We start from the raw sequence: 70,829 nt of genomic DNA on the forward strand, positions 1-70,829 counted from the left end.
TACTGCCGCAAAGCATTGCTTCGCAGTGGCGTGGACACCTACTCCGTCTGCTCCTTCCGCCTTCTCTCACGCTAGAGGCGAACTCCGCGGCCGCTTCCCACACCTTCGGGTCTGCCAGCATCAGCGGCACCAGAGTCTCGGTGCTGACCCTAGACCCTGCTGCTGTCTCCAATGTCTGACGCTCGAGGTCAAACCTGTGGCAGTCGAAGAGGACGTGGCGAGCGTCCTCCTCTATGCCTGTGCCACACTCGGGGCACCAGTCCTCTGTCTCGTGGCCGAAGCGCTTGAGGTAGCCGCGGAAGCAGCCATGTCCGCTCAGTCCATCCACCTGGCCGTGCTTCCTTTCAACCCAGCATGCTATGCTTGGGATGAGGGTGTGGGTCCATCGGCCTTTGGGTGAGTGGTCCCATCGAGTCTGCCATCTTTCTATGCTGGTCCTTCTGGCGGCGTCCTTAATTTCTGCGTTGGAGCGTACCTCGGCTGCACTGTCCGTCATGGCATCATGGATCTCCTTCCTCTCCCTTATCAGCTCCCTGAGCGGAACTTGCCCGGCAATGACTAACGCGGCTTCGTCTGAGATGGTCCGGAACGAGCACGCGATCCTAATGGCGCACAGTGTGTACGTTGCCTCCACTCCTCGCATGTAGCTCCTCACCTTCGCGGCTTCTGCCCACACCGGTGCGGCGTAGAGCACCTGCGACGTCACGACGCTCGTCAGCAGTTTCCTCGTTGCCTGCTTTGGCCCTCTGGTGTTTAGCAGCATCCTGGATAGCGCTCTCGCGGTCCCACCGGCCTTCGTGTGGACGTATTCTAGATGCTCTTGGAAGGACAGGCGCGTGTCGATGAGGACTCCAAGGTACTTGATGGACCTCTGCGATTCGATCGCGGTCCCACCAACCTGCACTCTGGCGGTCTCGACCACTTTACGGCTGGATATCAGGACTGCCTCCGTTTTTTGGGCCGCCAGCTCCAGCCCCGCGGCGGCTAGCCACGCCTCGACGGCTTGTATGGCGACGTTGGCAAGCTCCTCCACTGCGGCAAGTTCCTTCGCTACCGCCACTATTGCGACGTCGTCAGCGAAACCCACCAGGTTAGTGTTGGCTGGCATCGGGAGCCGTAGGACCCCGTCGTACATGGCGTTCAAGAGCAGAGGTCCCAAAACGGAGCCCTGCGGGACTCCGGCTGAGACTTCGTATGCCCCAGAGCCCTGACACCCTTACCTTTATTTACAGTTGCAGCTATATGGGTGTTGAAACACATCTTATGATCAAAAAAGACTCCGAGGTCATTTGAACTCGAAATTCGCTCAAGGACATGATTTCCTAGAACATATGAGACAAAATGAGGAGCGCGACGGTAAAATGTCATAAGTTTGCATTTGGAAAGGTTCAGAAAAAGAAGATTAGTTGAACACCACAATAGTAGTTCACTTAGATCAAGTTGAAGGCGTGTGTGCAAATACCAATCAGAGTAAGAAAGACAGATTTTGACATCATCAGCATACATTAGTGTAGTAGAGTATGTTATAACTTGAGGAAGGTCGTTCATAAATAAAATAAACAAAAGCGGGCCCAGATGACTTCCCTGTGGCACCCCTGAAGTAACATTAACAGTATTTGACAACACGTTAGAAAACAAAACACGTTGAGTACGGTTAGAGAGATAGGACAAAATCCAACCTAGAAGATTCGTTGGGAACCCTAATAAAGAGAGCTTTTGAATAAGCAGAGCATGGTTCACAGAATCGAATGCCTTGCTGAAGTCCGTAAAAACTGCATCCGTCTGCAAACCAATTTGAAAACCACGGTGGATTAGGTAAGAAAACTCAAGAAGGTTAGTCGATGTCGAACGATGTCTGAAAAAACCGTGTTGCGACGGTGATATCAAGCTGCAACAAAGATGTTGCAGTTGCCGGGTGACCAGGAACTCAAGAAGCTTCGGGATGGCGGAAAGCTTTGCGATACCACGATAGTTTTCAAGGTTTGATCTTGAACCTTTTTTGTGAAGCGGAATGATGTAGGACTCATTCCAAATTACTGGGAGACAAGACTGTTCCGAGGAGAGGTTGAAGAGAAAGGTCAAGGGTTTGCAAACGGACTGGGCACAGTGTTTTAAGATGCAACTTGGTACCTTATCTGGACCCGCAGAAAACGATATGTCCATAGATGACAAACCTTCCAGAACAACGCTTTCCTCGAAAAAGGGCAGAAAAATGCTGTTAGCTTGAGGTAGCTGGTACGGATACGGAGTAGATGCGTTGTAAATATGAGACGAGTACGTTGTTTGAAAAAAGTTAGCGAATAGCAGAAGCTTCTGTTTTGTTCTGGTAATGAAGGGACGGAGGAAAAACGTTTGACTTGCGCTTAGAGTTAACGAACGAATAGAATTTTTTAGGATCACTAGGAAAGTTACTACTACATTGTGAAAGGTAATGATTATAACACTGACTATTGACGGCAAGGAACAGAGAGCGAGCGGAGGAGTATAGAGCTAAGGCCAACGTGGAGCCTGACTTCTGGTACTTTTTATAGAGCCGGGATTTATTATTTTTTAAGTATGACAAATACTTGGAGAACCAGGGAGGCTTGGACGATACAGGTACAGTGATATCTGGAACAAACGTATTAAAGGCGGAGTAAATAGAACTATAAAACGAGTTAACAGTTGTATCTATCTTCGGTAATGAATAAAGAAACGACCAACCAACACGCGAGAGATGTAGATCTAAATCGATAAAGTTTGTTTTGCGAAAACACTTTATGTGACAAGGAGCCACGGAACTGTCAGCACCTCCAGATTGTGTACACTCCAGTGATATCAACAGAGTTGGATGGTAAGGATCTTCAGGGAGAGATATTGGGCTTGCTCTAGATACCGTAGCAAGAGAACCATCGTTAACAAAAACGAGGTCAAGAAGTCTGTCCCTAATGTTTTTAACGGCATTAATTTGGACAAGGGAAATATCCGTTAGACCATTGATAAAGTCATTATGGCAATTGGGAAACAACAGGTTAGCGTCATTACAAGGCAGCCAAGAAAGAAATGGGAGGTTAAAGTCCCCCATGACAATAATTCGATCATTGCACCCTAATGCAGAAACAACATTATTAATTGCTGAGAGGTGGTGTAAGTAAAGCTCAGCATCAGACCTGGGAGGAATGTAAGAGCAGGTTAAATAGAAAAATGCGGAGCCAACACGAACTTTGACTGCAACAAATTCAATTCCATGAATGTTATTGAATGGGAATAACTCAGATGAGAAAACAGATTTAACAGATTAGAAAACATTAGACGACATGTGTCCATTGTCAGCACCCTATTGCTGAAATAGCTGCGCGCTATGTTCAGTAGGTAGCCTGGGATGTTGAAGGACCTCAGTGCCTCCAGCGTCCGGGTACAGTCGGCCGAGTTGAAGGCGTTCCTTATATCCAGTGTTACCACCAGACAATAGGACTTGGTTCCGCCTCTCCACCTAGTCCCAGCAATGGCTTCCTCCGCCGTTTGTACGACCCTCAAGATGGCGTCCAGCGTCGACCTCCCTTTCCTGAACCCGTATTGGTTCTGGGAGAGACCGCCTGCTGCTTCGGTGGCTGCGCTCAGCCTCGCACCGATCACCCTTTCGAAGACTTTTCCCATGGAGTCTAGAAGGCAGATGGGCCTGTAGGAAGAGGCCACCCCTGGCGGCTTGCCCGGCTTGGTTAATAGTAGCAGCCGTTGCCTTTTCCACCTCTCGGGGAACGTCCCCTCCTGGAGGCATTTGTTGAAAAGGCCCGCAACTTCCCTCGGGAGTAGAAGAAGTGCCAGCTTCAACGCGCTGTTGGGGATCGCATCCGGACCCGGAGCCTTCCTAGGTATCAGGTTTCTGCCTGCCTGCAACACCTCGGCTTCCGTAACCTCGCAGATGTCGCTCGGGCTATGCTCGAACCGCTGGGAGCTAGGGATCTGCCGTCCTCGAGGAAACAGAGCCCTGACTATACCCTCCAGTGACTCTGGATCTGTTGGAGCTTTGCTGCCCGCGTTCAGCCTCTTCACCACCATCCTGTACGCGCCTCCCCAGGGGTCCTCTTCGGCGGCATCACACAGCTTAAGGAAGAATTCCCTCTTGCTGTTCCTTATGGCGGTCTTCAGATCCTTCCTCGCCGCTTTGTAGGTCTCGCTGCATCGGGCCAAGCGCGGTGTGCCTCTGGCTCGCTGGAGCAGCCTTCTGGCCCGGTGGCAGGTTCTACGGAGAACCAGGGTGCCCAGGGTGCATAGTATGGCCTCGTGGTCGCTGGCAGTGTATACGTCGCTGACGGACGTTGTTCCGTCCTCGCAGATCGCAGCTCAGCTCGTCCATAATGCGGCTGAAAGTCTCCAGTGAGAGGCTGGGTGCCAGGTAGCAGCTGTAGAACCATATGCCGCCTACATACCCTCGGACGAACCCGTCTGCCGACTTGGTGTCGCGCAATTGCGGCGCGTCGACGCCACAGAGCCACAGGGCCGCTTTGCCAGTAAGGTCCGTGGCCCAATCGCTGCTGCTGCCCACCTTATGTGGTTCGCTGAGGAGTGCCACCTCAGAGCCAAGCTCGCGCACCGTCAGCGTCAGGTTGAGTTGAATCAACTGCATGTCGTCCTGGTTTTGCCGACCCCGCTTCGCGTGGCTGGGCAGTTTTTAGTGCCTGCCTGGTGCGTGACCTCCTTCTTTCCAGCTGCTTTCCAGATGAAGCACGAAGGCTCTTTTTTGCATTCGGCAACTTTGTGCCCTTTCTCCCCGCATTTGATGCAGCAGCCACTCCTGTCCACTGTACTCTTGCAGTTCCGTGCAATATGCCCGGGTTCCAGGCATCGGTAGCACCTTGGGAGTCCATCTCTTTCCCGGATCCTACATATGGTCCAGCCGATCCTCACCTTGCCGCCTTTCAGGACCGCTTGGCCCAGGGAGAAGGGCAAGCTGACCACCGCCAGCTGGGACTCCGCGTATCCGCGGCGCAGACTGCGGACTCTTACTCGACCCTCGTCAATGTTGAATTGGCGAGTTAGAGCGGCACAGATCTCCTGCTCCGTCGCGAGGGAGTCGATGTCCCGTATCTCCAATATGACCACCTTCGAGGCTTCCGTCATTGCGCGCACAGACGCTCCATCGCCGAGGACACGTGCGATGCTGGCTTTCATGCCCTCAGCACTCTGCACGCTGTCTTTTGCCACCTCCAGCAGAAGGTTGCCGTTTATGGTGCGGCGTACCTTGGAGACGCAGCTTCCCATGTCGGAAAGCTGGTTGTCGTGTCGTCTGGTGACCATTGCCAGAACGTCGCTGTACGACTTCCCGGGGGCCTGAACTATGACCGCGTCTGGGCGAGCGCGGCGTGCTGCTTTCGGCCTCTTGGCCACCACGCTCCATTCGCTGTCCGGGATTCCGGGGCTCTTGGGCTGCCTCATGGCGCTGGTCGTCGCCACGTCTCCGTGTGGCCGTAACGGGGCCTTTTTAAGGGTCCTCTTGGTTGCGATAGCTCCTTTTCGCTGCCTTGGGCGCGTAGGTGGGGTTCCCGGCTCCCCCATTGGACCTTCGGCCACGGATGGCTGGCTAAGTCTACGCCACGGTTCGGTTTGCGCTGCGGCATCTTTCCTCCAGACGGTCGTTGTCTGCTGCTCCTTGTCTGCGCTCCGCGTGCTCTGTGAGCATTTCGGGCACAGGCCTTGGGCGTCGGAGCCTTCTTGCAGCGCGCTCTACCCGCTGCAGCCTCTTAGCTCGATTCGATGATGTTCGAGTGCAGCTCCTTCCTGGGTCCCGAACCCTCTTGGGGGTCTCCCTAGAGTCAAGGTCCCGACTCTGCGCCGCTGCTGCTGGAGATGGAGATGGCTCGGGTGCCGGCGATCGGGCGAGCATGCTACCCTTCCTGAAGGCGAGCTTTTCATCCTCCTCCATTCCTATTGTTTACTTTAGAGTTTGAATTTCGAAATTAAAATCTCCCTCCGTTGGCGCGCAACTCCAGCTCTCTCCAACACTCTGGCAGCCCTGGGTCGATCGGGGCTGTCTGGCAACACCGTCCGTGTGGCAACTCTACGCGATCACCTGTCTGGCGGCGCGATCAGCTGCTGTGTGTGGAGCTCCATGTACACTTGTACGTGTGTGTGTGTTTTTTTTTTTTCCATGGATACGCCACGGTGGGTGAGAAGCTCTAAGAGACGCGACCGGCCCGTACCAGTCAACGAACTGGACTACCCCTTCGGGGCTTCCCAGCTAAACTCACCACCACGCACAGCTGCACACCTCATTCCCCGCGGGATCTCCGCAAAGTATTACTTCGCGGGGATGGGTTGCCTACGTTAGGCACTCTCCTCTACGCGTCGCTCCCTTTCGCATCTTCTCAGATCGCTCTGGATGGCTATTAGGGTGTTGCTAACGCGCTGCCAGTTCTCGTCGGACTCCGTCATGAACGCCATTAGCTCCTCTGGTCGTGGGAAATACTCTGCACTTGAGCGGTACCTCGTGCAGTGGTAGATCACATGCTCCGGATCCTCGCTCTCATTCGAACACTCAGGACACTCGGGAGTATCCTCGTGTTTGAACCTATGCAGATACTTCCTGTATCCTCCGTGACCCGTCAGGAATTGGGTGAGGTGGTAGTTCATCTCTCCGCTTCTCCGCCCTATCCATGACTCAATGTTCGGGATTAGTCTATGGGTCCATTTGTGGCCGTGTCCCATCTTGCCTGCCATTTTTCTATCGACGCCTTTCCGACGCACGGATGGTCTCTAGCGATGCATTAGTTCGCATCCCTGCGCGCGCTTCATATCCATGCGTCATCTCGAGCGCTAGTATATCCACCGGTATCATGGCCGCGAGGACCAGGGCTGCGTTATCCGACACCGTCCTATATCCAGACACTACTCGAAGAGCGCAGAGCCGATATGGCACAGACATCTTTCTTCTTAGACTCATGTTGCCGGATAGGGTTGAAGACCACACCGGCGCAGCGTACAGTAGGATCGAGGCCACTTCTCTCGCCAGGAGTAAGCGTCGACCTGCCTTGGGTCCACCAATATTGGGGAGCATCCTTGCGAGTGCTGCCTGCGTCCGGGAGGCTTTTTGACTCACGTACTCGATGTGGGCCCGGTAGTTCAATCGGTTATCCAGCATCACGCCTAGGTACCGGATTGACTCCTGCGACTTAATAGTCGCATTACCCACGCGAAACGTCGCGTACTCCACCTTCTTCCGACTCGTGATGAGTACAGCCTCCGTTTTGTGGCCAGCCAGGTCCAATCCCGCGTTTTCCATCCAGTTGGATACGATCCGGATTGCCTCGTTGGCCGTCGCCTCGACATCTCGGAGCTCTTTGGCTACCACGACCAGGGCGAGATCGTCAGCGAAACCGACAAGCGTGCATCCCTGCGGGAGCTGGAGTCTCAGGACGTCGTCGTACATTATGTTCCACAGTAGAGGGCCTAAGACTGATCCCTGTGGAACTCCGGCTGTCACCCTGTAGAGCTTTGGTCCCTCCTCCGTCTCGTACCTCAGTACCCTACCCGACAGGTAGCTGGCTATTATCCGAAGCAGGTAGGTGGGAACTCCAATTCTTCCGAGCGCCTCGTTTATCCGAGACCAGTTCGCTGAGTTAAACGCGTTACGGATATCCAGGGTCACCACCGCGCAGTACTCCTTTGTGCCAAATCTCCATCTTATTCCCTCGATCGCTCTGGATGCAATGTCGGTGACTGCCTTGATGGCGTCGACCATTGATTTGGCCTTCCGAAATCCGTACTGGGACTCCGATAAGGCCTCCTCTCCTGGATCACAACTTGCAGTCGGTTGTAGACGATTCTCTCCAGGGTTTTGCCGACCGTATCCAGCAAACATATTGGGCGGTATCCTGATGGTTCCTCCGGGGACTTATTTCCTTTGGGTAGAAGTATTAGCCGCTGCACTTTCCACTGCTCTGGAAACACTCCTTCCCGTAGGCATTTGTTGAACGTGTCAACAAATACTTCTGGTCTGGTGGTTGCTCCAAGCTTCAATGCCTTGTTTGGGATACCGTCCGGTCCTGGTGCCTTTTTATCCCCAATTCTCCTGGTAGCCGCTATCACCTCCTCAACAGAAATCTGTTGCCACAGCTCGGAGTCTTGGCTCGAGACGCTCTCCTCTCTATACGGGTGCTGTGGGAATAGGGCCTCCACGATGCTACGAAGCAGGATCGTGCAGGTCACTTCCGGTGTTGACTGGCTCCTTATCCTCTTGGTGACGACCTTATATGCCGTCCCCCAAGGGTTGACGTCCGCCTCCTCGCATATCTGCCTGAAGCAGGCTGACTTGCTCTCCTTTATGGCACGTTTAAGGGCTCTTTTCGCTGATCGGAGTTCCTCTCCCCTGGTTTCGAACTCAGGCCGACCTCGTGCTCTCTGGTAGCACCATCTTGCTCGTAGGCAGGCTTTCCTTAGCTGGTTAACCTCCGCATTCCACCAGTAACAGGGCGCTCCTCTTTTGCAAGGCTTCCTTCATGGCATTGCCACATCACATACCTCCTCCATGAGCTTCGCCAGTTTCTGAGCCAGGCCATCTGCCGTTTCTCGCGCAGGGCTCCAGCTGGCGTTGCGCAGATATTCCGTGAAGGTTTCCACATCCAGGTGGTCGCCCTTCCATTTAGGTCCGGTAATTTTGGCTAGCTGTCTTTTCGTTGCTGCTCCGCATTCGAAGTGGATCGCCTGGTGGTCGCTGAACGTAAACTCCTCGCTTACTCTCCACGTAGATCCCCTATGGAGTGAGACGCTCATGAAGGTTAGGTCGATAATGGACCCTCGACCCGCCTTGAAGTAGGTTAGCTTCCTGCCATCGTTTACGAGTATTACGTCCAAGGACGCAAATTCCTCGAGCAGATACGTGCCTCTGGCGTTGGTTTCCTTACTGCCCCACTCTACGGACCACGCATTAAAGTCTCCCGCTATTACCACGGGGGCTCTTCCGCGCGCGTCTTCCGCTATATGCGCTAGCATACTTTGGAAGCGCGCTAGGTCCCAGCTCGGCGGGGCATAGCAGCTATAGAAGGTTACCTCTTTAAGCCTCGCTCTAACAAATCCTTCGTTGGCTGCGCATATCTCCTGGGGGTGGATTTGTAAGGCCCAGATGGCCGCCTTGCCGCAACTGCTGCTGGTCCAACCGCTTCCTGGTATCGCCCTGAATGGCTCGCAGATGAGCACGACTTCGGTCTTCCTCTCCCTGACTGCTTGTCTCAGGAGAGACTGAGCAGCTTCGCAATGGTTTAAGTTCAGCTGAGTACACCTCATGCTGATCTTTTAGTCAGGGCGTTCCTAAACTGGGGGCATCTACCGCTGCCGGCCACGTGCTTCCAGTCTGCGCTCGTTCCCTTGCAGAGCATGCACTGTGGTTCCAGGCTACAGTCCTTTGCCAGGTGGTTCTCCTTTCCACATCTTCTACACAGCTTGGACCTATCTACTTTCCTACTGCACTGTCGTGCCATATGCCCAAACTCGAGACATCTGAAGCATTTGGTGACGCTGATTCGCTCACGCAGTCTGCATCTTACCCAGCCTACTTTTAGGACTCCTATTTTCAGAGCCTTTTGAGCGCTCTCCGCTGGCAGCCTGATTGTGGCCGTCTGGGTTCCGCCGTATGCCTTTCTCAGCTGGATGTCATCCGCAGACAGCTCCGCCAATTCCACCTGGCTTCTCAGAGCTTCGCATATATCCTCCGTGGTGGTTATTTCTTCCAGGTCCTTGCACTCTACGGTCACCCGGTGCGACAGGCTACGGACTTCTGCGTGCTCCTTCAGAGTATTGGCTACCAGGCTTTTAAACGTCTCCGTCTCCTCTCCCGACTTGTTGAGCTGTAGAAGTAGCTCTCCTTTTTGGGTCCTCCTGATCCTGGCGACCGCATCACCGAGTCCACGCAGGGTTTCGTCCGTCCTAACCCTGCGCAGTATCTCTGCATAGGTCTTTTCACCTTTGGTGGCAATGACGATGGCGTCTGGTCGCGTCTTGTCCGCGAGCACTCCAGTCGGCTTTTGCGGCCTCTTCCTTCTGCGCCGGTTGGTCACCGTCAGAAATGGGGTCTCCTCCGGCTCCTTTCTCTCCCTTTCAGCGTGGGCGTCCTTTTCAACTGCTACTCCTGGTGTGGTCTGGACCTCGACCGCTGCCTTGGTCCTCTTTGTCCGGGGTGTTGGTGCACCTGCCGCCTGATTCCTCTTAGGCTCCGGGAGAGGTCTGAAAATCGGTGACGTCTGAGAGGACTGGTGGGTCCTGATCACCGCCTTAGCTCCTTCGTCGTGCTGCTGGATAGCAACCAGCTCATACAGCACCCTTATGCTCTCGTTCGAGTCCCGCATGGGTTGGTGTATGGATCGCCTCTTGCCATCCTCGAGCATCTCCACTAGCTGCGTGATCTCTCGTCCTAGATCGCGCAGCGCTGTGCTGCCCTGAGCTTTTTGGTGCTGCTCCGGGCCAGGGAGGGCCGGCAGCGGGGCGTCGGTCCGCTCACCAGTTGGCGTTCTCGCCATTTTTTTGCTTTTATTGAAGCCTTCTGAGTCGTTCGTCGTTGTGGGTGTGATATTTTTACTCATTTTGTTGGGTCCTAACTCGTAAGCCGTTGTCCTTGTCTGTTGTACAGTCGCGTTATGATCCCATGGTTGTCTATGCAAGCAGGGAGGCCATGCGAGGGTTGACTCCCGACCCCATAAGGGCGGGATCATAACTAGAGCCGGATTCGCGCTAGTCAGGAGTGACTCAACTAAGCCTGTACGTCCAATTTAATGGCTACGGAACAAGGAGCGTGCTTAGAGATTTGCCAATTTTTCACGGGACGGGGCAGAAGCAGCATTAACCTAGCAGCCATTTCGGCGGGGTTTCATTCCGCGTACTAAAGTGCTAGAATGCTGGCTTCCGTCAGCCCTGGGGTCATCAATCCAAAAAAGGGGGGTCCAGTTCCTATCCTAAGATTTACTGGTCTCCGTCTTAGTCGCCTTCTCGTATTAGCTAGGTGTTTCACAAGTGTTTTAGACCTATCCGGGGGATACCTGGCATGTGCCGGCGGTTACGAGTTGCTTTAGTGCTCTTTAGAGGGAGCAGAACATACCCGTGTCTTCTTAGTCGCCTCATACGACAAGCTGTGACATGCTGTGGTGGTATTCTACTGCCCGCTCACCACACGGGGTTGTACGTGTGTGTGTGTACACGGATATGTGTGAATGTAATTTCATAGCTGACAGACGACGCGGCATTATCTACTCTATATGCGAGTGTGTGGGAACAAATATCGCCTGCTGAATGACCAGACACATTTATTTGTTGCCGCTGCCTCATCTTGACAATCAATTAATTTTCCCCCTCCCAAACCGGAGGCAAGGCTCCCCCGCTCCCCCCGCTCCATCTACCGCTGTCGACAAAGGAAAGTGGCGTCGCGGGCGCTAATTGTTTTTAATGCAAATGGAAAAGGATTTAATAGCGAAGGCGAAACATGTTAAGAATGGATTTTTAAAACCATTTAAATTATGCCACAAGTTCCCCATCAATCTAGCTGCGTGCCTCTTCTACTTCTGCCGCCTGATGACGCCTCTGTTCCAACTGCTATGACGACAACGATTGCAACACTCTTCAGCTGTGCAGCCAGTACATCCCGTCTCGGCCGGATTTGTCTGCGCCAAAGTTCACTGACACTTTCATGAGTTTTCTTGGGTCGACGAAAATAGTTTTTCCACATTTCGCATTCGACCCCTTGGAGCATAGATAGAATATTTCAGAGCAGTGCTCGCTGCCAAAAGCTTACTGTTACACATTCGTTCTGCGAAACGAAATCCAGTTAATTAAAATGTGGCAAGCAAATAATCAACAAGCAATTCAAACTAGAAAAAGACCACAATTCTGCTTCCTCTCTGCCTTTGCCTGCCGTAAATGGCCGTCCAATTGGTAATGGCTCGACAAAAATCCCACATTCATATTTACGAACCATAAATATGGACTCGTACTACCAAAAAAAGGAAAGAAAAAAAATAAAAGGAGGCTAACCAATTTGTTCGCTTGCGGCTGCTGTAAGTGACAACAAAAGAGGTGGTGGAGCCGGTCAAGGCATTGTAGCTTTTTACAAATGAGTTTCCGTATTTCATTCGGATTCCATGCATATTGCATTTTCTATAAAAACAGTATTTGCCAACTGTTCTTTTTTATATTCACTCTCAAACTGAGTCAATGCAGTGCGTGGGCGGAGGTGCAGATGCAGCTGCAACAGCAACAGCAACAGCATCGGGGTGGCAGCATCAGCACCGAAAATAAATTTCAAATATGTCACAAGCAAAATGAGATAGAATTTTTAGGCGAATATTCGCTGTGCCATGCTGCGTGGGCAGCGATGGCCAAATGCAGGGGAAGTCAATGCGCTCTAGCCGAAAAAGTGAAGGCCAGCATCAATCAGGGGATATAGTTGTCAATCGATTCGCAAGAAGTTCAGGGTTGCCTACTGAACTGAACCGTTCGACAATAGTTCTCTACGATCCAGACTACAAAGTGGCAAAACAATAACACTCCCCCACCACGCGGACGGGCGTCCTTCAGGGCCTGCCAAATTCTAAATTTTGGCTAATTTGTCAACAGCCCCCCAGCATTATCCGCACATATCCGACAATTTGGGTAGAACCAAACATCTAACAAAAGCTGTACACATTCGCTACTTACACTATATGGATAGTACGGATTGAATTACTGGAACCATGTGTCCGCTATAGAGAGCTTAGCTTGTACATACATAAATGGGCACCTAGCACTATTATATTTTGCATGCAAATTCCAGGACACAAGTGTGTACCCTCACGTAAAGATGATGCCAGAAATTCCAACTGACGAAGCAGATATGCGATACACTGCATCAGCAGTAACCCACCAAGATGAGGCTCCTCCGTGCTTAGCCGCCTCCTTTGGCACTGACACTTGGCATTTCGCAACCTTCTCGAGCCAAGGCGAGCACTTCAGAAAATTGAAACTATCAGTTTTATGCCACCATCGAGCACACAGCACAGTACTTTTACATGGCCAAGTGAAACTCTTTTGGCTGACTTTTCAATTTTCTAATATGCTTTAAAGCTTCTGCTTCATGCTGTTGGGAGCGGCGCCTATTGCTTAATTCGATTTTGCTTGACTTTGATGCTGGCAAACTTCATTTGTCCGACTCTAAACGCGTGAAATAGGATTAGGCCGACGGAAAAGCATTCAAGCTGACTTAAATCTATTTCTAGTTGGGCAACGATACAAAGTACCAATAAATAATCTATAAGAAATCAGATTTGAGAGGAGTTAGGAAAGAGAGAGTTGCAGTGCACGCAGTTTATGGAAGAGATCCAAATTAAATTAAGACTGCCAGAAGTATTCCACAAATAGCCATGACCAGAATGAAGCTACTTTGGGCCAAAACGATGACGGGTCAATACTTTTTTCCAGGCTTGTGGATATATCAGCGTCAGTGCGGCACCTTAATGCAAGTCTGTGAACGAATTGTATTTGGTAAATTTTCTTTACAGGAATCCGAAAGGATCGAACAAGGTGAAAATGAGCAGTGTACGAATTAAACATTTTACCATTTAACCATTTGGTAATTTGGTAAACCATTTTTTTGTGAAGCTCAAGACTCAAGCCACGGAGTACCATTAATAATACGAAAATGTACAGTAATTAGTATCTGATCTACATCCATACAACATTGAAATGCAGCCCTGAATATCGCTCCGATTATAATCGGGAGACAGCTCTGCCTTTCACTTTGAATTCCGGTTTGAGCAGGCGACGACTTTCAGTGTGAAAATCCGAACAGTCATCCTTTCGAAAATTGTGCCAGCGAGCGGAGCTCATGTAAAGTGGAAAATTAAATATAAAAATTAAAATTCCTCTCAAAGTCGTAGTGAGAAGTGTCGAACAAAATATTCTAAAACTGTATTTAGCACGCGCGTGTTCTCAAGTAAGTTCACACATATTTAAAGTGAAAGATTTCGCATTTGCCGCACACACGCACGCACACACAAACGCCGGTTTTGTGAACTCACTTGACGAAAAGAAAGAGCGAGAAGAAAAAAGTTGCCAAATCAAAATGGTCACCGAGCCGAAGTCCGTTGAGCCCAAGGTCAGCACCAAGGAGGCGCAGTGCCAGTCATCGGACTGCGAGACTTCCCAGCAGGAGCCGGTCTCGCAAGTAAGCAGCCCGAAGGGCGCCCGTGTGGGGATCTTCAATGCCGAGGACTTCTTCTCGCGTGCTCAGATGAACGACAAAATCAACAACATCTTGCGCTCGCCCACCAGGCCGCCCAACGGGGTGCGCCAGCGCTCCGTCTACACCAACAACCCATCGCCGGTAAGTGAAATTCCAAGCAATAACGTGAAAGTTTCTTCAATTTTCAGATTTTTTGTTTTACAAAACTGCCGCATCATCGCGCTAGCAGGGTATCAACAGCGAGTTAACAGCCGCCGCAGTCTTAACAGCTCGGCAACAGCAGCATTGCCACATCACCTCATTGCCCTCTCCTGTTATTTCAGACCTTCTTATTTTCCGTCTCGCTCTTTTCCACCATTGCTCTCTTACTTTCCGACTTTAATATTCGAATTTTCCTTCTCTATTCCCCCCCTCTTCTCTTCTCTTCTCTTCTCTTCTAATACTATTCAAAATAGTTTGGTTAATTTCTATAAAAATCAAATGCAAATTGGGAAAAACGCACACACGTATGTAAATACATATATGTATGTATGTATGTATATGCATGCGTTAACAGAATGTCGACAGAATGTTAGCAACAGTTGCAAAGTCATTCGATTTCTGCGCTGCTGACACTTTCTCTCGTATCTGTCGTTTTCTCTCCTGCCGGTATTCAATTATTTTCTGGCACTTTCACTTCCTCACCTCTTCATTTCCTTCCGGATCTAACTTCCGCTACTACCTCTCGCCTTCTCATCCCCCCTCCCTTAGCAAGCAAGCTTGCGTGTCGGCATGACTGGGGGGCAGCTGACCCAACGCATGAGCAACATCTCGCTGTCCTCCGGCACGGACTCCGTGGGCCACATGGATCGCGGCAGCAGCTCCAGTCTCGCTAGCAGCGCCACCGTTGGCACCAACACCATCACCAGCGGCATTTCCAAGGAGTGCGCCAATTACCCCGTCGGCAGTCAGTCGGCCCGTCCATACGTCCAACTGCCGGGCATACACATTTCCAACCCTCCCCAGTACGGGCCAGGGAATATGCAGGAAATAGGTTAGGTTAGGTTAGGTTAAGGCGGTAGCCGGGAGGGGGGGATAAGAGCCTCCCGCCCCCAAGCTCACTTGGACCTATAAAAGGTCCGTTGTGTTGCCGCATGGGCATGTGCCCCTTCGCGTTGCCCGAACCGTGAGAGCATACTACTGCAGGTTAAGGGCAGTCCCATCCGGTGGCTTGGATGTATTTGGACAAGGTCCCTGGTTTGATTACGGACAGGTCCGAAATGTCCGTGAGGAAAGCGGCCCCGAGAATTCGAAGACGACGATTTCCAAGGGCTGGGCAGTGGCAGAAGAAGTGGGGGACCGATTCCTCCTCCTCCTCGTCGCGACAACTCCTGCAGAAGTCGTTATGAGGGATTGACAGTCTAGAGGCGTGAGTGCCGATCTGCCAGTGTCCCGTAATGGCTCTAGTAACTGCAGAGCACTGTGCTCTGCTGAGTTTATACAGCTCTGCTGAGCGCTTCTTCGATCGATATGGCCATATCAATCTTGAGACTTTACAGGAAACGGTTTGCTGCCATCTCCTATTGGCATTTTGCTCGAACAATTCGTGCGTTAGGAGCCTGCACGTAGCCAAGGGCATCGCTACTTGCTCCCTCTCCGGTAGGAGAGGAATCGTAGTACCCTGCCTGGCTAGCTCGTCGGCGGCGTCATTCCCCTCGATGTCCCTGTGGCCGGGGACCCATATAAGGAAGAGATCTAACTGCTCTGCGATCTCGTGCAGAGACCTGCGGCAGTCATTTACAGTCGCTGAGTTCGACGATATTGAGCCTAGAGCTTTGATAGCTGCTTGGCTGTCCGAGAAGACGCACACTAAGTGCGTATCTAGAAGTAATTTGGAGACGATCGAAATGGCCTCCTTGATGGCTTCAACCTCCGCTTGGAACACACTACAGTGATCCGGGAGCCTGAAGCAATGACTGATGTTCAGCTCGCTGCAGTAGACTCCGCCTCCCACGCGGCCGTCTAGCTTTGAGCCATCAGTGTAGAAGTGGACCGCATTTGCAGGTCCTGGTTCGCCCATCTCCCAGTCCTCCCTAGATGGGATTGATACCTGGAAGGGCGTCGAGAGGTGATCACTGGGGATACAGTAATCTGTCCTCTCTGGTAATTGCGGGAGTCTCATCAGGATTCCCGAGTGCCCAACCGCGGATGCTTTCCACAGTCTGGCTTCTCTCATTCTGAGGGCAGAAAGTGTTGCCACCTTCTTTCCCATGAGATCCACAGGGAGGAGGTCCAGCACAGTATCCAGGGCTTCCCCTGGAGTAGTGCGTAGCCCGCCGGTTATGCATAGCTCTGCCATGCGTTGAACTCTGCTGAGTTTATTGAGGCATGTCCTTCTGTCCAAGGCTGGCCACCATACCACCACTCCATAGAGCATGATTGGTCGTATGATGGCGGTGTAGAGCCACCGAACTATATAGGGGGTCATTCCCCATTTTAGTCCGATGGCTTTCCTGCAAGTATAGAGGGCCACTGTGGCCTTCTTTACTCTATCCTCTATGCTCAATTTCCAATCGAGCTTTCTATCGAGGATTAGGCCAAGATACTTGGCGTTGTTGCTGAAGACTAGCGTTTCCCCACATAGTCTTGGGGGAATCAGTACCGGAACTTTGTACTTCCTAGTGAAAAGCACCAGTTCCGTTTTAGACGGGTTGACGCCTAACCCGCATTTGTCTGCCCATTTCGACATTTTCGTGAGAGTGCTTGTCATGCACTCACACAATGTCTGCGGAAATTTTCCGGAGAATGCTATGGCAACATCGTCCGCGTACGCCACCACACGGCAGCCACCCCCCTCTATCTCCCGCAGCAGTGTGTTCACTGCCACGTTCCATAGGAGGGGCGAGAGGACTCCGCCCTGCGGTGTGCCTCTGCTGACAAATCTGGTACACGTTGACGTCCCCAGTGATACCTCAACCGTCCTGCATTGTAGCATCTGATCGATCAGGCTCACCGTCCTGGAGTCAACGCCCAGATCCGTCAGTGCGCCCGTGATGGCGGTCGGAAGGATGTTGTTAAAGGCGCCTTCTATGTCGAGGAAGGCTACTAGGGTGTACTCCTTAAAATTAAGGGATGCTTCGATGATCGATGTGATCGAGTGTAGGGCCGTTTCGGTGGATCTTCCCTTCCGATAGGCATGCTGGGAGTCTGAGATCAGACTGGACGGAATGCACGCCGTTAGATGCAGCCCCAGGAGCCGCTCCATCGCCTTTGGAAGAAAAGACGATAGACTTATGGGTCTGAAATCCTTTGGGGCAGTGTGCGATGGCTTGCCTGCCTTGGGTATGAATACGACTTTGGTCTGAAGCCAGGTGTCAGGAATGCACCCGTGGGAGAAGATTCCCTCGTAAATTATTTTGAGCCAGTTAATGGCTTTATGTCCCGCGTGAATCAGTTGGGCAGGGAAAATGCCGTCTGGCCCCGTGGACTTGTAGGGTTTAAAGCTTCTGATCGCCCAGGAAATGTTCTCCTGGCTTAGCAGTCCCAAGATGGCATTTGAGGCGACAGAAGGAGGCGCGAGGTAGTTGGGTCTGTTTTCATCGCAGCCAGGGAAATGGGTATTTAGGAGAAGATTTAGCGACTCCTCGCTGGACGTAGTCCACGACTGGTCGGTGTTCTTCAAGTAGCCCAGGGTGGGTGTTGTCTTCGAGAGAACTCTGCGCAAGCGTGAGGCTTCTGAGTTACTCTCGATTTCGCTGCAGAACTTACGCCAGGAGGCGCGTTTGGCTTTTCTAAGTTCTTTGTTGTAGGTTGACAGACTGGCCTTGTATTCGGCCCAGTTTTGCTCAACGTTTTCAGCCTTAGCTTTATTGAAGAGTCTCCGGGAGGCTTTCCGGAGTTCACCCAGTTTCGGATTCCACCATTCAGGTTTCTTCCGGCCTCTGTTCTTGCCAGAGGGGCATGCTTTGTCGAGCGCCTTATTGCAGGCGTCGGTAAAGATCTTAAGAAGACGAGTCGTGGCCTCCGTGGAGAACTCCTCCTCAGATGGGGGCTCAGGGAGAACACGACAGAGGTAATCAGAGTACCGAGTCCAGTTTGTCCGCCTGATGTTTCGGAATCGGACTGGCTTCGGTACTGAGAAGGAGAAGACAGTTTCCACGTACCTGTGGTCCGAGAAGGAGTGCTCTTCCAGGACCCTCCAGGATACAATGTTACGCTGTATCTCATGAGAGGCAAGCGTGAGGTCCAGGACCTCCTTGCGGTTTTTAATGATAAAGGTGGGATCACTACCCCGGTTTAGTAAGTAACTGAAAAGGTACTCACCCCTTTCGTTTGTGTCAGTGCTTCCCCACTGACAGTGATGTGCATTGGCATCGCACCCCACAATTAGGCCGATGTCCTTGGCCGAGCAGTCTGCGATTAGAGCCCGGAGAGGCGCGTGTGGAGGGGGGTCTGGTTGTTCATGCCCCATGTATGCGGAGCAGATCCTCAGTGAGCGCTCCTGGCCTTCGAGGCTCACTGCGGTGTGGTCTTCATTGCTGAAATTTGGGAGCAAAAATAGGTGCAACTCTCTTTTTGCAAGAATGCAGGTACGAATTTTACCTGCGGTTTCAGCTACATATAGCTTGTAGTCAGAAGTCCTCAGACCGGAGACCCTGTTTCCGAGGATCCAGGGCTCCTGAATGAGGACTATGTCGGCTCCACCCTTGGCCAGGTGGAGCAGTAGAGCAGCGCATGCTGCCTTACAATGGTGGAGGTTTATCTGCAGGAGCGTCAACGACATTCCTGAGGCTCGCCTCCACCATTGTTACTTCTAGATCGCTGTCAGGGGACTCCGGCTCCTCCCCGACAACGATGTGGCTGAGACCTCTGGCTAGGTCGCTCTCGTCGAACGCGTAGTCGTCCAAGATATCGTCCGACATCATGGACGCCGCATCCGACGCCGGGTTGTCTTCCTCGCACGAGGCCTCCTCTTTTGGGATCTCCGGCAGCTCCGGGTCTGGCTCGACCTCCGCTTGCCTGCCCTTGCGATCGGACTTGTAAGTGGATATGGTGACCTTCTTGTAGCCATAATCCACTACACCGTCCGACTTTGCGAGGAGATCAATGGATTCCTCATTTAGGACGAGGATAATCTGGCGCCTCTGCCCTTGGATATCCTCCACCTTTGCCACCTTCCAATCGGCTGTAGGAAGGTGGGGGTTGCAGACCTGCAGTAACCTGAGGATCTTCTCAGGCTCTGCAGGCTTAGCCGAGACCCACGCTCTGGCTCTCGGGCGACTAGGGACATCTTCCCACTTCACGGCCTCCAGTTTCGCCCCTGGATAGACCTCTTTTAGGGCCGCCACCGCCTTCATGTAGAGAGCCGCAGAGCGAGCGTCTTGGCAGGCGATGGCTTTCACCTTGCCTTGATGCCACCCTGCGTCCTCACACTTTGGCGGTGGTCCGCCGTTCTCCTCCAGTTCCAGTAGGAACCGGTCCTGGAGCTCGTTCTCCACCAGGTGCCACTTATCGCGAGGGACATGGCCGTCCTCGGCGCCCCTGTCCAGGACACCGATCAGGGTCCTGCCCCTCGCCACCTCAGCGAACGACCGGTTCGTGAGGTGGGTCTTCACCCGCTTGGCTTGCTGGGCTTGGCCTGGCTGATTTGCGGGGTCCTCCGCTGAGCGTTGCCGCTTGTTGGCGGCCTTGGCTGCGCCCTTTCCGGCTTTGGCTGGCTGGAACAGTGGAAGGATTGAGCAGGCCCACAGCCTCTGCTCCTTTCCTTCGGCTGACGCCTTGAAGTTCGGGTCTTCGTTGGACAGGATGAAAGCCGCTCGTCTCCTGTCCTGGTACGACGGCTTTCCACCCCGTGGTGCAGAGACGCTGCCCGCCGGGGCTCCCATGGGTTCTTCGGTCCCGGTGCGCTTACCAGCCGCGATTACGCTCTGCTTGGCAGCCACCCCGGTATCCGCTTCGCCCTTGGAGCCACCCGACTTGGAAGGACCCGATTGGCTTTTCGGGCCCCCCTCGCTGCGGCTGCTGCCTGAAGACGGTGGACCGACTCAGTCTCCTTCCCCGTCTTCTTTGGACCCGGGTTCCCAGGCGCTGGGGCAGAGGGATTGGCTTGTCCCTCCGGTTCTTTAAGAGGAGTACCGAGCTCCTTTGCGGTGTTTTTATTTGGTATTTTTGATATGTTTGGCATTTTTGTTCCCACGAGTAGGCGGGAAGGGGTTGGTCACCCGAGGCATAGCCCGCTTGCCCCGGGAAGCCTGATTTAAACTGGAGGTCGGCAGGTATCCAGAGTCCGCATATTAGCGACCGGGCACCCCCCCGGCCATGCATCCCTCGGCATATAACAGTGTCACCTTGGATTGGGGTAATTTCACTGAGAGTTTTCTTCTCTCCGCCCGACTACCATTCGCCAGCATACTAGCAGAGACATGACCGTGCTAGGACCTGTTTTCAGCCGCCCTCACGGGGAGAGTATAGTCGCACTTCCACCGGTGTGCACAGTTACGGCGGGTGACGGTTCGCTCGCAACCCTCTGTGTCCTAGGGGGGGTGTAAGACGCAGACCGCACCGGGTATTACTAACCGGAGCGGCTGCGCCTGCGCCGAGTTCACAGTTGGGCGAGCCGACCCGTCATCCGTTTGTCCCCCTGTAGCACCCAATGGCTGACGGCCCAGGAAATAGACGCTGGCAAAATGGCGCACAACGGCAAGGCACTCACAGGGCGCTACAATGCCACGCCCACCTATGGCTTCGACAACGAGCAGAACTACTGCCTGGTAAGGGGCTCCTGCATATCTGTAAATCTAGCCGATTCTATGCTCAATCTCAGAATTCCCAACAGTTGCCGTCTCCTATGCCCCCTCCACCATACGCCTTGGCACGCGTGAGCAGCACACGCAACTTCGAGCTCGAGAACCACACACCGCCGGCATGTCCCGGCTCTGGACCCATTGCCATGACGAACGGCACCATCCAGTTGCGCCTCCGCGATGGCGTGCGGTGAGTGTGGACGGCCCCAGCCCCTTGGCTCTTCTTTAAGACCGACCCCTAATGTTAATACCTTTCTTTGCATGGGGCAGCATTGACATGACTCTGGACAAGGCGGTGCGCGTGCTCAATCAGCGCAGCATGGTGGCAGTTGCTCTATCACGCAACTGCAGCAACTCGGCTTTGATCCACCCCAATGGACGCATCTTGCAGAGCGGCGCTAAAGTCGAAATAGTCACCTACGACGGCATGAAGGGCAATAAGTGTGAGTGGGAATGGCCCTTACCCCAACGTGGCATCTTTTGAATCCTTTGAATTATCTTCCCATTACAGTCGCTATGCCAAGATGTGGTACAAGGGTGTGAGCTTCACCAGCGAGGCGTGCGCTCTCATCTACCTGGTGGACACAGCCGGGACGCGCACCACAACCGACACTTTCACCGATCTGACCAAGGACTACACCCTGGCAGTGTTCTATGAGTGAGTCCCCCCGGCCAATTGCATCGCTTCTTATTTGGCTAATTTCGATTTAATTCCCGAACTTCTCGCAGCGACTCGCGCCATGGTCCCTCTTATATGGCTGAAGCCCATGACGTGATGGCCAATTCAGCTTACACCTGTACCGAGGATGGCACTGAGATCTATGACATAAACGGATTTCGCATCACCCAGGCAGCCGATGGCCTTGTGAAGGTCACTCGTGTGGACAACAAGTGCTTGATTCGCACCAGTCCCGGCAATGGATCGGCCACTTTGACCACACCTGGCATCCATTGCACTGCCTCTCTGGGCAAGACCTCGCATCTGTTTGTTCGGTAAGTGTCAAACCGATGCTCTCAACCTCCCCTCCCCCTCCCCCTCGCCCGACATCCTGCTCTGCTAACTTCCGTTCTGTTCTGTCCTTTGTAGTCGCAATGAGAAGCGCATGCACTTCGATGGATCCTGTTTCATTGTACGCAACGCCGGACACTCCGCCGGCTTCAATGAGAACAACCTGCTCATTGTCTACTGAGCGGCGTTCGTAGTCCGGAGATAGAAACGGCGCAGTGGTAGCCCATCCCACACGCACACACTCACACATGTCAACACATTTCACCTGAAACACATAAATAGACACCTACAGCAGCACACTTGAGGGACCTTGACGTGGAGAGAGGGATTCAGTTAGGATCCCGGAATTTAGGAATATCAAAATCAATTTGGGAAATAAGTTAGAAAGCAAATATGCTCGTACAAAAACCAGCACCACACCACACACACACACCTCAGCGAAGGAACTCAGCCCAGTCCTATCTGGGTTCCGATTGCTCGACATGGGCGCAACACAACCACACCACCAACCCCCAGGGAATACTAGTTGTCTTTCGTTTACCATTGCCTACATATATATCATGCCGTATATATGCGTGTAATACTAGTTATTGCAAATCGGGAGCGCTTTCCTGCTTCCCCAAACCAGTTGGCCAAATCAGACCGATCTCAAGCTGAAGCGGAACCAATCAGAGCCGAATCGCATCGAACAGGGCCGTGCCAGCGTTTGGTGTTCAAAAAAAGAAACATCGTTTTTCTACTCGTTTCCATTTCGGCTTTTTCAGTTCTTCTAAATTGTTTCTTTTACGCAGTTCAGTTCTAAATTTTGTTTGATAGACTTTAAAAATGGCAAAACTCAAGAAAAAAAAGTTTAAAGAAATATCTCCCAAAAAAAAATTTACAAAATTATGCACAGTTGGTGCGTCTGATTAAGCAACGTGTATTCAACAATTATAGTAGATCAGAGGACTAGTTCTCTTGGGCGTTACGTTTAGGCAACGTAACGCCAGTGCCGATACATTATTTCTAAGCTACCAGTTCTTTCAATGCAATCCAATAATGTTCATCCACACCCGTAGCATACAGACACTCAAACACGTAACCCATAATCACACACACCGCACACTCTTTACAAGAGGCAAAAGAAAGTGAATTATGAAAGATAGAACAGATCCTGTGAAAGGTAGAAAGTGAGAGTTTATTAAATTAACCCCTTTTGTAATTTGATTAAAAGACACTTGTCCTGTGAGGAGGACAATGAAAGAAACCCCCATACAAACACAAAACATAGGCTTAATATATACATAAATACGATGGGATGTCCAATTATAATACAAAGTTAAGCCCAGTGTGAAAAACCGGGATTAGCCTTACGTCAATCTCCAACACCTAAATTTTCTATCATGTAAAGAGAAATTCATGTGCCCCAAAATCAATACTAGGGAAGTATAATAAATTTAAAATGCAATCTGTTCATTCAATAAATTAATTTATTCCTCCAAAAGAATGGTGGAGCAATGGAGCTCGTTTCGTTTCCTACCCTCCATCCTTTGCTAATTTCTTGGTGGAAAGAAAATGTCGACTGCCTCCTGCCCCGTGCCTTTATGTGTTCGAGTATTTATGTACCTTCTGTCATACATGGCCGGGGGTATCGTAAATTTACAACAAAATTGTTTTATGGCCCCAATCCATGGGCCCTCCTGGCCCCCTCAGGCGGAGCTTGGCGTTTACGCCGTCACCTGAAGTGCCATCAGGAGTTGGACAATTTCAGGCCCTAGACGACAGTTTGGTTCGGTTTCCCATCTTTAAGAGCACTTGGATTTTAATCATTTAAATTTCTGTGAGGAATCCAAGAAAATAAATTTGAATATCTGCCGCTATAGAGTTTATATTTAAATCCGATTTAATTTAAAAGCGGATTACGCTCTTCCATTTTGAAGGGACTTCGGATAAGCCCTATCTTCGGAGACATCGGGATATGGAAGACCTTTTTGATCTCCAAAAACCAAGCTTCGCGGGGATACAAATATTTCATTGAATTTTTAATCGCACATTTACGACAAAGCTGTTTTTATTTTATCGTACCGTGACAACCCTGGGCGGCCAGTGTGTACACTCTTTTGGACTACAATATTGTTTGTCTTGCTGTTGACAGCGGTAAATTAGGCAAATGGAAGGAAAAGTACATTGATATTTAATTAGTAAAATGTCTTTAGCCTTGTCGTTACCTGCAAACAAATCCAAATGCACAGGGATATCGGATCGACTGTCATGCAGACTAAAGTTTCCAACAAACTTAACCTGGAGCTGGAGGTGGAGGTAGGCACGCGGCGCGGATGCTACAGCGCTGGCTGTGGCTGTTGATAAAGATTATTGGATAATGTCTTGGCGGAACTATCTGCCACGTCTGTCTCTGTCATAAGAAGAAAGTTGTTCCATGGTTAGAGATACACAAAGAGAGAGAAAGAGAGATGCATACGGAAAGTGTGTAAAAGCGTGGAGCAGTGAGAGCGGGTGCGGAAGCCACAGCGTGGATACAGAAGCAGCGGTAAGTACAAATAGCCCAACCAGGGAAGGATCAAAATATTGATGTCTGGAATGGCTTTATTCAAGTGTGAGAGCCTAACTGGGACTCGTGCGAGCAAAGGACCGACCCCACTTATGTATCTGTGGCATATTCAATGCTCACGCTTGTGTGACTGCGCCCCTGCGAGTCCTTATCTGCATCCATTTGCCGCTCGCACCCGTGTGCCCAACATCAAAAGCTTTTCACACTTAATTGGGCGTAAAATTGTATCAGAATTGATTAGAACACTTGAATGACAACAGCCGTGGCCGTGTTGCTGCTGTCAATGGCATCAGAGAGAGCCGCATCCTGCCAGCATCCAAGCCCCCAAGCCCCCAAGCCTCCCAGCTCCCAGCTCCCACTCCACCTCCTGCCAGCAATTCCGCTGGCATTCTGAGCATAAACAAACTTTGGTTTCGATTTTCCCCAGCTGACGCACGGCACGGCAAGGAACGGCACGTCGGTGACTTCGGCCACGTTCCTGCCGCTTCTCGGGGCTCCTGCCACTTCCGAAGCCGGGCACTCCCGAGACAGAGCGCACTAATTGCTGCTGGGAACTTAGCTGGGGAGGCTCCCCCGCAACCCTGTTTTTCATCGAAAAGTTTATGAAATTCAATTTCCCCCAAAAATGGGGAATAGAATGGAAAAAGGCCGGGCATTCATTTTCCTGCATTATCGTTTAATGAACCGACAATTATGCGAGGCCCCTCTGCTTCGGCACCATGCACGTCTATAGATATTCAATTAACTTGAATTCACAGCCATAACTCTCCGAACGAGTTCATTCCACATGCATTTGGCCAGGGCATAGGGCAAGTCAACTCGATTTCCGGCTATTAAGACATGGCTGAATTTCAGACGTGGAATGCAACGCCATGGAGTGCCGAGTCCAGGCAGGATAATTACATTTTAACCGGGTGATTCGAGCGGAGAGGAGAGTCGACAGCAACGTCAACGGTAATGGATAAATGCACATCTTCCGCCGCCCTGGGGGTCTTGGGAGCCGTCCTGGGGCACGGCACATTTAATGGGAAATGAATGGCAAAGTTGGAGGTAGAAAATTATGAAAACGTTCCCAGGGGTAAGTTGTACGAAAACCAGCACGAAGTGCCCTCCATAATCTTCCACTTAAAGTTGATAAAAAATGTAAACGACTTTCATTTCGCCCGGGAGCGATACCTCTGACGAGGACTTCAAAGGACAGCTGGAAGACCCAGGACAAACTCGAGGCGAAAGTGAGTAGCTCATTGAATTGGATGGATTGTCATCCCAGTCGGTGACAGCAATCAAATCAATCACACCAGCCTCCACCTGAGTAGAGCAGGCAGGTCAAAGTGCGGCAGCCTTGGAGGATAAAGAATGGACCCCTTTTATGACATTTGGTGATGTTTTGCGATGCAGCAAGAGGGAATTCCTACACCGATTGGGGCAAAACTTGGGCTAGGTACAGCTGGCAAGGCCGATAGCTTGATCCGATTCATAAATAATATACAGCTAAGAGTACTATATGTTTGGATTCATTGGGAATCCGTGCGTGGTGATGTCTAATGCAATTTGCGTAATTGAAACCCACTCGAAAGCAATTAAATTTCCTGTGGTAGGACCACTCTCCGGCAATGAGATTCGTTGGAGTAATTGCAATCGAGATGCCCAACTAATCTTCAGGTAAAACAATCCATAATGGAGCAGAAGTTTTGTTCGCACTCGGCATTTATCAAGTTTGAAGTTTTAATTTGCTTTCGCCCCAACAAAAACAACTACAGAATACAGAATAACAAGAGTGTCAACACGATTTTAATTGAGTTTAATTAAGCCGCAAAGTAAAGCCTCTCAGCACTCTTGTCTGTGGACCGACCAACAGAAATTTAAAATATTTGCGCTAATCCACTTGGCAACGGCCTAACAGAAATGAACAGCTGGTGCCAGTCCAGGCCTTTTCAATGGGCCAACTTTCGGATAAAAGAGGTACGTGCCAAAGGCTTCAAATACTCGTATTTGCTGGGGCCAAAGTACGTACAATAAACTCGAAGCAATCCGAAGCAAAGTTGCGATCTGGAAATTTATGGATGGCGAAGGCCAAAATGTTTTGCTGTAGGCCCAGGCCCAGGCTGAACCCATTTGTTGGCCCAGCTCTGAAAATGTCACATGCTCCTCACACCCACAGCTACACCCACACCCTGTGTGGTCTGGGTCTTGGCCGTCTGGGTCCGTCTCGGCCGGATTTGTCTGCGCCAAAGTTCACTGACACTTTCATGAGTTTTCTTGGGTCGACGAAAATAGTTTTTCCACATTTCGCATTCGACCGAGTGGAAATGAAATCCCCTTGGAGCATAGATAGAATATTTCAGAGCAGTGCTCGCTGCCAAAAGCTTACTGTTACACATTCGTTCTGCGAAACGAAATCCAGTTAATTAAAATGTGGCAAGCAAATAATCAACAAGCAATTCAAACTAGAAAAAGACCACAATTCTGCTTCCTCTCTGCGTTTTCCTGCCGTAAATGGCCGTCCAATTGGTAATGGCTCGACAAAAATCCCACATTCATATTTACGAACCATAAATATGGACTCGTACTACCAAAAAAAGGAAAGGAAAAAAATAAAAGGAGGTTAACCAATTTGTTCGCTTGCGGCTGCTGTAAGTGACAACAAAAGAGGTGGTGGAGCCGGTCAAGGCATTGTAGCTTTTTACAAATGAGTTTCCGTATTTCATTCGGATTCCATGCATATTGCATTTTCTATAAATACAGTATTTGCCAACTGTTCTTTTTTATTTTCACTCTCAAACTGAGTCAATGCAGTGCGTGGGCGGAGGTGCAGATGCAGCTGCAACAGCAACAGCAACAGCATCGGGGTGGCAGCATCAGCACCGAAAATAAATTTCAAATATGTCACAAGCAAAATGAGATAGCATTTTTAGGCGAATATTCGCTGTGCCATGCTGCGTGGGCAGCGATGTCCAAATGCAGGGGAAGTCAATGCGCTCTAGCCGAAAAAGTGAAAGCCAGCATCAATCATGTGAGCAGGCGATATAGTTGTCAATCGATTCGCAAGAAGTTCAGGGTTGCCTACTGAACTGAACCCTATAGGAAATCAGATTTGAGAGGAGTTAGGGAAGAGAGAGTTGCAGTGCACGCAGTTTATGGAAGAGATCCAAATTAAATTAAGACTGCCAGAAGTATTCCACAAATAGCCATGACCAGAATGAAGTTACTTTGGGCCAAAACGATGACGGGTCAATACTTTTTTCCAGGCTTGTGGATAGATCAGCGTCAGTGCGGCGCCTTAATGCAAGTCTGTGAACGAATTGTATTTGGTAAATTTTCTTTACAGGAATCCGAAAGGATCGAACAAGGTGAAAATGAGCAGTGTACGAATTAAACATTTTACCATTTAACCATTTGGTAATTTGGTAAACCATTTTTTTGTGAAGCTTAAGACTCAAGCCACGGAGTACCATTAATAATACGAAAATGTACAGTAATTAGTATCTGATCTACATCCATACAACATTGAAATGCAGCCCTGAATATCGCTCCGATTATAATCGGGAGACAGCTTAATGAGCTAAATATAAAACTTAAAATTCCTCTCAGAGTCGTAGTGAGAAGTGTCGAACAAAATATTCTAAAACTGTATTTAGCACGCGCGTGTTCTCAAGTAAGTTCACACATATTTAAAGTGAAAAATTTCGCATTTTCCGCACACACGAACACACGCACGCACACACAAACGCCGGTTTTGTGAACTCACTTGACGAAAAGAAAGAGCGAGAAGAAAAAAGTTGCCAAATCAAAATGGTCACCGAGCCGAAGTCCGTTGAGCCCAAGGTCAGCACCAAGGAGGCGCAGTGCCAGTCATCGGACTGCGAGACTTCCCAGCAGGAGCCGGTCTCGCAAGTAAGCAGCCCGAAGGGCGCCCGTGTGGGGATCTTCAATGCCGAGGACTTCTTGTCGCGTGCTCAGATGAACGACAAAATCAACAACATCTTGCGCTCGCCCACCAAGCCGCCCAACGGGGTGCGCCAGCGCTCCGTCTACACCAACAACCCATCGCCGGTAAGTGAAATTCCAAGCAATAACGTGAAAGTTTATTCAATTTTCAGACATTTTGTTTTACAAAACTGCCGCATCATCAGCTCGGCAACAGCAGCATTGCCACATCACCTCATTGCCCTCTCCTGTTATTTCAGACCTTCTTATTTTCCGTCTCGCTCTTTTCCACCATTGCTCTCTTACTTTCCGACTTTAATATTCGAATTTTCCTTCTCTATTCACCCCCTCTTCTCTTCTCTTCTAATACTGATCAAAATAGTTTGGTTAATTTCTATAAAAATCAAATGCAAATTGGGAAAAACGCACACACGTATGTAAATACATATATGTATGTTTGTATGTATATGCATGCGTTAACAGAATGTCGACAGAATGTTAGCAACAGTTGCAAAGTCATTCGATTTCTGCGCTGCTGACACTTTCTCTCGTATCTGTCGTTTTCTCTCCTGCCGGTATTCAATTATTTTCTGGCACTTTCACTTCCTCACCTCTTCATTTCCGTCCGGAAATTCCGTCGCCTTCTCATCCCCCCTCCCTTAGCAAGCAAGCTTGCGTGTCGGCATGACTGGGGGGCAGCCGTCCCAACGCATGAGCAACATCTCGCTGTCCTCCGGCACGGACTCCGTAGGCCACATGGATCGCGGCAGCAGCTCCAGTCTCGCTAGCAGCGCCACAGTTGGCACCTACACCATCACCAGCGGCATTTCCAAGGAGTGCGCCAATTACCATGTCGGCAGTCAGTCGGCCCGTCCGTACGTCCAACTGCCGGGCATACACAATTCCAACCCTCCCCAGTACGGGCCAGGGAATATGCAGGAAATAGACGCTGGCAAAATGGCGCACAACGGCAAGGCACTCACAGGGCGCTACAATGCCACGCCCACCTATGGCTTCGACAACGAGCAGAACTACGGCCTGGTAAGGGGCTCCTGCATATCTGTAAATCTAGCCGATTCTATGCTCAATCTCAGAATTCCCAACAGTTGCCGTCTCCAATGCCCCCTCCACCATACGCCTTGGCACGCGTGAGCAGCACACGCAACTTCGAGCTCGAGAACCACACACCGCCGGCATGTCCCGGCTCTGGACCCATTGCCATGACGAACGGCACCATCCAGTTGCGCCTCCGCGATGGCGTGCGGTGAGTGTGGAGGCCCCCAGCCCCTTGGCTCTTCTTTAAGACCGACCCCTAATGTTAATACCTTTCTTTGCATGGGGCAGCATTGACATGACTCTGGACAAGGCGGTGCGCGTGCTCAATCAGCGCAGCATGGTGGCAGTTGCTCTATCACGCAACTGCAGCAACTCGGCTTTGATCCACCCCAATGGACGCATCTTGCAGAGCGGCGCTAAAGTCGAAATAGTCACCTACGACGGCATGAAGGGCAATAACTTTGTGTGAGTGGGAATGGCCCTTACCCCAACGTGGCATCTTTTGAATCCTTTGAATTATCTTCCCATTACAGTCGCTATGCCAAGATGTGGTACAAGGGTGTGAGCTTCACCAGCGAGGCGTGCGCTCTCATCTACCTGGTGGACACAGCCGGGACGCGCACCACAACCGACACTTACACCGATCTGACCAAGGACTACACCCTGGCAGTGTTCTATGATTGAGTCCTCCCGGCCAATTGCATCGCTTCTTATTTGGCTAATTTCGATTTAATTCCCGAACTTCTCGCAGCGACTCGCGGCATGGTCCCTCTTATATGGCTGAAGCCCATGACGTGATTGCCAATTCAGCTTACACCTGTACCGAGGATGGCACTGAGATCTATGACATAAACGGATTTCGCATCACCCAGGCAGCCGATGGCCTGGTGAAGGTCACTCGTGTGGACAACAAGTGCTTGATTCGCACCAGTCCCGGCAATGGATCGGCCACTTTGACCACACCTGGCATCCATTGCACTGCCTCTCTGGGCAAGACCTCGCATCTGTTTGTTCGGTGAGTGTCAAACCGATGCTCTCAACCTCCCCCTCCCCCTCCCCCTCGCCCGACATCCTGCTCTGCTAACTTCCGTTCTGTTCTGTCCTTTGTAGTCGCAATGAGAAGCGCATGCACTTCGATGGATCCTGTTTCATTGTACGCAACGCCGGACAATCCGCCGGCTTCAATGAGAACAACCTGCTCATTGTCTACTGAGCGGCGTTCGTAGTCCGGAGATAGAAACGGCGCAGTGGTAGCCCATCCCACACGCACACACTCACACATGTCAACACATTTCACCTGGAACACATACATAGACAACTACAGCAGCACACTTGAGGGACCTTGACGTGGAGAGAGGGATTCAGTTAGGATCCCGGAATTTAGGAATATCAAAATCAATTTGGGAAATAAGTTAGAAAGCAAATATGTTCGTACAAAAACCAGCACCACACCACACCACACACACACACCTCAGCGAAGGAACTCAGCCCAGTCCTATCTGGGTTCCGATTGCTCGACATGGGCGCAACACAACCACACCACCAACCCCCAGGGAATACTAGTTGTCTTTCGTTTACCATTGCCTACATATATATCATGCCGTATATATGCGTATATAACTAGTTGTTATTGTAAATCGGGTGCGCTTTCCTGCTTCCCCAAATCTGTTGGCCAAATCAGACCGATCTCAAGCTGAAGCGGAACCAATCAGAGCCGAATCGCATCGAACAGGGCCGTGCCAGCGTTTGGTGTTCAAAAAAAGATACATCGTTTTTTTACTCGTTTCCATTTCGGCTTTTTCAGTTCTTCTAAACTGTTTCTTTTACGCAGTTCAGTTCTAAATTTTGTTTGATAGACTTTAAAAATGGCAAAACTCAAGAAAAAAAAGTTTAAGGAAATATCTCCCAAGAAAAAATTTACAAAATTATGCACAGTTGGTGCGTCTGATTAAGCAACGTGTATTCAACAAATATAGTAGATCAGAGGACTAGTTCTCTTGGGCGTTACGCTTAGGCAACGTAACGCCAGTGCCGATACATTATTTCTAAGCTACCAGTTCTTTCAATGCAATCCAATAATGTTCATCCACACCCGTAGCATACAGACACTCGAACACGTAACCCATAATCACACACACCGCACACTCTTTACAAGAGGCAAAAGAAAGTGAATTATTTGCAAGTGGCACAGCGCCAGCCACAGTTAAAACAGCCACAGGACACACATGAAAGATAGAACAGATCCTGTGAAAGGTAGAAAGTGAGAGTTTATTAAATTAACCCCAATTGTAATTTGATTAAAAGACACTTGTCCTGTGAGGAGGACAATGAAAGAAAGCCCCATACAAACACAAAACATAGGCTTAATATTTGTGGACGTTGACATGCAATGACTGCATCTTTCAAGAGGCGATGCAGCTACTGCACCGTCAAGTGGCCCGTGTGACACCAGCAGAAGGCTGTTACGCGCGGATCCCAGGTAAAACGCAGCCCTCCTCCCGCCCAACCGACCGAGGGGCGCTGCCGCATGACGCGCGGTGCGTAGCCGAACCAAACGCGAACATGCAAGAAAGATAGCTATTAGACTAACATTCGAGGAAAATTAGTACTAAACTTACTAAGAAACTAAGCATGCCACTACAGTTACTAATTAATAGAAAGGTGTGTAAGGATTAATAATTTAATAAGAGGAAGAGAATTAGTGGTGGATATAATATGGTAGAGGGAATTATAATCCGAGCATAAGACCCTAAACGGTTCATGCAAGGAATAATTCGATCTACAAAGTGGAAGGAACAACGGTATAAAATTTCTAGTCAGTCTAATAGGAATCGTGAAGTTTATGCGGCTCAACAGATCAGGGCTGTCTATGTCACCCCTGATCAAGTTGTGCATAAATATCACACCAAGCATTTTTCTACGGTTAACTAAGGATGGGAGGTTTACTAATAGTAGTCTACTAGAGTAAGATGGGAGTCTTACACCCGCATCCCAGTTAAGGCCCCGCAGAGCAAAGAGTAAAAAGTTTTTCTGTACTGATTCTATACGGTCCTGGTGTACTTTGTACTGAGGGCACCATACACAGGAGCCGTATTCTAAGATCGGACGAACAAGCGAGGTATAGAGAGTCTTTGTTATATAGGGGTCATCAAATTCCTTTGACCACCTCTTTATAAACCCAAGCACGCTCATGGCCTTATTTACCATGGTAGAAATGTGTTCGGAAAACTTTAACTTGGGGTCTAACATAACACCCAGATCATCCACCAGGGTAATTCTCTCAAGAGAACCACCAAATAGGGTGTAAGGAGCCAACAAAGGGCTAGAACGATGAAATGTCATAACTTTGCATTTCGAGGCATTAAGGTGTAACAAGTTTGCACAACACCATGACTGAAAGTTATTGAGATCGGATTGCAAGCGAGAATGAAATGAAATGTCCTTGTACTGGACACAGAGTTTAACATCATCCGCATACATAAGTACTCGAGAGTATGTTAATACTGAAGGTAAGTCATTAATAAAGAGTGTGAAGAGTAAGGGGCCTAGATGGCTGCCTTGTGGTACTCCCGAAGAAACCTTTACTGGGAAAGAGAGGGAGTTTTTGAAGAGGACTCTTTGAGACCTAGAACAAAGATAGCTAGAAATCCATCTCAGGAGGTTGGGCGGAAACCCTAAAAGGTCAAGTTTATGCGCTAAAAGGGAATGGTTTACAGAGTCGAATGCTTTACTAAAGTCGGTGTAAATAACATCCGTCTGTAAGTTACCTTGAAAGCCTTTAATAATGAAAGAGGTAAACTCTAACAAGTTCGTGGTGGTTGATCGCCGCCTTATAAATCCATGCTGAGTTGGAGATATAAGTGACTTGCAGAGATGTTGCAAGTGCGGAGTTAAAACCCTCTCAAACATTTTAGGAATAGCGGATAACTTTGCTATACCTCTATAATTTTTTGCATCAGACTTGCTACCTTTTTTATGGAGAGGAATTATAAACGATTCCTTCCAGATCGGGGGGAAGCAAGAAGAATCAATGGATAGGGTGAATAGTTTAAGCAAAGGTCCACACAGAGCCTCGGCGCAGTACCTGAGTACACAACCTGGAACCCCGTCTGGACCCGGTGAAAACACCGGCTTAACTAGTCGAAGATCATGAAGTAGGGAACATTCATTTAACAAGGGACTGAAAATGCCGTTCGACCTCGGTAAACCGTATGGGTACGGATGACCAGAGTAGCTTTCCTCAGAATAGGTGGTTTGGAAGAATTGGGCAAAAAGATCGGCAATTGCCTGATCATTATTTGCCGACGTATTACAAAATGATAGCGAGGATGGGTGTGCGGACGTTTTATGCTTACTGTTTACGAAGCTGTAAAACTGTTTAGGGTCCTGAGAAAAACGTATCCTGCATCGAGATAGGTAGTTCTTATAGCATTGAGCATTAAGAACTGAAAAGTTTGACCGAGCTAATACATAGCGAGAGTGAGAAGTAGGAGAACCCAATTCTTGAAATTTTTTATAAAGTCTTGATTTTAAGTTTTTTAGACTGGATAACTCTTTGGTAAACCAAGGGGGTTTTCCGGATCTAGTCGGACAAGAAAGCGGGACACAAGAATCGAAAAATGTGTATATACATAAATACGATGGTATGTCCAATTATAATACAAAGTTAAGCCCAGTGTGAAAAACCGGGATTAGCCTTACGTCAATCTCCAACACCTAAATTTTCTATCATGTAAAGAGAAATTCATGTGCCCCAAAATCAATACTATGGAAGTATAATAAATTTAAAATGCAATCTGTTCATTCAATAAATTAATTTATTCCTCCAAAAGAATGGTTGAGCAATGGAGCTCGTTTCGTTTCCTACCCTCCATCCTTTCCTAATTTCTTGGTGGAAAGAAAATGTCGACTGCCTCCTGCCCCGTGCCTTTATGTGTTCGAGTATTTATGTACCTTCTGTCATACATGGCCGGGGGTATCGTAAATTTACAACAAAATTGTTTTATGGCCCCACTCCATGGGCCCTCCTGGCCCCCCTCAGGCGGAGCTTGGCGTTTACGCCGTCACCTCAAGTGCCATCAGGAGTTGGACAATTTCAGGCCCTAGACGACAGTTTGATTCGGTTTCCCATCTTTAAGAGCACTTGGAATTTAATCATTTAAATTTCTGTGAGGATTCCCAAGAAAATAAATTTGAATATCTGCCGCTATAGAGTTTATATTTAAATCCGATTTAATGTAAAAGCGCATTACGCTCTTCCATTTTGAAGGGACTTCGGATAAGCCCTATCTTCGGAGACATCGGGATATGGAAGACCTTTTTGATCTCCAAAAAGCAAGCTTCGCGGGGATACAAATATTTACGACACAGCTGTTTTTATTTTATCGTAGCGTGACAACCCTGCGCGGCCAGTGTGTACACTCTTTTGGACTACAATATTGTTTGTCTTGCTGTTGACAGCGGTAAATTAGGCAAATGGAAGGAAAAGTACATTGATATTTAATTAGTAAAATGTCTTGAGCCTTGTCGTTACCTGCAAACAAATCCAAATGCACAGGGATATCGGATCGACTGTCATGCAGACTAAAGTTTCCAACAAACTTAACCTGGAGCTGGAGGTGGAGGTAGGCACGCGGCGCGGATGCTACAGCGCTGGCTGTGGCTGTTGATAAAGATTATTGGATAATGTCTTGGCGGAACTATCTGCCACGTCTGTCTCTGTCATAAGAAGAAAGTTGTTCCATGGTTAGAGATACACAAAGAGAGAGAAAGAGAGATGCATACGGAAAGTGTGTAAAAGCGTGGAGCAGTGAGAGCGGGTGCGGAAGCCACAGCGTGGATACAGAAGCAAAGGAACGAACAAATAGCCCAACCAGGGAAGGAGTCTGGAATGGCTTTATTCAAGTGTGAGAGCCTAACTGGGACTCGTGCGAGCAAAGGACCGACCCCACATATGTATTGTAAGGAAGTTCTCAGGCCGAGGTACAGCTTCTCAGTCTGTCCAGGGCCCGGTGCTTCCCCACAGCAAAATTTGTTGTGTGAGGACCTAAGGGGAGAGCCGTTCGCAGCGAAAGCGCACCCGTGGGGTGGATCGAGGCGCGGGTGAACCCGTGCTTGGGGAGCTGCCGAGACGTGTGTTGGGGGTCATGCGTGGCGGGAGGAGGGGGTTTGGACCACGGGTCGGAAGGGTAGGGGAGAGGGGAGCCCAGCTTAGCAGATGCCGCATGATCCACGACTCAGCCCTCCGAGATCACTCTCGAGCCTCGCCCGCGCTGGACCGTGCCAGGCCTCTGCTTTACCTTTTGCAGCTTCTCCGCCGCTTCGTGGCTGCGCAGCTTTCGGCTGTCGGCCTCGGCTGCGTGGGCGATCGGCGGCTTCTCTGCCGCTTCGCTCTCTTGCATGCTGTTCCTTTGCCTTCGGCCGTTCTCTCTCTTGCTTTGGCTGCGTGGGCGTAAGAGCGACCGGCGAGTCTCTTCGTTTCCTTCTCTTCCATGTCGGCCGGAGTAGGCGTCTCTCTTTCGTGTTGTCTCTTCGCTGCTAATAAGTAAACGCCTCACTATTTTAGGGGTTTTCTTAGCCTATTTCTTATTTTAATTGGGGAAACTAAGGATTAATTGTTCGTTGTCTAAGTAATACTAATTATAATAGAAGTAATAAGAATCGGATAAAAAGTGATAATGAAATAATGAAATTAGATAACCAGCCGTCGGGGCGGTCCCTCCAGGGGATGGTGTCGTGGTTAGTGCTGTGGAGGCTTATGCCTTCACACTCCCTTCCTACTTCGGGGTGGGGCGCGGTGAAATGCGCACCAAATTCCCGCTGATGCATACGCGGAAGCGTTGGCCGTCGTGGTGTTCTAAGCTGCGGATCCGGCTGCGCCCGTGACGCGCCGCGTTTGCCTGAGCGCTGGCGCCTTCCAACAGGCTTTGCTTTTCATTGGTGCGTGGTCCAGCGGCTGCCAATCGGGATTCTCCCTTCTTTCCGGGGCTGCCGCCTCCTCCTGCGCGTCCCACTCCTGCAGTCTGGCGTGCCACCCACACAGCTGGTGTCCGGGATCGGGCCTTTTGGGTTCTCCTGCCGTCCCAGGATCCAGACTACCTCCTCGTCTCCGTCATCCCTGGGTATCGGGGACACGGGTCCGTCCCCCAGGCCGAGTTCCTGGAGCAGTTGGGGCAGCTCATTGCCGGTTACGTGTCTGGGTGGCTCGTGTTCATCCTGAAGGCCGAGGTTCCGGAGCCGTCGAGGCAGCGCATCGCCCAGACTGCCGTCGCGGATCCGTAGCGGAGTGGTGTCGTCCTCTCCTAGGAGCTGTACCTCGTCGTCGCTTGTTGTGTCGTTGTCCGACGCGGGGATGATCTCCCTCTCGGGCCCGGGTGGGGTGATGGGCCGTGGATGGGCGAGCAGCAGTTGCAGGGTCCTCTCGGCGTCCTTCCAGGTGGTCCAAGGTGCCACGTCAACCGCGATGTTGGCTGGAGTGTTCTTCTGGCAGTTGTCAGTCGACGAGCTGGCCCTGGATTGATCCAGTGGAGCCGTAGCTGTCTCTGCCCAAGTCCTTTGTTTCCTGCGGTGTCCTGTTGGTGACTCCTGGTTCGACGAGCTGGCCCTGGATTGATCCAGTGGAGCCGTAGCTGTCTCTGCCCAAGTCCTTTGTTTCCTGCTGTGTCCTGTTGGTGACTCCTGGTTCGACGAGCTGGCCCTGGATTGATCCAGTGGAGCCGTAGCTGTCTCTGCCCAAGTCCTTTTTTTCCTGCTGTGTCCTGTTGGTGACTCCTGGTTCGACGAGCTGGCCCTGGATTGATCCAGTGGAGCCGTAGCTGTCTCTGCCAAAGTCTTCGTTTTGTTGCGTTGTCCTGTTGGTGTCGGGGTTCGTGCTGGGGAACTGGCCATGGTTGGTTCCATCGGTGTCGCAGTTCTTTCCGTCGTAGCTTCCTTCGTGTCCTGTTGTGGTGGCGTAGTCCTGGGGTTGTTGCGTGATCTTGTCTGGTAGGGCTTTGCTGTCACTGCGGTTGGATGGTTCGTGGTTGGCTGTGGGGTGTTGGTCTGCGGCTGGTCTCGGATGGCAGTGGAGTCCGCAAACGTGACAGACCGTGGGCGTGGCTGGGCGGTGGTATCGTCCCGGCGGGTTTCTGCTGCAACTTCAGCTGCAGATATGCCCGTCCGCAGTGGATCCTTGCGCGGATGCCACAGAGGAAGTCGAGCCCCAAGATGAAGTCGTCTAATACCGTGGGGAGTATAAGAAGAGATACCTGTGTTTCTTGCTGATCCAGGCGCACTGTGACTACTTTCGCTTGGTTGATCTCCTTCCTGGTTCCATCTGCCAGGCGGATTCTGGTCCTCACCTCTCGCCTGTTCTCGGTCGTCCCTATCTCCTTCGCCAGCCGCTCACTGATGAAGGATCGTGTGGCTCCCGTGTCGAGGGTGGCCGCAAATGCTCTCCCATTGATGTCCACCAGGGCAGCGTTACTTAGCCTTAAGAACAGAGAATGCATACAATAAATGTACCACCAATAAAGAAACTCATTCCCCATATCGTTTCGCCTACCGTTTCACGACAGCCAATCCCACATTCTCGTACCAACACATTACCCCCACCTCTAACGAAAAGCTCCCGAAGCACTGACAATTAGCCGGTAAGAACGCCCCCCACACCAACACATTACCCCGCGTTTAGCCATAAGCTCCCGAGACACCAACCGTTAGCCGGTGACAACTCCCCACCGGGCCAACACATTACCCCCACCTCTAAACTTAAGCTCCCGAAGCACAGACTAGCCGATAAGAACCCCCGCCCCTTCCCTTCGCGGCTTCGGGACGCTCCGCGAAGCGGCATCCAATCCGAAGCCGACGAAGACGAAGACACGTAGATACTGATAAGTTAGAGATCGGCGGCAGCGAAGTTTTCCCGAGCGCGCAAGCGCCGAGCAGACTTCACTTACGCGGAGACCCGGGCCGAGTATAGACGTTGTCCCGCGTGACAACTAGTTAAGAATCCTTCCAGGAACGTGACGAAACAAAAAAAAAAATATTCAATGTAACAAATTACCTGTGTAACTAGCAAGCAAATAAATCATTATTGTAACGAGAACCAACCCCGTGTAAGTCATTTTGGGGGATCCAAACCCCTCCCCGGTCACCAACAACTACTAGCCAGCGAGCCACACTCACCACCACTAACCCCCGATCAATCCTCGAAACCCCCCCCTCACGCAGGTGTGACACGCCCAGCGCCCCTCTCTCGACCCCCACAGGTGTGACTCGCCCTGTGACCCCTCTTTCCCGACCCACGCAGGTGTGCCTCGCCCTGCGCCCGCCTCTCTCTCGACCCACGCGGGTGTGCCTCGCTCCGCGCCTTTCTTCTCGACCCTCACGTCGGCCCAGTAAGACGAGCCGACCCCCCCTTTCGGAGTTCCTGCGAACTACAAATTTCTTGTAGGAAGACCCCTGGACAGGACTGAGCTTACCTCAGCCTGGAAGAGGAGACATTACAAGTGGCGCCCGAGCAGGGACCCGAAGGAAACTCTAACGAGGGGTTCGTGGATTGAAAACTCACGGCAGTCAGGAGTGCAAGAGACAGACAAAAAAAAAAAAGGGGGAAAGATAACCCCCCGCGTGTATGCCTACGTGCATACGCGGCCGATCGCTCGACCGCAGAAAAAAACCCACCCCACTACCGCGGCGCGTAACCGTGCTCAAATCCCCACAATTCTAACGGTGAGGATCGCGAACGAGTCTACGTACGTGTACTAAGTGACAGTGAAAAGAAAAGAGAACACAGTACCTCAAGATCCCGGACGCTCAACCAGACCGTAGGAACAGCGACGCAACGACCAAGAGAAGCATGGAGCCCTATACGGGGGAACAATCAGGTGAGTACGACGGGGACGAATTGAAGTGACCCATCGTGGTGACCGCAGCCGCCCCCCAAGACCCCTGTCCCCAGAGGTCCGCCTCTCACTCATGAGGAGGCTCCTCCCTGAAAGCGATAGACCCCGGGGAGGTAACGACGCGTTGGAAGCCCATCGATACAGTCAAGCTGCCCAGATGGCGGAACGGATTAGGAGGTGGGGGATCCAATTCGACGGACAGGATGATCCGTTGTCTTTCATCGAGCTGTTGGAAGAACGCGCGCTTTCGTACGGGATAGACACCAACCACTTGCCTCGAGCTATGGCGGAAATCCTTATCGACCGAGCCAACCGCTGGTTCCGCACCAGCAGGCTGCAAGGCGCCTCGTGGGTCAACTTCCGGAAAAAATTTTTGGCCTTTTTCCTCCCGCCGCGGTATTTCGAACAGTTAGAGGATCAGATCCGAGCCCGCAAGCAAGCGACGGGCGAGTCATTCAAGGACTTCATAATCGAGCTCAGGTTGCTCATGCACCACGCCGGGTACGATGATGCCCAAGAGCTCAACAGGATTTATGATAATACTCTGCCGGCATATCAACTGTACGTGCGAAGACACGAACTGCGAAGTTTGGCCAACTAACGATGTTGGCTACGGAGTTCGAATCCATCCAAGAGCGGAATAACCCCACCGCTCCCACTGCCCCTCGGCCCGGCCCAAGATACACTAGACCGACGACGCACCAGACGCAAAACGAGGTCGAAGCAAACCGGACCTCCTTTCGGAAGCCCCAATGGGACACGGCAGGACCGGCAAGTAGACCATCGTCAAACCGACCCGACACTCCAGCGCCGGAAGTCGCTCACCGCATGGTCACCACCCCCATCGCCAACCACAGATGGCCTGTCGCCGCTGCGGCGAAGCCGGCCATGCCTTGCACCAACCCCTCTATCCTGTTCTGTTGGGAATGCGGTAAGCGAGGCGTAAGGACCATCGATTGCTGCCGCCAAGACTCGTCGAGAAACGACCAGCGTCCCCGACTGGCACGGGAACAGCCGGGAACGACGCCCCCCCAAACCCAGAACTAAGCCACCCACTACAGATACAGGACGGCCGGACAGTGGCGAGGGTGACGATAGGAGGACGGGCCACAGAGGCCACTGTGGATACCGGGGCGTCCCGGAGTTTCGTCAGCGCCAACCTCGCCCAGCAGCTCGGCAACGACGCCGGCCTCAGGGAAGCGTGGCAGACGGGTCGGTACGCGAAGTAACGCAAATTCTGTTGGCGTTCGTTAAACTGGACAAGCGCGAGGTACAGATACCGCTCCTAGTGTTACCAAACATGCTAGAGCAGGTCATCGTGGGGATGGACTTCCTCTGCGCCATCGAAACAACGATACAGTGTGGCACCACCCTCCTCCAACTCCGCGACAGTCGCCTCGCGACAAATACACCGATAGTTACCGCCAGCCAGGTGCACACCCCGGAACACGCGCCTACGAAACCCAAGGCGACGAACGATACGCCACGCAAACAAGGAATCAGGAACACGAAGCCCAGGACCCCGACGGAACGCCCTGACCCCAGGTCATCCAACCAGGGCAAAATCTCGGGTAAGGCAACGAGGGACGCGAACAGACCCACCAGGACCCCCGATCCAACGTCCTCGACGAGTGGTGGAGAGCCCGGAGCAACGATCGAACCCCCACGGCGGCGACGATCGTCCAGCGGCCCAGCGCTGAATACAACGACCACGTTAGCCGCCCCGGCGAGCGAGCGCGGTAACGCAGCCCTTTCGATAACGGAAACTCCCACATCCGAAATCGTCCTTACTTCCCGAAGTTTTCCCAGCCGAGAACCGGGAATAGGAGCAACGGCCACTCGAGACACCGACCGGAGCCCCGACGCGCCCGTGGCCGGAGATCAACTCATCAGCGCCAACGCCACGGGGCGCTGCCGGAGCCACCCTCCCCGCGTCGCCGAAGGTTTCACAATAGCAGGCACCAGAGCGGAAATCTGCGTCACCCGAACGAGCCACTGGTCTAGTACTAGCGGCGTCATCGAGACCCGCATGTTCGTGCATCACGCCGAATACGACACGACCCATGTATTCAGCCGGAGTCCCGAAAATGCCCTGCCTACACCCGAAACTACCCCGGTGGACGCTAATATGAGGGAGTACCCTCGTGGGATCGAACCGCCAAGCGCGTTCGACATGACCATACTCCCCGAGGGCCGAGACCAGACCCCCGCTCCCGGAACCAGCCGGCTAAGCGAAGAGGAGCCAGAAAGAGTCCCCGACCCCTGGCCTCCAGACGTGGCGCCGCAAATCCAGGAATTCCTGGACGAAGAGCTGCCGAAGCTCGCAGGCCTCCGAGGGACCACGGACCTCACGGAGCACACGATAGTTATGAGGGACCAGCGTCCCATAAAGCAACGGTACTACCCAAAAAACCCGGCTATGAGTCGGATCATCGACGAACAGGTCGACCAGCTGATAGCAGAAGGCCTGATCGAGCCCTCGCGAAGTCCCCACAGCGCCCCATTGCCCTCGTCCGCAAAAAGGACGGGAGGTGGCGCATGTGTGTGGACTTTCGACAAATAAACGAACATTCGATCCCGGACGCATACCCGTTGCCGAGGATCAACTATATACTGGAAAGACTCCGAAACGCGCGGTTCATCATCACGCTGGATCTGAAGAATGGATACTGGCAGATACCGATGGCTTATGACAGTAAGGAGGCCACGGCGCTCACGGTGCCCGGAAGAGGCCTCTATCAGTGGAAGGTAATGCCTTTCGGGTTACATTCCGCGGGAGCCACGTTCCAGCGTACCCTCGACACGGTCATCGGCGCAGACATGGAACCCTTCGCTTTCGCGTATCTGGACGACATCGTCATCGTCGGCAAGGATTTAGCGGAACATTTGCGCAACGTCAAGAGAGTCTTCTCGCGACTGCGCCGGGCCAATCTGCGGATCAACGCAGACAAATGCGTATTTTTCCAGCGCCGCATAAAATACCTGGGTCACATGGTCAGCGAGGAAGGCATTCATACCGACCCTGACAAGATAGCGGCCGTCAAAGACCTGAGACCGCCCACTAACCTGAAGGAATTGCGGCAATGCATAGGCATGGCCAATTTCGCCACCATAGTGCAACCGATGTCATTGCTACTAAAGAAGGGGAGAGCATGGGCATGGGGACAGGAACAACAGGACTCCTTCGACGAACTCAAAGTGCGACTCACCACCGCCCCGGTGCTCGCCTGCCCGGACTTCAACGTCAAAATCTCCCTGCAGACCGACGCGAGCAACGTGGGTGTGGGCGCGGTCCTCACCCAAGAGATCGAAGGGAAGGAACGCGTCATCGCCTACGTCAGCCGGCGCCTTCAAGGCAGAGGAGAATTATTCGGCCACCGACAAGGAATGCCTGGCCGTCATATGGGCAATCCGGAAATTGCGCTGTTACTTGGAAGGATACCGGTTCGACGTGGTGACCGACCATCTCGCGCTGAAATGGCTAAACACCTTTGAGAGCCCTTACGGGAGAGTGGCGAGATGGGCGCTGGAGCTGCAGCAGTACCAATACGACGTACTTTATCGGGCCGGCAACCAGAACGTGGTCGCCGACGCGCTCTCCAGGCAACCTTTGGAATCCCTTTCACGCGTCGAAGAAGAGGGCACGACCTGCCCGTCGCTCAGAAGAAGGATCCAACAAGTTTACGACGAGCCCCAAAAATACCCGGACTACACGTACGAAAGCGGGCAGCTTTACCGAAACCTGGGGCACGGAGCCGACGATGACGACCACGTGCCGTGGAAGCTCCGTGTGCCCAAGGACTGCCGAGCGAGAGTCCTCCGCGAGTGCCCCGACCAACCGACGGCAGGCCACCTCGGCGTACGAAAAACTATCACGAGGATATCCCAGAGGTATTATTGGCCGGGATTTTATCGCGACGTGAGGCGATATATCCGCGGTTGCGTGAGCTGCCAGAAGTTCAAGGCTACCCAACGCAAGCCAGTGGGCAGGATGCTCACTCGCAAGGCCGAGGAACCCTTCGCCACCCTGTGCGCCGACTTCGTCGGACCGTTACCCCGATCCAAACGGGGGAACGCCATCCTGCTAGTTTTCTTTGACACCTTCTCCAAATGGATCGAACTGGTGCCCCTTAAGAAGGCAACGACGGCTAGCCTCGAACGAGCTTCAGGGAACGCATACTGAGTAGCTTCGGTGTTCCGAAGTTGTTTGTCTGTGACAACGGCTCCCAGTTCACCAGTCGGTCGTTCAAGACCTTCCTGCACACCGCCGGCGTGGAAATCCAACACACCGCGCCCTATTGTCCGCAAGAGAACCCGACGGAAAGGGCAAACCGGACCGTGAAGACGATGATCGCCCAATTCGTGGACGATCACCAAAACACGTGGGACGAACTCTTGCCAGAAATGACGCTGGCGATCAACTCGAGCGTCTCGGAGACTACCGGTTTCAGCCCGGCATTCCTCGTACACGGAAGAGAGCCCCGACTGCCTGGCGCCTTATACGACGAGGTCACGCCGGGGACGGGAAGCGCCCAGGAAACTCCTAGGGGTAAGGCCGCCAGGCTAAAAGAAGTGTTCGCCATCGTCAGAAACAACATTCAAAGGGCCAGCCAAGAACAAGGGAGGCACTACAACCTTCGCCGACGACAGTGGCGTCCCGCGATCGGTTCGCTAGTACTTCTACGGCAGCATCACCTCTCAAACGTCGCCGAAGGCTTCGCGGCAAAACTGGCCCCTAAATTTGACGGCCCCTATCGCGTGAAGGGTTTCCCGTCGCCAAACATCGTTCAGCTGCAGCACCCGAGCAGCCGGAAACGGAAGGTCGCCAACATCAACGATCTGAGAGAATTCCACGACCGCGAACCCGACGAACGTGCCGGGGAGGCGGACGACCCAGGTACCGCCGAACAAGCGCCGGACCACGACAGGGGCACAGGTACCGGCTGAAACGAAACGAAAAGGGGGGGAAGAGGCGCCCGTGCCGGGGAAAACCCGAGCGAGGCAAGCGACGACTGCCCGGATCCCGAAAAGTACCGACACTAGGTCGACCGAGGGCGTAGCCCGCGACAAGCGTCTCCGGCAGGCCGAGACCCCACCATCACCGATCAGTGCCATTCCGCCACCACAGCCGAACGGTCGAATCGATCCCAACCCAAACGCATCCGAAGATAACGCAAAACCCACACAACATGAAGGACCTACTGATTTTCCTCACTCTGCTAACCTCGACGCGCGCGCTGGTCAAGTTGAATGACTACACTAACGCGGACTATATCCCAATAGCGGACGGGGACGCCATCATTTGGGCCAACCACGGATACCTGCACCACACTACGAACGTGACTTCATACGAAGATTACGTCGCCGAAACGGAACAAGCCGCGGAGCTGTTTAGCCTAGACCGGATGGCGCAAGTGATAGCAGCCGACCTGGACCACATCAAGAACCTGGTGGCCACGCTAAGGGTCCACCATCGGGGAACAAGGAGTATAAACCTGCTCGGAACAGAATTGAAGGTAGTGGCCGGAACGCCCGACTACGACGACTGGGAGCAGGTCAAATTCCAACAAAAGCAGCTGGCGGAGTCCAGCCGTGGCCAAAACGAAATCAACTCCAGGATTCAAACCCGGATCAACGAGCTGACCCGCCTCGTGAACCACATCGCCAAGGAGGACAACGCCGACCGGGCCGAAGCCATAATAGCCCGGAACAGGATCATTATAACGGATCTGGAAGACCTCATCCTGGCCTTAACCCTTGCCAAGATCAACGTGATCAGCCCCGCCCTTCTGGACGGCGCTGACATTAAGGAATTGGGCGAGCAACACCTCGCTAACATCAGCCTAGTGGAGCTACTAGAAGTGTCAAACATTTGCGTCTTCCAGAGCGCAGACCTACTCCACTTTCTCATCAAGTTTCCCCAACCGAAGCTGGTCTGTAGGAAAATGCTTATTTTCCCGATCCAACATCAGAACAAGATACTGGATTTCAGCGAGGGAGACATCGTGGCAGAATGCGGGCCCCAAACCCTCAGCATCGGGGATTGCGAAGCCACCCTCGGCGCTACGTTTTGCAGAGAACGCGAGGGGATCACCTGCGCTCAGCAGATGGTGACCGGGTCCGTCGCGCATGGCGCGACTTCGCCCGGTCACTTGGATCCGATCGTCGTGGTGGACCACGGCACCATCATCGTCAACGACGCAAGGTTCACCGTTGTAGATGAGGCGGGGACCACCCAAGCAATCTCGGGATCGTACCTAGTTACGTATTCCCACCGGGTCTCGTTTAACGGGACCTGGTACGTGAATCACCTCGGCGACTCCAAAAGAAAGGCAGTGGTACCGGCGATGACTCGAATAAACGTAACGGCACACAAGGAAAAGCTAAGCTTGCCGTTCCCACGGGAGTTAAGCCTACAAAATTCAAACTACATCGACGACCTGAACGAGACGGTGACGATAAGGAGCGCCGCCTCCTATTTGTTCACCCTCGTCGTCGCCATCCCTCTCTGCGCCATCATCTGGGTGCTATACCGCCGCCTCAAATCCCAAGGCGTTCGGAACGAGCATACAGCACGAGACGTGGAGGCCGCCCCCCGTTACCCCCGGCCAATGACGAACCGGCCAGAACAACAGAGACGGCGCACGGTACTGTCGCATAGCCTTCCCGCGGCGATACATGCCCAGAGGCCGGCCGAGCCCAGCGATAAGAGCTGGCCCTACACCTGGCCCATCGGCGCCCGAAATCCGATCGGAGCCCGCGTGCGACGCATAGCTGCGCTGCCCGTAAAACGAAAGTTACGAAGGGAAAAGACGACGAAAATGAAATATCCAAAGAAAAAAAAAAGAAAATAAAGAAAGAACGAAAAAAAATATATAACTGTCAATTCGGCAGATTCATGCATTACACTCATTACACACATTCATAAACCCATGCCCCAAACGTCCATAATCGTCCCACGGATCCATTTACCATAGCTTAGATTACAGAATTGCAAGCCCGCTGACGCCGGCTCCCGTGAGTCGCGCTGTCAGCGGAGGGAAATGCATGACGTTAGAAATACAAGAAATAAGTCAGATTCCGAACTCCGAGCGAGCAAGGCGATTTTAATAAACGACGAGCCGCGCCCTGCTCCCCGGAGCCAGGGTCACCGTCATTCGAAGAGGAGTTCGAAGATGCCGGTTCTAGCCAGCACAGCTTCCCGGAACCAGTGACGCCATCATACGCGCCGATGTTCGAACAGGAGTTTGAAGACGCCGGTTATCACCAGCGCCGCGATCCCCGAACCGGCCGTGGCATTTACCGCCCCGAGAGGGGGCTGGAGCGTTACATACCAAAACCATACAACGCGTAATACGACGACGGAAAAAGCGAAGAGGAGGAACCCTACGGTCGGCAATTCATAGCCGAAACAGAGACCTTTCACCACACGGTCACGCCATGGGGGTTACGCGTCACGCGTAACCACCAGATGTCCGTAGACGTCTTTGTCCCTCCCGGCCGGAATGTCAACGCGTTCTTCAGGACATTCCGAGAAGCCGCGGAACCAATCGACTACCGCTCCGAACCGGCCGCCCCAGCCAGGGCAAGCCCCCCGCACGCCGAAGCGCGACCACCAACGCCCGCATCGGATCCTCCCCGATGCCCCAATCCTCCCGAAGAGTCAGCGGCGGCCACGCCCCCGCACGCCGAAGCGCGACCGCAAACGCCCGCATCGGATCCTCCCCGATGCCCCAATCCTCCCGAAGAGTCAGCGGCGGCCACGCCCCCGCACGCCGAAGCGCGACCGCCAACGCCCGCATCGGATCCTCCCCGATGCCCCAATCCTCCAGAAGGGTCAGCGGCGACCACACCAACGCACGCCGAAGCGCCCCACGCGGAGGCAGCGCAAGGCCCTCCCACTGAATGGCCCACCGGGGCTACAGAAGAGGGAAACGCCGCTCCGGTTCGACAAGCGGAGTTGACCGAACCGGAGGAGCAGTGGGAAACGGGGCCGGACAGCGGGTACCCCACCATGACCCTACGGAGGGTAAAACAACCCGTTGCGGAGGAGACGGCGCCGACCCCCCAAACTGGGGAGTAGGAAGGACAAGACGAGTTGCTGGTGGACTGCGACTTGGATGAAATACTACGATTTCTTCAAGACGAATCTACGCGGGAGGGGCAAAGTCCAGCGGACTTCTCCCTGATCGAAGAGCTGAACCAGCCCACCCAGTGGGTAATCGCGGTGGCAGATTGGCAGGTGAACATCCCAGGCCGGGCCCTACCGGCGGGCCTCATCGAGGAGATACACCAGCGGCTGCTGGAAGTGGAGAGGCTCCGTTTCCGAAGCTGGTCCTGGGATCAGTGCTACCGGGTCCACAAGCGATCCCGGGCCGCGCCTGTCTGCGTCGACCTCCTCCCGGAAGAAAGGGGGGGGTGTAACGAACCTTAAGAAGGTTCGTCACAGCGCGCTACATCGCGGGATCGTCACCGCCTCATTTTTCCCCTTTTTATATCTCCAGTTTCCCTTAAATATATCGTTAGCCTTAAGAACAGAGAATGCATACAATAAATGTACCACCAATAAAGAAACTCATTCCCCATATCGTTTCGCCTACCGTTTCACGACAGCCAATCCCACATTCTCGTACCAACACATTACCCCCACCTCTAACGAAAAGCTCCCGAAGCACTGATAATTAGCCGGTAAGAACGCCCCCCACACCAACACATTACCCCGCGTTTAGCCATAAGCACCCGAGACACGAACCGTTAGCCGGTGACAACTCCCCACCGGGCCAACACATTACCCCCACCTCTAAACTTAAGCTCCCGAAGCACAGACTAGCCGATAAGACCCCCCGCCCCTTCCCTTCGCGGCTTCGGGACGCTCAGCGAAGCGGCAGCCAATCCGAAGCCGACGAAGACGAAGACACGTAGATACTGATAAGTTAGAGATCGGCGGCAGCGAAGTTTTCCCGAGCGCGCAAGCGCCGAGCAGACTTCACTTACGCGGAGACCCGGGCCGAGTAAAGACGTTGTCCCGCGTGACAACTAGTTAAGAATCCTTCCGGCAACGTGACGAAACAACAAAAAAAATATTCAATGTAACAAATTACCTGTGTAACTAGCAAGCAAATAAATCATTATTGTAACGAGAACCAACCCCGTGTAAGTCATTTTTGGGGATCCAAACCCCTCCCCGGTCACCAACAACTACTAGCCAGCGAGCCACACTCACCTCCACTAACCCCCGATCAATCCTCGAAACCCCCCCCTCACGCAGGTGTGACACGCCCTGCGCCCCTCTCTCGACCCCCTCAGGTGTGACTCGCCCTGTGACCCCTCTTTCCCGACCCACGCAGGTGTGCCTCGCCCTGCGCCCGCCTCTCTCTCGACCCACGCAGGTGTGCCTCGCTCCGCGCCTTTCTTCTCGACCCTCACGTCCACCAAGTAAGACGAGCCGACCCCCCCTTTCGGAGTTCCAGCGAACTACAAATTTCTTGTAGGAAGACCCCTGGACAGGACTGAGCTTACCTCAGCCTGGAAGAGGAGACATTACACCACATTCCCAACAGAGCAGCTTCTGTCGGTTTGTGCACGCACCACTGAAACGGCCGTTTTCCCCGCAGTTCCGGCAGGCTCGTTGTACATCGATCGCCTGCTCTTGCTCCTGGCCGATTCCTCGTTTGGCGATCTCGGTTTTCCCGGGTGTCTCGTGTGTGTTGCCTCGTTGTGGGTTGGTTCCATTGCCGGTATAGGAAATCTTGTCTGCGCGTGTACACTTGATACTCCGGACGGAGATTTTCGTAGATCCGCTCGAGTTCCTGTTCCCGAGTATACTGGGCTCGTTGCATCATCAGACGCAACTCGATAAGGTAATCCCGGAAGGATTCCTCGGGCTTCTGTTCCCGACTTCGTATGGTGTCTTCCAGCCGCTGGAAGTATCTGGGGGGCAGGAAGAATTCTAGGAATTCTTTCCGAAAGTCTTTCCGATTCTTTCCCTGCATCTGAAAAGTTCGGAACCATCCTTCTGCCTTACCTGTAAGGAGACCGGAGATGGCTCGCGGCAACTGCTCTGGGCTCCCGCCGTATGATTCCACTCGCTCCTCGAGCCTTTCGATGAACGCCAGTGGGTCCGCGTGGCCGTCGAAAGTAAATCCCCATTTCCGGAGTTTGTCCGCCAGTAACGAGTACGAGATCTCACCCCCTCCGGGGCGTGAGACCCGATGTCCCTGAGTAAGACGTGCATGTTCTCCTTCCGTGGTTGTCTGGTGGCTAGGCGTGGCCAGGGGTCCAGCGGTAGTGGGTCCTGGCGCGTGGTTCTTGCTGGACGCCTGTGGTCTGGTTCCTTGGAGTGGTCCTTGGGCAGCTCGTTGTGGTTGCTCGTCGTGGGCGGCCGGTGTCTCGGTTGCTGACTCGCGGTATCCGTGGGTGGATCCTTGGCTCGTGCTGGGCAGCTCGGGTACAATTAATCGCAGTTTTAGTCCCTCCTTGCTGTCTTTCATCTTCGTCTGGCTCTCTGGCCCGGGTGACGTGGCTGGACTCCGGTGGTCCCTGGGGCTCGGTATGTTCCCAAAGTGCGTAGCCAATTCGTCCAGCCTTGCCTGCACGGCTTCGGGGTGCCCAGGGCGTGCGATGAATGCGGTGATCCGGCTCCGTAGGTCCTCTTCAGTCCCAGTTTCTCCTAGTCCAAACTCCTTAGCTAGGCTCTGCAGCTCGTCCTTCCTGCGGGACGCTATCCAGCGGATGTTCATCCCGATCCTGGTACACTAATCGGGGCACCGGTACGAGTCCTTATCAGAACGGTACTGGGTCTGGGGCTTCTGTACTAGGATACGCGGCACTGGGTGGAGAGTCCTGTTCGAAGGACACGCGGCACGGTACTGGATCGGTGATCCTGTACTAGGATACACAGCACTGGGTGAGGGATCCTGTTCGAAGGGCACGTGGCACGGTACTCGAAAAAGGTTCTGTCTGACTGCTCGGTGGTAACTGTGTGACTGCTCGGTAACAACTACCTGACTGCCCGGTAATGACTGTCTGACTGCTCGGTAACAACTGTCTGATTGCTCGGTAACAACTGTCCGACTGCTCGGTAATGACTGTCTCGACCGGTGTTCCTGCTCCGCCTTATATTGGCCGTGGCGTGGCCATGGCTTTGTGGCCGAGGGCTCCTCTGCCATGTAGCTGCTCCTCTGCGATCGCCCTCTGTCCCCCGCTGCTCCGTTGTTCTACCGCTGCTTCGCTGCTTGGCTGCTCTGTCACTGCTTGGCTGCTCTGTCACTGCCTCGCTGCTCTGTCGCTGCGCCTTCTCCGCTCTGCCGCTGCCACGTTGCTCTGTCGCTGCTGCTTCTCCGCTCTGCCGCTGCCACGTTGCTCTGTCGCTGCTGCTTCTCCGCTCTGCCGCTGCCACGTTGCTCTGTCGCTGCTGCTTCTCCGCTCTGCCGCTGCCTCGTTGCTCTGTCGTCGCTGCTTTCCTGCTCTGCCGCTGCGCCGCTGCTGCTGCTTTGCTACTCTGTCGTTGGTGCCGCTTTGTCGCCGTCGCGTGCCAAAGTTTTAGGCGCCGTCTGCGGCCATTTTCTCCCGGCACGCGGTGCTGTGTCTTCGGCGTCTCTCCCCGTCTCTTTCTGGCGCGTAGGTGGCTGTCTGCGTGGTTTTTCGCGTCTCTCCCCGTCTCTTTCTGGCGCGTAGGTGGCTGGCTGCGTGGTTTTCGCCGTCGCGTCTGGGACACGTGCCGGCGGCTGTTGCTTGGGGGGTATTAGAGAAACCAGTCTCAGCTGTACATAAGTCGAGGGATCAACGATTGGTGCTGGCTATTTGCCGGGACTCTGATTTTTGGCTGCTGATCACTGATTTTAAGTTTTCCCTCCTTTTCTCCTGCTGCTTTTCCTGATCCGTGGCTCCTAAACATCGTTTGCCGTTTTGCTTTTGTGGGTCTTGCCTTTTAATTGTTGGCTGCTGCTTGGTTCCCTTTTCACTTCTAACTGCTTTTCACTTATTCCCTATGCTCACCGACTCTCCCCTCGTGCCCCTGCTCGGGCGCCATCTGTAAGGAAGTTCTCAGGCCAAGGTACAGCTTCTCAGTCTGTCCAGGGCCCGGTCCTTCCCCACAGCAAAATTTGTTGTGTGAGGACCTAAGGGGAGAGCCGTTCGCAGCGAAAGCGCACCCGTGGGGTGGATCGAGGCGCGGGTGAACCCGTGCTTGGGGAGCTGCCGAGACGTGTGTTGGGGGTCATACGAGGCGGGAGGAGGGGGTTTGGGTCAGGGGTCGGAAGGGTCGGAAGGGGAGAGGGGAGCCCAGCTTAGCAGATGCCGCATGATCCACGACTCACATCTGCGTCGCCGGGTCCCCAGGGCGAGGGTGTAGGAGAGGGAACCCAGCTTTGCGGATGCCGCGTGAATCCACGACTCACATCCAGCATCGCCGGGTCCCCCAGGGCGAGGGTGTAGGAGAGGGAACCCAGCTTTGCGGATGCCGCGTGAATCCACGACTCACATCCAGCATCGCCGGGTCCCCAGGGGAGACAGGTATGGGGAAGGGAAGCCCAGCTTGGGGGATGCCGCATGATCCACGACTCACATCCCCTTCGCCGGGACCCCAGGGAATAGGGAAGAGAGGGGGTGGGGCTGAGGGACTCCTACGGGCGAAAGTTCTGAAACCGGTGGGTTGAGGTGGGTGTCTTTATTGTGGGGGGAATAAATGACAAAAATTTACAACATTTTCGGGAAAACTCCTGGTTCTGTGCGTACACCCTGCCTACTGCACCGATCTATCCCCCCCCCCCCCAGAGCACACATACGTGAGGTGGCTCACCCTTGCTTTCCCTTCCTTGGGTCCGGCGGCCGGTCCTCGTCACGTCGGTGGCTTCCTTTGCACACCGCGGTCACAGCTGGTTTTTATTCACCGCGTCCGGCTTATTGCGTACACGGCGCGGTCACGGCTAGTTTTTAACTCTATTTTGGCTTCCGCCGCACAACCGGTCTGGCTCAGCCCTCCGAGATCACTCTCGAGCCTCGCCCGCGCTGGACCGTGCCAGGCCTCTGCTTTACCTTTTGCAGCTTCTCCGCCGCTTCGTGGCTGCGCAGCTTTCGGATGTCGGCCTCGGCTGCGTGGGCGATCGGCGGCTTCTCTGCCGCTTCGCTCTCTTGCATGCTGTTCCTTTGCCTTCGGCCGTTCTCTCTCTTGCTTTGGCTGCGTGTGCGTAAGAGCGACCGGCGAGTCTCTTCGTTTCCTTCTCTTCCATGTCGGCTCTCTTTGCTGCGTGGCCGGAGTAGGCGTCTCTCTTTCGTGTTGTCTCTTCGCTGCTAATAAGTAAACGCCTCACTATTTTAGGGGTTTTCTTAGCCTATTTCTTATTTTAATCCGTGAAACTAAGGATTCATTGTTTGTTGTCTAAGTAATACTAATTATAATAGAAGTAATAAGAATCGGATAAAAAGTGATAATGAAATAATGAAATTAGATAACCAACCGTCGGGGCGGTCCCTCCAGGGGATGGTGTCGTGGTTAGTGCTGTGGAGGCTTATGCCTTCACAGTATCTGTGGCATATTCAATGCTCACGCTTGTGTGACTGCGCCCCTGCGAGTCCTTGTCTGCGTCCATTTGCCGCTCGCACCCGTGTGCCCAACATCAAAAGCTTTTCACACTTAATTGGGCGTAAAATTAAATCAGAATTGATTAGAACACTTGAATGACTACAGCCGTGGCCGTGTTGCTGATGTCAATGGCATCAGAGAGAGCCGCATCCTGCCAGCATCCAAGCCCCCAAGCCTCCCAGCTCCCAGCTCCCACTCCACCTCCTGCCAGCAATTCCGCTGGCATTCTAAGCATAAACAAAATTTTTGGTTTCGATTTTCCCCAGCTGACGCACGGCACGGCAAGGCACGGCACGTCGGTGACTTCGGCCACGTTCCTGCCGCTTCTCGGTGCTCTTGCCACTTCCGAAGCCGGGCACTCCCGAGACAGAGCGCACTAATTGCTGCTGGGAACTTAGCTGGGGAGGCTCCCCCGCAACCCTGTTTTTCATCGGAAAGTTTATGAAATTCAATTTCCCCCAAAAATGGGGAATGGAATGTAAAAAGGCCGGGCATCAATTTTCCTGCATTATCGTTTAATGAGCCGACAATTATGCGAGGCCCCTCTGCTTCGGCACCACGCACGTCTATAGATATTCAATTAACTTGAATTCACAGCCATAACTCTCCGAACGAGTTCATTCCACATGCATTTGGCCAGGGCATAGGGCAAGTCAACTCGATTTCCGGCTATTAAGACATGGCTGAATTTCAGACGTGGAATGCAACGCCATGGAGTGCCGAGTCCGGGCAGGATAATTACATTTTAACCGGGTGATTCGAGCGGAGAGGAGAGTCGACAGCAACGTCAACGGTAATGGATAAATGCACATCTTCCGCCGCCCTGGGGGTCTTGGGAGCCGTCCTGGGGCACGGCACATTTAATGGGAAATGAATGGCAATGTTGGAGGTAGAAAATTATGAAAACGTTCCCAGGGGTAAGTTGTACGAAAACCAGCACGAAGTGCCCTCCATAATCTTCCCCTTAAAGTTGATAAAAAATGTAAACGACTTTCATTTCGCCCGGGAGCGATACCTCTGACGAGGACTTCAAAGGACAGCTGGAAGACCCAGGACAAACTCGAGGCGAAAGTGAGTAGCTCATTGAATTGGATGGATTGTCATCCCAGTCGGTGACAGCAATCAAATCAATCACACCAGCCTCCACCTGAGTAGAGCATGCAGGTCAAAGTGCGGCAGCATTGGAGGATAAAGAATGGACCCCCTTTCTGACATTTGGTGATGTTTTGCGATGCAGCAAGAGGGAATTCCTACACCGATTGGGGCAAAAATTGGGCTAGCTACAGCTGGCAAGGCCGATAGCTTGATCCGATTCATAAATAATATACAGCTAAGAGTACTATATGTTTGGATTCATTGGGAATCCGTGCGTGGTGATGTCTAATGCAATTTCCGTAATTGAAACCCACTCGAAAGCAATTAAATTTCCTGTGGTTGGACTCTCCGGCAATGAGATTCGTTAAAGTAATTGCAATCGAGATTCCCAACTAATCTTCAGCTAAAACAATCCATAATGGAGCAGAAGTTTTGTTCGCACTCGGCATTTATCAAGTTTGAAGTTTTAATTTGCTTTCGCCCCAACAAAAACAACTACAGAATACAGAATAACAAAAGTGTCAACACGATTATAATTGAGTTTAATTAAGCCGCAAAGTAAAGCCTCTCAGCACTCTTGTCTGTGGACCGACCAACAGAAATTTAAAATATTTGCGCTAATCCACTTGGCAACGGCCTAACAGAAATGAACAGCTGGTGCCAGTCCATGCCTCTTCAATGGGCAAACTTTCGGATAAAAGAGGTACGTGCCAAAGGCTTCAAATACTCGTATTTGCTGGGGCCAAAGTACGTACAATAAACTCGAAGCAATCCGAAGAGCAAAGTTGCGATCTGGAAATTTATGGATGGCGAAGGCCAAAATGTTTTGCTGCCCAAAACCCAGGCTGAACCCATTTGTTGGCCCAGCTCTGAAAATGTCACATGCTCCTCACACCCACAGCTACACCCACACCCTGTGTGGTCTGGGTCTTGGCCGTCTGGGTCCGTCTCGGCCGGATTTGTCTGCGCCAAAGTTCACTGACACTTTCATGAGTTTTCTTGGGTCGACGAAAATAGTTTTTCCACATTTCGCATTCGACCGAGTGGAAATGAAATCCCCTTGGAGCATAGATAGAATATTTCAGAGCAGTGCTCGCTGCCAAAAGCTTACTGTTACACATTCGTTCTGCGAACCGAAATCCAGTTAATTAAAATGTGGCAAGCAAATAATCAACAAGCAATTCAAACTAGAAAAAGACCACAATTCTTCTTCCTCTCTGCGTTTGCCTGCCGTAAATGGCCGTCCAATTGGTAATGGCTCGACAAAAATCCCACATTCATATTTTCGAACCATAAATATGGACTCGTACTACCAAAAAAAGGAAAGGAAAAAAATAAAAGGAGGTTAACCAATTTGTTCGCTTGCGGCTGCTGTAAGTGCCAACAAAAGAGGTGGTGGAGCCGGTCAAGGCATTGTAGCTTTTTACAAATGAGTTTCCGTATTTCATTCGGATTCCATGCATATTGCATTTTCTATAAATACAGTATTTGCCAACTGTTCTTTTTTATTTTCACTCTCAAACTGAGTCAATGCAGTGCGTGGGCGGAGGTGCAGATGCAGCTGCAACAGCAACAGCAACAGCATCGGGGCATCAGCATCAGCACCGAAAATAAATTTCAAATATGTCACAAGCAAAATGAGATAGAATTTTTAGGCGAATATTCGATGTGCCATGCTGCGTGGGCAGCGATGGCCAAATGCAGGGGAAGTCAATGCGCTCTAGCCGAAAAAGTGAAAGCCAGCATCAATCATGTGAGCAGGCGAGGGGATATAGTTGTCAATCGATTCGCAAGAAGTTCAGGGTTTCCTACTGAACTGAACCGTTCGACAATAGTTCTCTACGATCCAGACTACAAGGTGGCAAAACAATAACACTCCCCCACACACAAGACCTGCGATGTCTCAGCTAATTTTCATTGCCACAAGCGCGGACGGGCGTCCTTCAGGGCCTGCCAAATTCTAAATTTTGGCTAATTTGTCAACAGCCCCCCAGCATTATCCGCACATATCCGACAATTTGGGTAGAACCAAACATCTAACAAAAGCTGTACACATTCGCTACTTACACTATATGGATAGTACGGATTGAATTACTGGAACCATGTGTCCGCTATAGAGAGCTTAGCTTGTACATACATAAATGGGCACCAAGCACTATTATATTTTGCATGCAAATTCCAGGACACAAGTGTGTACCCTCACGTAAAGATGATGCCAGAAATTCCAGCTGACGAAGCAGATATGCGATACACTGCATCAGCAGTAACCCACCTAGATGAGGCTCCTCCGTGCTTAGCCGCCTCCTTTGGCACTGACACTTGGCATTTCGCAACCTTCTCGAGCCAAGGCGAGCACTTCAGAAAATTGAAACTTTCAGTTTTATGCCACCATCGAGCACACAGCACATGGCCAAGTGCAACTCTTTTGGCTGACTTATCAATTTTCTAATATGCTTTAAAGCTTCTGCTTGATGCTGTTGGGAGCGGCGCCTATTGCTTAATTCGATTTTGCTTGACTTTGATGCTGGCAAACTTCATTTGTCCGACTCTAAAAGCGTGAAATAGGATTAGGCCGACGGAAATGCATTCAAGCTGACTTAAATCCATTTCTAGTTGGGCAACGATACAAAGTACCAATTAATAATCTATAGGAAATCAGATTTGAGAGGAGTTAGGGAAGAAAGAGTTGCAGTGCACGCAGCTTATGGAAGAGATCCAAATTAAATTAAGACTGCCAGAAGTATTCCACAAATAGCCATGACCAGAATGAAGTTACTTTGGGCCAAAACGATGACGGGTCAATACTTTTTTCCAGGCTTGTGGATAGATCAGCGTCAGTGCGGCGCCTTAATGCAAGTCTGTGAACGAATTGTATTTGGTAAATTTTCTTTACAGGAATCCGAAAGGATCGAACAAGGTGAAAATGAGCAGTGTACGAATTAAACATTTTACCATTTAACCATTTGGTAATTTGGTAAACCATTTTTTTGTGAAGCTCAAGACTCAAGCCACGGAGTACCATTAATAATACGAAAATGTACAGTAATTAGTATCTGATCTACATCCATACAACATTGAAATGCAGCCCTGAATATCGCTCCGATTATAATCGGGAGACAGCTCTGCCTTTCACTTTGAATTCCGGTTTGAGCAGGCGACGACTTTCAGTGTGAAAATCCGAACAGTCATCCTTTCTAAAATTGTGCCAGCGAGCGGAGCTCATGTAAAGTGGAAAATTAAATATAAAAATTAAAATTCCTCTCAGAGTCGTAGTGAGAAGTGTCGAACAAAATATTCTAAAACTGTATTTAGCACGCGCGTGTTCTCAAGTAAGTTCACACATATTTAAAGTGAAAAATTTCGCATTTGCCGCACACACGAACACGCGCACGCACACACAAACGCCGGTTTAGTGAACTCACTTGACGAAAAGAAAGAGCGAGAAGAAAAAAGTTGCCAAATCAAAATGGTCACCGAGCCGAAGTCCGTTGAGCCCAAGGTCAGCACCAAGGAGGCGCAGTGCCAGTCATCGGACTGCGAGACTTCCCAGCAGGAGCCGGTCTCGCAAGTAAGCAGCCCGAAGGGCGCCCGTGTGGGGATCTTCAATGCCGAGGACTTCTTGTCGCGTGCTCAGATGAACGACAAAATCAACAACATCTTGCGCTCGTGAAAGTTTCTTCAATTTTCAGACATTTTGTTTTACAAAACTGCCGCATCATCGCGCTAGCAGGGTATCAACAGCGAGTTAACAGCCTCCGCAGTCTTAACAGCTCGGCAACAGCAGCATTGCCACATCACCTCTTTGCCCTCTCCTGTTATTTCAGACCTTCTTATTTTCCGTCTCGCTCTTTTCCACCATTGCTCTCTTACTTTCCGACTTTAATATTCAAATTTTCCTTCTCTATTCCCCCCTCTTCTCTTCTCTTCTAATACTATTCAAAATAGTTTGGTTAATTTCTATAAAAATCAAATGCAAATTGGGAAAAACGCTCACACGTATGTAAATACATATATGTATGTATGTATGTATATGCATGCGTTAACAGAATGTCGACAGAATGTTAGCAACAGTTGCAAAGTCATTCGATTTCTGCGCTGCTGACACTTTCTCTCGTATCTGTCGTTTTCTCTCCTGCCGGTATTCAATTATTTTCTGGCACTTTCACTTCCTTACCTCTTCATTTCCTTCCGGATCTAACTTCCGCTATTACCTCTCGCCTTCTCATCCCCCCTCCCTTAGCAAGCAAGCTTGCGTGTCGGCATGACTGGGGGGCAGCTGACCCAACGCATGAGCAACATCTCGCTGTCCTCCGGCACGGACTCCGTGGGCCACATGGATCGCGGCAGCAGCTCCAGTCTCGCTAGCAGCGCCACCGTTGGCACCAACACCATCACCAGCGGCATTTCCAAGGAGTGCGCCAATTACCCCGTCGGCAGTCAGTCGGCCCGTCCATACGTCCAACTGCCGGGCATACACATTTCCAACCCTCCCCAGTACGGGCCAGGGAATATGCAGGAAATAGACGCTGGCAAAATGGCGCACAACGGCAAGGCACTCACAGGGCGCTACAATGCCACGCCCACCTATGGCTTCGACAACGAGCAGAACTACTGCCTGGTAAGGGGCTCCTGCATATCTGTAAATCTAGCCGATTCTATGCTCAATCTCAGAATTCCCAACAGTTGCCGTCTCCAATGCCCCCTCCACCATACGCCTTGGCACGCGTGAGCAGCACACGCAACTTCGAGCTCGAGAACCACACACCGCCGGAATGTCCCGGCTCTGGACCCATTGCCATGACGAACGGCACCATCCAGTTGCGCCTCCGCGATGGCGTGCGGTGAGTGTGGACGCCCCCAGCCCCTTGGCTCTTCTTTAAGACCGACCCCTAATGTTAATACCTTTCTTTGCATGGGGCAGCATTGACATGACTCTGGACAAGGCGGTGCGCGTGCTCAATCAGCGCAGCATGGTGGCAGTTGCTCTATCACGCAACTGCAGCAACTCGGCTTTGATCCACCCCAATGGACGCATCTTGCAGAGCGGCGCTAAAGTCGAAATAGTCACCTACGACGTCAAAACTCAAGAAAAAAAAAGTTTAAAGAAATATCTCCCAAAAAAAAATTTACAAAATTATGCACAGTTGGTGCGTCTGATTAAGCAACGTGTATTCAACAATTATTGTAGATCAGAGGACTAGTTCTCTTGGGCGTTACGTTTAGGCAACGTAACGCCAGTGCCGATACATTATTTCTAAGCTACCAGTTCTTTCAATGCAATCCAATAATGTTCATCCACACCCGTTGCATACAGACACTCGAACACGTAACCCATAATCACACACACCGCACACTCTTTACAAGAGGCAAAAGAAAATGAATTATTTGCAAGAGGCACAGCGCCAGCCACGTTTAAAACAGCCACAGGACACACATGAAAGATAAAACAGATCCTGTGAAAGGTAGAAAGTGAGAGTTTATTAAATTAACCCCTATTGTAATTTGATTAAAAGACACTTGTCCTGTGAGGAGGACAATGAAAGAAACCCCCATACAAACACAAAACATAGGCTTAATATATACATAAATACGATGGGATGTCCAATTATAATACAAAGTTAAGCCCAGTGTGAAAAACCGGGATTAGCCTTACGTCAATCTCCAACACCTAAATTTTCTATCATGTAAAGAGAAATTCATGTGCCCCAAAATCAATACTATGGAAGTATAATGAATTTAAAATGCAATCTGTTTATTCAATAAATTAATTTATTCCTCCAAAAGAATGGTGGAGCAATGGAGCTCGTAAATTTACAACAAAATTGTTTTATGGCCCCACTTCATGGGCCCTCCTGGCCCCCTCAGGCGGAGCTTGGCTTTTACGCCGTCACCTGAAGTGCCATCAGGAGTTGGACAATTTCAGGCCCTAGACGACAGTTTGGTTGGGTGTCCCATCTTTAAGAGCACTTGGAATTTAATCATTTAAATTTCTGTGAGGATTTCCAAGAAAATAAATTTGAATATCTGCCGCTATTGAGTTTATATTTAAATCCGATTTAATGTAAAAGCGGATTACGCTCTTCCATTTTGAAGGGACTTCGGATAAGCCCTATCTTCGGAGACATCGGGATATGGAAGACCTTTTTGATCTCCAAAAACCAAGCTTCGCGGGGATACAAATATTTCGTTGAATTTTTAATCGCACATTTACGACACAGCTGTTTTTATTTTATCGTAGCGTGACAGCCCTGGGCGGCCAGTGTGTACACTCTTTTGGACTACAATATTGTTTGTCTTGCTGTTAACAGAGGTAAATTAGGCAAATGGAAGGAAAAGTACATTGATATTTAATTAGTAAAATGTCTTGAGCCTTGTCGTTACCTGCAAACAAATCCAAATGCACAGGGATATCGGATCGACTGCCATGCAGACTAAAGTTTCCAACAAACTTAACCTGGAGCTGGAGGTGGAGGTAGGCACGCGGCGCGGATGCTACAGCGCTGGCTGTGGCTGTTGATAAAGATTATTGGATAATGTCTTGGCGGAACTATCTGCCACGTCTGTCTCTGTCATAAGAAGAAAGTTGTTCCATGGTTAGAGATACACAAAGAGAGAGAAAGAGAGATGCATACGGAAAGTGTGTGAAAGCGTGGAGCAGTGAGAGCGGGTGCGGAAGCCACAGCGTGGATACAGAAGCAGCGGTAAGTACAAATTGCCCAACCAGGGAAGGATCAAAATATTGATGTCTGGAATGGCTTTATTCAAGTGTGAGAGCCTAGCTGGGACTCGTGCGAGCAAAGGACCGACCCCACATATGTATCTGTGGCATATTCAATGCTCACGCTTGTGTGACTGCGCCACTGCGAGTCCTTGTCTGCATCCATTTGCCGCTCGCACACGTGTGCCTAACATCAAAAGCTTTTAACACTTAATTGGGCGTAAAATTAAATCAGAATTGATTAGAACACTTGAATGACAACAGCCGTGGCCGTGTTGCTGATGTCAATGGCATCAGAGAGAGCCGCATCCTGCCAGCATCCAAGCCCCCAAGCCTCCCAGCTCCCACTCCACCTCCTGCCAGCAATTCCGCTGGCATTCTAAGCATAAACAAACTTTTTGGTTTCGATTTTCCCCAGCTGACGCACGGCACGGCAAGGCACGGCACGTCGGTGACTTCGGCCACGTTCCTGCCGCTTCTCGGGGCTCTTGCCACTTCCGAAGCCGGGCACTCCCGAGACAGAGCGCACTAATTGCTGCTGGGAACTTAGCTGGGGAGGCTCCCCCGCAACCCTGTTTTTCATCGGAAAGTTTATGAAATTCAATTTCCCCCAAAAATGGGGAATGGAATGGAAAAAGGCCGGGCATCAATTTTCCTGCATTATCGTTTAATGAGCCGACAATTATGCGAGGCCCCTCTGCTTCGGCACCACGCACGTCTATAGATATTCAATTAACTTGAATTCACAGCCATAACTCTCCGAACGAGTTCATTCCACATGCATTTGGCCAGGGCATAGGGCAAGTCAACTCGATTTCCGGCTATTAAGACATGGCTGAATTTCAGACGTGGAATGCAACGCCATGGAGTGCCGAGTCCAGGCAGGATAATTACATTTTAACCCGGTGATTCGAGCGGAGAGGAGAGTCGACAGCAACGTCAACGGTAATGGATAAATGCACATCTTCCGCCGCCCTGGGGGTCCTGGGAGCCGTCCTGGGGCACGGAACATTTAATGGGAAATGAATGGCAATGTTGGAGGTAGAAAATTATGAAAACGTTCCCAGGGGTAAGTTGTACGAAAACCAGCACGAAGTGCCCTCCATAATCTTCCACTTAAAGTTGATAAAAAATGTAAACGACTTTCATTTCGCCCGGGAGCGATACCTCTGACGAGGACTTCAAAGGACAGCTGGAAGACCCAGGACAAACTCGAGGCGAAAGTGAGTAGCTCATTGAATTGGATGGATTGTCATCCCAGTCGGTGACAGCAATCAAATCAATCACACCAGCCTCCACCTGAGTAGAGCAGGCAGGTCAAAGTGCGGCAGCCTTGGAGGATAAAGAATGGACCCCTTTTCTGACATTTGGTGATGTTTTGCGATGCAGCAAGAGAGAATTCCTACACCGATTGGGGCAAAACTTGGGCTAGGTACAGCTGGCAAGGCCGATAGCTTGATCCGATTCATAAATAATATACAGCTAAGAGTACTATATGTTTGGATTCATTGGGAATCCGTGCGTGGTGATGTCTAATGCAATTTGCGTAATTGAAACCCACTCGAAAGCAATTAAATTTCCTGTGGTTGGACCACTCTCCGGCAATGAGATTCGTTGGAGTAATTGCAATCAAGATTCCCAACTAATCTTCAGGTAAAACAATCCAGAATGGAGCAGAAGTTTTGTTCGCACTCGGCATTTATCAAGTTTGAAGTTTTAGTTTGCTTTCGCCCCAACAAAAACAACTACAGAATACAGAATAACAAAAGTGTCAACACGATTATAATTGAGTTTAATTAAGCCGCAAAGTAAAGCCTCTCAGCACTTTTGTCTGTGGACCGACCAACAGAAATTGAAAATATTTGCGCTAATCCACTTGGCAACGGCCTAACAGAAATGAACAGCTGGTGCCAGTCCAGGCCTCTTCAATGGGCCAACTTTCGGAAAAAAGAGGTACGTGCCAAAGGCTTCAAATACTCGTATTTGCTGGGGCCAAAGTACGTACAATAAACTCGAAGCAATCCGAAGAGCAAAGTTGCGATCTGGAAATTTATGGATGGCGAAGGCCAAAATGTTTTGCTGCCCAAAACCCAGGCTGAACCCATTTGTTGGCCCAGCTCTGAAAATGTCACATGCTCCTCACACCCACAGCTACACCCACACCCTGTGTGGTCTGGGTCTTGGCCGTCTGGGTCCGTCTCGGCCGGATTTGTCTGCGCCAAAGTTCACTGACACTTTCATGAGTTTTCTTGGGTCGACGAAAATAGTTTTTCCACATTTCGCATTCGACCGAGTGGAAATGAAATCCCCTTGGAGCATAGATAGAATTTTTCAGAGCAGTGCTCGCTGCCAAAAGCTTACTGTTACACATTCGTTCTGCGAAACGAAATCCAGTTAATTAAAATGTGGCAAGCAAATAATCAACAAGCAATTCAAACTAGAAAAAGACCACAATTCTGCTTCCTCTCTGCCTTTGCCTGCCGTAAATGGCCGTCCAATTGGTAATGGCTCGACAAAAATCCCACATTCATATTTACGAACCATAAATATGGACTCGTACTACCAAAAAAAGGAAAGGAAAAAAATAAAAGGAGGTTAACCAATTTGTTCGCTTGCGGCTGCTGTAAGTGACAACAAAAGAGGTGGTGGAGCCGGTCAAGGCATTGTAGCTTTTTACAAATGAGTTTCCGTATTTCATTCGGATTCCATGCATATTGCATTTTCTATAAATACAGTATTTGCCAACTGTTCTTTTTTATTTTCACTCTCAAACTGAGTCAATGCAGTGCGTGGGCGGAGGTGCAGATGCAGCTGCAACAGCAACAGCAACAGCATCGGGGCATCAGCATCAGCACCGAAAATAAATTTCAAATATGTCACAAGCAAAATGAGATAGAATTTTTAGGCGAATATTCGATGTGCCATGCTGCGTGGGCAGCGATGGCCAAATGCAGGGGAAGTCAATGCGCTCTAGCCGAAAAAGTGAAAGCCAGCATCAATCATGTGAGCAGGCGAGGGGATATAGTTGTCAATCGATTCGCAAGAAGTTCAGGGTTTCCTACTGAACTGAACCGTTCGACAATAGTTCTCTACGATCCAGACTACAAGGTGGCAAAACAATAACACTCCCCCACACACCAGACGTGCGATGTCTCAGCTAATTTTCATTGCCACAAGCGCGGACGGGCGTCCTTCAGGGCCTGCCAAATTCTAAATTTTGGCTAATTTGTCAACAGCCCCCCAGCATTATCCGCACATATCCGACAATTTGGGTAGAACCAAACATCTAACAAAAGCTGTACACATTCGCTACTTACACTATATGGATAGTACGGATTGAATTACTGGAACCATGTGTCCGCTATAGAGAGCTTAGCTTGTACATACATAAATGGGCACCTAGCACTATTATATTTTGCATGCAAATTCCAGGACACAAGTGTGTACCCTCACGTAAAGATGATGCCAGAAATTCCAACTGACGAAGCAGATATGCGATACACTGCATCAGCAGTAACCCACCAAGATGAGGCTCCTCCGTGCTTAGCCGCCTCCTTTGGCACTGACACTTGGCATTTCGCAACCTTCTCGAGCCAAGGCGAGCACTTCAGAAAATTGAAACTATCAGTTTTATGCCACCATCGAGCACACAGCACAGTACTTTTACATGGCCAAGTGAAACTCTTTTGGCTGACTTTTCAATTTTCTAATATGCTTTAAAGCTTCTGCTTCATGCTGTTGGGAGCGGCGACTATTGCTTAATTCGATTTTGCTTGACTTTGATGCTGGCAAACTTCATTTGTCCGACTCTAAAAGCGTGAAATAGGATTAGGCCGACGGAAATGCATTCAAGCTGACTTAAATCCATTTCTAGTTGGGCAACGATACAAAGTACCAATTAATAATCTATAGGAAATCAGATTTGAGAGGAGTTAGGGAAGAGAGAGTTGCAGTGCACGCAGTTTATGGAAGAGATCCAAATTAAATTAAGACTGCCAGAAGTATTCCACAAATAGCCATGACCAGAATGAAGTTACTTTGGGCCAAAACGATGACGGGTCAATACTTTTTTCCAGGCTTGTGGATAGATCAGCGTCAGTGCGGCGCCTTAATGCAAGTCTGTGAACGAATTGTATTTGGTAAATTTTCTTTACAGGAATCCGAAAGGATCGAACAAGGTGAAAATGAGCAGTGTACGAATTAAACATTTTACCATTTAACCATTTGGTAATTTGGTAAACCATTTTTTTGTGAAGCTCAAGACTCAAGCCACGGAGTACCATTAATAATACGAAAATGTACAGTAATTAGTATCTGATCTACATCCATACAACATTGAAATGCAGCCCTAAATATCGCTCCGATTATAATCGGGAGACAGCTCTGCTTTTCACTTTGAATTCCGGTTTGAGCAGGCGACGACTTTCAGTGTGAAAATCCGTGTTCTCAAGTAAGTTCACACATATTTAAAGTGAAAAATTTCGCATTTGCCGCACACACGAACACACGCACGCACACACAAACGCCGGTTTTGTGAACTCACTTGACGAAAAGAAAGAGCGAGAAGAAAAAAGTTGCCAAATCAAAATGGTCACCGAGCCGAAGTCCGTTGAGCCCAAGGTCAGCACCAAGGAGGCGCAGTGCCAGTAATCGGACTGCGAGACTTCCCAGCAAGAGCCGGTCTCGCAAGTAAGCAGCCCGAAGGGCGCCCGTGTGGGGATCTTCAATGCCGAGGACTTCTTGTCGCGTGCTCAGATGAACGACAAAATCAACAACATCTTGCGCCCGCCCACCAAGCCGCCCAACGGGGTGCGCCAGCGCTCCGTCTACACCAACAACCCATCGCCGGTAAGTGAAATTCCAAGCAATAACGTGAAAGTTTCTTCAATTTTCAGACATTTTGTTTTACAAAACTGCCGCATCATCGCGCTAGCAGGGTATCAACAGCGAGTTAACAGCCGCCGCAGTCTTAACAGCTCGGCAACAGCAGCATTGCCACATCACCTCATTGCCCTCTCCTGTTATTTCAGACCTTATTTTCCGTCTCGCTCTTTTCCACCATTGCTCTCTTACTTTCCGACTTTAATATTCGAATTTTCCTTCTCTATTCCCCCCCTCTTCTCTTCTCTTCTAGTACTATTCAAAATAGTTTGGTTAATTTCTATAAAAATCAAATGCAAATTGGGAAAAACGCACACACGTATGTAAATACATATATGTATGTATGTATGTATAGGCAAATTAAATAACTGCGGTAGCGGATTGTGTTTTTAAAAAGTTTTTATTTTACTTCTAACTTCACTGATATAGATTTAAGTAGAGGGTCACAAAGGATTCCGGGCAAAGGGTTTGCGCGATCTTAATTTTTAGCTCGACTTTGCGGTGTCGCTTCTGGATCAAGACTGACTTGAACTTTCTGATCTTTGCATCGTTTATCCCTTTCGGGAATATTTTTTCTATAAACATTTCAATTGATTTCGCCATCCGAGTATTGGATTTCGTCATCCAAAGAGAGAACTGTAAAATGCCTACAGTGCAGGATCTGCAGAAAGCCGCGAGTGAGATTGTTTATGAGAAGCCGGGTGTGGGCAAACATTGGTTTTCCATTTAGGCGAGTGTCAAAGATTGGGATTGCGGCGGGAGCCCTTGAGATTGTACATCTTAGAAATCAATTAGGCGGAGGCCCAAGATTGAAATTGTTTTCGTTTTGGAAAGCCAAAGATTGTTTACAACTCGTATAAGAGCTCAATAGAATTGGGTACGTTAACTTGCATGCGTTAACAGAATGTCGACAGAATGTTAGCAACAGTTGCAAAGTCATTCGATTTCTGCGCTGCTGACACTTTCTCTCGTATCTGTCGTTTTCTCTCCTGCCGGTATTCAATTATTTTCTGGCACTTTCACTTCCTCACCTCTTCATTTCCTTCCTGATCTAACTTCCGCTACTTCCTCTCGCCTTCTCATCCCCCCTCCCTTAGCAAGCAAGCTTGCGTGTCGGCATGACTGGGGGGCAGCTGTCCAAACGCATGAGCAACATCTCGCTGTCCTCCGGCACGGACTCCGTGGGCCACATGGATCGCGGCAGCAGCTCCAGTCTCGCTAGCAGCGACACCGTTGGCACCAACACCATCACCAGCGGCATTTCCAAGGAGTGCGCCAATTACCCCGTCGGCAGTCAGTCGGCCCGTCCATACGTCCAACTGCCGGGCATACACATTTCCAACCCTCCCCAGTACGGGCCAGGGAATATGCAGGAAATAGACGCTGGCAAAATGGCGCACAACGGCAAGGCACTCACAGGGCGCTACAATGCCACGCCCACCTATGGCTTCGACAACGAGCAGAACTACTGCCTGGTAAGGGGCTTCTGCATATCTGTAAATCTAGCCGATTCTATGCTCAATCTCAGAATTCCCAACAGTTGCCGTCTCCAATGCCCCCTCCACCATACGCCTTGGCACGCGTGAGCAGCACACGCAACTTCGAGCTCGAGAACCACACACCGCCGGCATGTCCCGGCTCTGGACCCATTGCCATGACGAACGGCACCATCCAGTTGCGCCTCCGCGATGGCGTGCGGTGAGTGTGGACGCCCCCAGCCCCTTGGCTCTTCTTTAAGACCGACCCCTAATGTTAATACCTTTCTTTGCATGGGGCAGCATTGACATGACTCTGGACAAGGCGGTGCGCGTGCTCAATCAGCGCAGCATGGTGGCAGTTGCTCTATCCCGCAACTGCAGCAACTCGGCTTTGATCCACCCCAATGGACGCATCTTGCAGAGCGGCGCTAAAGTCGAAATAGTCACCTACGACGGCATGAAGGGCAATAACTTTGTGTGAGTGGGAATGGCCCTTACCCCAACGTGGAATATTTGAATCCTTTGAATTATCTTCCCATTACAGTCGCTATGCCAAGATGTGGTACAAGGGTGTGAGCTTCACCAGCGAGGCGTGCGCTCTCATCTACCTGGTGGACACAGCCGGGACGCGCACCACAACCGACACTTTCACCGATCTGACCAAGGACTACACCCTGGCAGTGTTCTATGAGTGAGTCCCCCCGGCCAATTGCATCGCTTCTTATTTGGCTAATTTCGATTTAATTCCCGAACTTCTCGCAGCGACTAGCGGCATGGTTCCTCTTATATGGCTGAAGCCCATGACGTGATTGCCAATTCAGCTTACACCTGTACCGAGGATGGCACTGAGATCTATGACATAAGCGGATTTCGCATCACCCAGGCAGCCGATGGCCTAGTGAAGGTCACTCGTGTGGACAACAAGTGCTTGATTCGCACCAGTCACGGCAATGGATCGGCCACTTTGACCACACCTGGCATCCATTGCAGTGCCTCTCTGGGCAAGACCTCGCATCTGTTTGTTCGGTGAGTGTCAAACCGATGCTCTCAACCTACCCCTCCCCTCCCCCCTCCCCCTCGCCCGTCATCCTGCTCTGCTAACTTCCGTTCTGTTCTGTCCTTTGTAGTCGCAATGAGAAGCGCATGCACTTCGATGGATCCTGTTTCATTGTACGCAACGCCGGACACTCCGCCGGCTTCAATGAAAACAACCTGCTCATTGTCTACTGAGCGGCGTTCGTAGTCCGGAGATAGAAACGGTGCAGTGGTAGCCCATCCCACACGCACACACTCACACATGTCAACACATTTCACCTGGAACACATACATAGACACCTACAGCAGCACACTTGAGGGACCTTGACGTGGAGAGAGGGATTCAGTTAGGATCCCGGAATTTAGGAATATCAAAATCACTTTGGGAAGTAAGTTAGAAAGCAAATATGTTCGTACAAAAACCAGCACCACACCACACCACACACACACACCTCAGCGAAGGAACTCAGCCCAGTCCTATCTGGGTTCCGATTGCTCGACATGGGCGCAATACAACCACACTACCAACCCCCAGGGAATACTAGTTGTCTTTCGTTTACCATTGCCTACATATATATCATGCCGTATATATGCGTGTATTACTAGTTGTTATTGCAAATCGGGAGCGCTTTCCTGCTTTCCCAAATCAGTTGGCCAAATCAGACCGATCTCAAGCTGAAGCGGAACCAATCAGAGCCGAATCGCATCGAACAGGGCCGTGCCAGCGTTTGGTGTTCAAAAAAAGAAACATCGTTTTTCTACTCGTTTCCATTTCGGCTTTTTCAGTTCTTTTAAATTGTTTCTTTTACGCAGTTCAGTTCTAAATTTTGTTTGATAGACTTTAAAAATGGCAAAACTCAAGAAAAAAAAGTTTAAAGAAATATCTCCCAAAAAAAAATTTACAAAATTATGCACAGTTGGTGCGTCTGATTAAGCAACGTGTATTCAACAATTATAGTAGATCAGAGGACTAGTTCTCTTGGGCGTTACGTTTAGGCAACGTAACGCCAGTGCCGATACATTATTTCTAAGCTACCAGTTCTTTCAATGCAATCCAATAATGTTCATCCACACCCGTTGCATACAGACACTCGAACACGTAACCCATAATCACACACACCGCACACTCTTTACAAGAGGCAAAAGAAAGTGAATTATTTGCAAGAGGCACAGCGCCAGCCACATTTAAAACAGCCACAGGACACACATGAAAGATAGAACAGATCCTGTAAAAAGGTAGAAAGTGAGAGTTTATTAAATTAACCCCTATTGTAATTTGATTAAAAGACACTTGTCCTGTGAGGAGGACAATGAAAGAAACCCCCATACAAACACAAAACATAGGCTTAATATATACATAAATACGATGGGATGTCCAATTATAACACAAAGTTAAGCCCAGTGTGAAAAGCCGGGATTAGCTTTACGTCAATCTCCAACACCTAAATTTTCTATCATGTAAAGAGAAATTCATGTGCCCCAAAATCAATACTATGGAAGTATAATGAATTTAAAATGCAATCTGTTCATTCAATAAATTAATTTATTCCTCCAAAAGAATGGTGGAGCAATGGAGCTCATTTCGTTTCCTACCCTCCATCCTTTGCTAATTTCTTGGTGGAAAGAAAATGTCGACTGCCTCCTGCCCCGTGCCTTTATGTGTTCGAGTATTTATGTACCTTCTGTCATACATGGCCGGGGGTATCGTAAATTTACAACAAAATTGTTTTATGGCCCCACTTCAAGGGCCCTCCTGGCCCCCCTCAGGCGGAGCTTGGTGTTTACGCCGTCACCTGAAGTGCCATCAGGAGTTGGACAATTTCAGGCCCAAGACGACAGTTTGGTTCGGTTTCCCATCTTAAAGAGCACTTGGAATTTAATCATTTAAATTTCTGTGAGGATTTCCAAGAAAATAAATTTGAATATCTGCCGCTATAGAGTTTATATTTAAATCCGATTTAATGTAAAAGCGGATTACGCTCTTCCATTTTGAAGGGACTTCGGATAAGCCCTATCTTCGGAGACATCGGGATATGGAAGACCTTTTTGATCTCCAAAAACCAAGCTTCGCGGGGATAAAAATATTTCGTTGAATTTTTAATCGCACATTTACGACACAGCTGTTTTTATTTTATCGTGGCGTGACAGCCCTGGGCGGCCAGTGTGTACACTCTTTTGGACTACAATATTGTTTGTCTTGCTGTTAACAGCGGTAAATTAGCCAAATGGAAGGAAAAGTACATTGATATTTAATTAGTAAAATGTCTTGAGCCTTGTCGTTACCTGCAAACAAATCCAAATGCACAGGGATATCGGATCGACTGTCATGCAGACTAAAGTTTCCAACAAACTTAACCTGGAGCTGGAGGTGGAGGTAGGCACGCGGCGCGGATGCTACAGCGCTGGCTGTGGCTGTTGATAAAGATTATTGGATAATGTCTTGGCGGAACTATCTGCCACGTCTGTCTCTGTCATAAGAAGAAAGTTGTTCCATGGTTAGAGATACACAAAGAGAGAGAAAGAGAGATGCATACGGAAAGTGTGTGAAAGCGTGGAGCAGTGAGAGCGGGTGCAGAAGCCACAGCGTGGATACAGAAGCAGCGGTAAGTACAAATAGCCCAACCAGGGAAGGATCAAAATATTGATGTCTGGAATGGC

General features: G+C 50.8%; 3 protein-coding genes, 1 long non-coding RNA gene and 1 pseudogene across 5 annotated transcripts; all 5 read left to right on the top strand.

Annotated features, from left to right (window-relative positions):
- The first annotated feature begins 14,014 nt into the window (after positions 1–14,014).
- On the top strand, positions 14,015–21,442 carry LOC117194921. Its single transcript, XM_033399386.1, has 5 exons — positions 14,015–14,317; positions 14,927–15,209; positions 20,831–20,925; positions 20,991–21,148; positions 21,229–21,442. Exons 1-5 carry the CDS (start codon positions 14,057–14,059, stop codon positions 21,440–21,442), a joined length of 1,011 nt encoding a protein of 336 aa, XP_033255277.1. The 5' UTR covers positions 14,015–14,056.
- A 1,008-nt stretch (positions 21,443–22,450) lies between these two features.
- On the top strand, positions 22,451–31,262 carry LOC117194944. Its single transcript, XR_004474941.1, has 2 exons — positions 22,451–22,544; positions 31,052–31,262. It is a non-coding gene; the product is annotated as an uncharacterized LOC117194944 (long non-coding RNA).
- On the top strand, positions 28,308–30,780 carry LOC117194937. Of its 2 annotated transcripts, none has more exons than XM_033399399.1 (7): positions 28,308–28,568; positions 29,106–29,483; positions 29,537–29,706; positions 29,787–29,963; positions 30,032–30,178; positions 30,250–30,513; positions 30,609–30,780. In XM_033399399.1, exons 1-7 carry the CDS (start codon positions 28,308–28,310, stop codon positions 30,709–30,711), a joined length of 1,500 nt encoding a protein of 499 aa, XP_033255290.1. In that variant the 3' UTR covers positions 30,712–30,780. The 2 variants fall into 2 exon arrangements, with proteins under 2 accessions (XP_033255290.1, XP_033255291.1); XM_033399400.1 differs by having other exon boundaries at positions 29,549–29,706.
- Positions 31,263–46,853: 15,591 nt separating the features above from the next.
- LOC117194922 (proline-rich receptor-like protein kinase PERK10) lies at positions 46,854–47,465 on the top strand. Its single transcript, XM_033399387.1, has one exon. The coding sequence runs from the start codon at positions 46,854–46,856 to the stop codon at positions 47,463–47,465; it is 612 nt and encodes a 203-aa protein (XP_033255278.1).
- A 17,962-nt stretch (positions 47,466–65,427) lies between these two features.
- Positions 65,428–68,509, top strand: LOC117194923 (annotated as a pseudogene).
- Positions 68,510–70,829: the final 2,320 nt, after the last annotated feature.

This window comes from Drosophila miranda, assembly GCF_003369915.1.
Source record: "Drosophila miranda strain MSH22 chromosome Y unlocalized genomic scaffold, D.miranda_PacBio2.1 Contig_Y4_pilon, whole genome shotgun sequence".
NCBI classification, from domain to species: Eukaryota; Metazoa; Arthropoda; class Insecta; order Diptera; family Drosophilidae; genus Drosophila; species Drosophila miranda.

Bases quoted from the DNA above. Each gene is read 5' to 3' on its own strand.
- LOC117194921 (XM_033399386.1), top strand. From the start codon at position 14,057: ATGGTCACCGAGCCGAAGTCCGTTGAGCCCAAGGTCAGCACCAAGGAG. The intron at 14,318-14,926 runs GTAAGTGAAATT...CCCCTCCCTTAG, and splicing joins ACACCAACAACCCATCGCCG to CAAGCAAGCTTGCGTGTCGG. The intron at 21,149-21,228 runs GTGAGTGTGGAC...TGCATGGGGCAG, and splicing joins CGCCTCCGCGATGGCGTGCG to CATTGACATGACTCTGGACA.
- LOC117194937 (XM_033399399.1), top strand. From the start codon at position 28,308: ATGGTCACCGAGCCGAAGTCCGTTGAGCCCAAGGTCAGCACCAAGGAG. The intron at 29,964-30,031 runs GTGAGTGGGAAT...TTCCCATTACAG, and splicing joins ATGAAGGGCAATAACTTTGT to TCGCTATGCCAAGATGTGGT. The intron at 30,179-30,249 runs TTGAGTCCTCCC...AACTTCTCGCAG, and splicing joins ACCCTGGCAGTGTTCTATGA to CGACTCGCGGCATGGTCCCT.
- LOC117194922 (XM_033399387.1), top strand. From the start codon at position 46,854: ATGTCCGTAGACGTCTTTGTCCCTCCCGGCCGGAATGTCAACGCGTTC.